Source organism: Pelophylax lessonae (genome assembly GCF_965119305.1).
Source record: "Pelophylax lessonae genome assembly, chromosome: 3".
NCBI classification, from domain to species: Eukaryota; Metazoa; Chordata; class Amphibia; order Anura; family Ranidae; genus Pelophylax; species Pelophylax lessonae.
Window position 1 is genome coordinate 480,797,013 of NC_138770.1, and position 72,089 is coordinate 480,869,101.

Here is a 72,089-nt window from a genome sequence, read left to right on the forward strand (position 1 = left end):
GGGTCCCCCTCTCGGCCGGGCCCTCCTTCCCGGCCGGGCCCTCGGACCACGCCCGAAGTGCCCGACCGCTCAGTCCGCCCCTGGGTACAGGAACTGGGCTTTAAAAGCCCGTGATTGGCCCAGAAACATCAGCAAAAGCCAATGAGGGGGCAGGAGTCTTCTGGGAACGTGATTGGAGTGACTACGGAGACCAGGTTCCAATCAGAAGTGAATACGCCCCACAGTATATAAGATAGCCCCGCCTAACCCCTAGCACAGTGTAGGGTCTTTGGGTATGTGCCACTTCGTCACTTCCCTGATGAAGGTCAGTACCTGGTCCCAGAATGTCGTGATATAGGGAGAGGACCAGAACTTGTGGCAAAGAGAAGGTCTTTCCGCGGAACATAACGGACAATTATGAGCATCCTGAATCATTTTGTTTAGAGGTACATTAGGCATTCACAGGATACAGAAGTAAGTGTCGGCCTGTATAGTTCCCAAATATTAGCCCACATGGGTTTAAATGACAGCTAATAACGTAGTATTCTGTGGCTGAAGGTACATTAGGCATTCACAGGATACAGAAGTAAGTGTCAGCCTGTATAGGCCCCAAAAATTAGCTCACATGGGTTTAACTGACAGCAAAGAACGTACTGTATTTGATGGCTGGAGGTACATTAGGAATTCACAGTATACAGAAGTGTCGGCCTGTATAGGCCCCAAAATTAGCTCACATGGGTTTAACTGACACCAAAGAACGTAGTGTATTTGATGGCTGGAGGTACATTAGGCACTTCCAGTATACAGAAGTAAGTGTCGGCCTTTGTAGACCACAAAAATTAGCTCACATAGGTTTAACTGACAGCAAGGAACGTAGTATTTAAAGGATGGAAGTACATTAGGCATTCACAGGATACAGAAGTAAGTGTCGGCCTGTATAGGCCCCAAAAATTAGCTCACATGGGTTTACCTGACTGCTAAGAACGTAGTATTCTGTGGCTAAAGGTACATTAGGCATTCACAGGATGCAGAAGCAAGTAGAAAATGTTAGGTGCCGACCCTAAATTCCAGTAAGCCAAGAAAGGTCCTGCCACATCCCTAAGGACATATGAGAAAAAAGTGTATCAAGTGGTATTGGTGTTCCAATACACCAGAGCCTAAATGAGCCCCACAGGGAACTGTGTATTCTGAGGAAACACCCAACCTGGGACTTTGTAGGCACTAGGCAGGAGTTACTTGGCATGAATAGATAAATAGAAGACCAATTTAATATATAATGATTTTATTAATACATGTGTACAAAATTGTTAAAAAAGACACAGATGCAAAGGCATCAAAAGACAGTCAATATAGAAAATATGTGATAAATAAAATTATGAACCATATCCTAGAGTAGTGGGGTCACCCAGGTCCAACATGTTTCGCCGACTCTGCAGACTCTGACTTAAAAAGGCTTTTTAGACACTTGGAGACCAAAATAGAGTCATTTTGACCAAAAACTTTTTTCAGGCCATTGGAGTCCAAATGGCCTGTTTTAGACAAATCAAGTCTAAAAACGGCTTTTTAAGGCTCTAAAAGACAAAAATACAGTCATTTTGACAAAAAAAATTTCAGACCTTTGGTGACCAAATGCCGTTATTTTGACTAACAAAAGGTTTTTAGACACTTGGAGACCAAAATAGAGTCATTTTGACCAAAACATTTTTTCAGGCCATTGGAGCCAAATGTCTAAAATCTTGTCTAAAACTGGCTTTTTAAGGCTCTAAAAGACAAATATATAGTCTTTTTGACAAAAATTTTTTCTGACCTTTGGTGACCAAATGCAGTTATTTTGACTAAAAAAGGATTTTAAGACACTTGGAGACAAAAATAGAGTCATTTTGACCAAAACATTTTTTTCAGGCCATTGGTGCCCAAATGGCCGGTTTTAGACAAATCTGGTCTAAAACTGGCCTTTAGAGACACTAAAAGACAAAAATACATTCATTTTGACTAATTTTTTTTCAGACCTTTGGTGACCAAATGCAGTTATTTTGACTAGAAAAAGGCTTTTTAGACACTTGGAGACCAATATAGAGTCATTTTGACCAAAAAACTTTTTTTAGGCCATTGGAGCCAAATGTCTAAAATCTTGTCTAAAACCGGCTTTTAAGGCTCTAAAAGACAAAAATATAGTCATTTAGACTAAAAAACAATTTCAGACCTTTGGTGACCAAATGCAGTTATTTTGACTATAAAAGGCTTTTTAGACACTTGGAGACCAAAATAGAGTCATTTTGACCGAAAATTTATTTTCAGGCCATTGGAGCCCAAATGGCCGGTTTTAGACAAATCTTGTCTTAAACCTGCTTTTTAAAGCTCTAAAAGACAAAAATACATTCATTTTGACTTAATTTTTTTCAGACCTTTGGTGACCAAATGCAGTTATTTTGACTAAAAAAGGCTTTTAAGACACTTGGAGACCAGAATAGAGTCATTTTGACCAAAAAATGTTTTTCAGGCCATTGGAGCCAAATGTCTAAAATCTTGTCTAAAACCAGCTTTTTAATGCTCTAAAAGACAAAAATATAGTCATTTGGACTAAAAAAATTTCAGACCTTTGGTGACCAAATGCAGTTATTTTGACTACAAAAGGAGACCAAAACAGAGTCATTTTGACCAAAAATTTTTTCAGGCCAAAATTTTTTTTCAGGCCATTTTTTTTCAGGCCATTTTTTTTCCAGACCATTTTGACCAAAAAAATTTTTTAGGCGATTGGAGCCCAAATGGCCAGTTTTAGACAAATCTCTAAGGCTCTAAAAGACAAAAATACATTCATTTTGACTAAATCTATTTTTCAGGCCTTTGGTGACCAAATGCAGTTATTTATAATAAAAAAGTCACTTTAGACACTTGGAGACCAAAATAGAGTCATTTTGACCAAAAAAATTTCAGGCCATTGGAGCCAAAATGTCTAAAATCTTGTCTAAAACCGGCTTTTTAAAGCACTAAAAGACAAAAATACAGTCAATTTGAATACATTTTTTTTTCAGACCTTTGGTGACCAAATGCATTTGACTAGAAAAAGGCTTTTTAAACACTTGGAGACCAAAATAGAGTAATTTTGACCAAAAAAACTTTTTTTCATTCTATTGGAGCTCTATTTTGGTCTCCAAGTGTCTAAAAAGCCTTTTTCTAGTCAAAATGCATTTGGTCACCAAAGGTCTGAAAAAAAATGTATTCAAATTGACTGTATTTTTGTCTTTTAGTGCTTTAAAAAGCCGGTTTTAGACAAGATTTTAGACATTTTGGCTCCAATGGCCTGAAATTTTTTTGGTCAAAATGACTCTATTTTGGTCTCCAAGTGTCTAAAGTGACTTTTTTATTATAAATAACTGCATTTGGTCACCAAAGGTCTGAAAAATATTAAGTCAAAATGAATGTATTTTTGTCTTTTAGAGCTTTAAAAAGCCGGTTTAAGACAAGATTTGTCTAAAACCGGCCATTTGGGCTCCAATGGCCTGAAAAGAAATTTTCGGTCAAAATTACTCTATTTTGGTCTCCAAGTGTCTAAAAAGCCTTTTTTAGTCAAAATAACTGCATTTGGTCACCAAAGGTTTGAAAAACTTTTTTAGTCAAAATGACTGTATTTTTATCTTTTAGAGTCTTAAAAAGCCAGTTTTAGACAAGATAACGGCATTTTGCTCTCCAATGGCCTGAAAATTTTTTTGGTCAAAATGACTATTTTGGTCTCCAAGTGTCTAAAAATCCTTTTTTAGTCAAAATAACGGCATTTGGTCACCAAAGGTCTGAACATATTTTTTTTGTCAAAATGACTGTATTTTTGTCTTTTAGAGCCTTAAAAAGCTGGGTTTAGACAAGATTTGTCTAAAACTGGCCATTTGGGCTCCAATGGCCTGAAAAGATATTTTCGGTCAAAATTACTCTATTTTGGTCTCCAAGTGTCTTAAAATCCTTTTTTAGTCAAAATAACTGCATTTAGTCACCAAAGGTCAGAAAAAAAATTTAGTCAAAATGACTATATTTTTGTCTTTTAGAGCCTTAAAAAGCCGGTTTTAGACAAGATTTTAGACATTTGGCTCCAATGGCCTGCAAAAAATGTTTTGGTCAAAATGACTCTATTTTGGTCTCCAAGTGTCTAAAAACCTTTTGTTAGTCAAAATAACGGCATTTGGTCACCAAAGGTCTGAAAATTATTTTTGTCAAAATGACTATATTTTTGTCTTTTAGAGCCTTAAAAAGCTGTTTTTAGACTTGATTTGTCTAAAACAGGCCATTTGGGCTCCAATGGCCTGAAAAAAGTTTTTGGTCAAAATGACTCTATTTTGGTCTCCAAGTGTCTAAAAAGCCTTTTTAAGTCAGAGTCTGCAGAGTCGGCGAAACATGTTGGACCTGGGTGACCCCACTACTCTAGGATATGGCTCATAATTTTATTTATCACATATTTTCTATATTGACTGTCTTTTGATGCCTTTGCATCTGTGTCTTTTTTAACAATTTTGTACACATGTATTAATAAAATCATTATATAGTAAATTGGTCTTCTATTCATCTATTTATTCCAAGTAACTCCTGCCTAGTGCCTACAAAGTCCCAGGTTGGGTGTTTCCTCAGAATACACAGTTCCCTGTGGGGCTCATTTAGGCTCTGGTGTATTGGAACACCAATACCACTTGATACACTTTTTTCTCATATGTCCTTAGGGATGTGGCAGGACCTTTCTTGGCTTACTGGCATTTAGGGTCGGCACCTAACATTTTCTACTTACTTCTGCATCCTGTGAATGCCTAATGTACCTTTAGCCACAGAATACTACGTTCTTAGCAGTCAGGTAAACCCATGTGAGCTAATTTTTGGGGCCTATACAGGCCGACACTTACTTCTGTATCCTGTGAATGCCTAATGTACTTCCATCCTTTAAATACTACGTTCCTTGCTGTCAGTTAAACCTATGTGAGCTAATTTTTGTGGTCTACAAAGGCCGACACTTACTTCTGTATACTGGAAATGCCTAATGTACCTCCAGCCATCAAATACACTACGTTCTTTGCTGTCAGTTAAACCCATGTGAGCTAATTTTGGGGCCTATACAGGCCGACACTTCTGTATACTGTGAATTGCTAATGTACCTCCAGCCATCAAATACAGTACGTTCTTCTGTCAGTTAAACCCATGTGAGCTAATTTTTGGGGCTTATACAGGCTGACACTTACTTCTGTATCCTGTGAATGCCTAATGTACCTTCAGCCACAGAATACTACGTTATTAGCTGTCAGTTAAACCCATGTGGGCTAATATTTGGGGACTATACAGGCCGACACTTACTTCTGTATCCTGTGAATGCCTAATGTACCTCTAAACAAAACGATTCAGGATGCTCATAATTGTCCGTTATGTTCCGCGGAAAGACTTTCTCTTTGCCACAAGTTCTGGTCCTCTCCCTATATCACGACATTCTGGGACCAGGTACTGACCTTCATCGGGGAAGTGACGAAGTGGCACATACCCAAAGACCCTACACTGTGCTAGGGGTTAGGCGGGGCTATCTTATATACTGTGGGGCGTATTCACTTCTGATTGGAACCTGGTCTCCGTAGTCACTCCAATCACGTTCCCAGAAGACTCCTGCCCCCTCATTGGCTTTTGCTGATGTTTCTGGGCCAATCACGGGCTTTTAAAGCCCAGTTCCTGTACCCAGGGGCGGACTGAGCGGTCGGGCACTTCGGGCGTGGTCCGAGGGCCCGGCCGGGAAGGAGGGCCCGGCCGAGAGGGGGACCCGCCGCCCAGGTCAGCATTAATTCACCTGAAGTTTGTCCCAGTAACCGAACAGGAGCAATATATTTGGGTATGTGCCACTTCGTCACTTCCCCGATGAAGGTCAGTACCTGGTCCCAGAATGTCGAGATATAGGGACAGGACCAGAACTTGTGGCAAAGAGAAGGTCTTTCCGCGGAACATAACGGACAATTATGATCATCCTGAATCGTTTTGTTTAGAGGTACATTAGGCATTCACACAGTATACAGAAGTAAGTGTTGGCATGTATAGGCCCCAAAAATTAGCTCACATGGGTTTACCTGACAGCTAAGTATGTAGTATTTGGAGGCTGAAGGTACATTAGGCATTCACAGGATACAGAAGTAAGTGTCAGCCTGTATAGTCCCCAAAAATTAGCCCACATGGGTTTAACTGACAGCTAATAACGTAGTATTCTGTGGCTGAAGGTACATTAGGAATTCACAGGATACAGAAGTAAGTGTCAGCCTGTATAGGCCCCAAAAAATAGCTCACATGGGTTTAACTGACAGCAAAGAACGTACTGTATTTGATGGCTGGATGTACATTAGGCATTCACAGTATACAGAAGTGTCTGCCTGTATAGGCCCCAAAAATTAGCTCACATGTGTTTAACTGACAGCAAAGAACGTGGTGTATTTGATGGCTGGAGGTACATTACGCATTTCCAGTATACAGAAGTAAGTGTCGGCCTTAATAGACCCCAAAAATTAGCTCACATAGGTTTAACTGACAGCAAGGAACGTAGTATTTAAAGGATGGAAGTACATTAGGCATTCACAGGATACAGAAGTAAGTGTCGGCCTGTATAGGCCCAAAAAATTAGCTCACATGGGTTTAACTGACACCAAAGAATGTAGTGTATTTGATGGCTGGAGGTACATCAGGCATTGACAGTATACAGAAGTAAGTGTCGGCCTGTTTAGGCCCCAAAACGTAGCTCACATGGGTTTAACTGACAGCAAAGAACGTATTATTGGATGGCTAGAGGTACATCAGGCATTCACACAGTATACAGAAGTAAGTGTCGGCCTGTATAGGCCCCAAAAATTAGCTCACATGGGTTTACCTGACTGCTAAGAACGTAGTATTCTGTGGCTAAAGGTACATTAGGCATTCACAGGATGCAGAAGCAAGTAGAAAATGATAGGTGCCGACCCTAAATGCCAGTAAGCCAAGAAAGGTCCTGCCACATCCCTAAGGACATATGAGAAAAAAGTGTATCAAGTAGTATTGGTGTTCCAATACACCAGAGCCTAAATGAGCCCCACAGGGAACTGTGTATTCTGAGGAAACACCCAACCTGGGACTTTGTAGGCAGGAGTTACTTGGCATGATAAATAGATAAATAGAAGACCAATTTAATATATAATGATTTTATTAATACATGTGTACAAAATTGTTAAAAAAGACACAGATGCAAAGGCATCAAAAGACAGTCAATATATAAAATATGTGATAAATAAAATAATGAACCATATCCTAGAGTAGTGGGGTCACCCAGGTCCAACATGTTTCGCCAACTCTGCAGACTCTGACTTAAAAAGGCTTTTTAGACACTTGGAGACCAAAATAGAGTCATTTTGACCAAAAACTTTTTTCAGGCCATTGGAGCCCAAATGGCCTGTTTTAGACAAATCAAGTCTAAAAACAGCTTTTTAAGGCTCTAAAAGACAAAAATACAGTCATTTTGACAAAAATAATTTTCAGACCTTTGGTGACCAAATGCCGTTATTTTGACTAACAAAAGGTTTTTAGACACTTGGAGACCAAAATAGAGTCATTTTGACCAAAACATTTTTTGCAGGCCATTGGAGCCAAATGTCTAAAATCTTGTCTAAAACCGGCTTTTTAAGGCTCTAAAAGACAAAAATATAGTCATTTTGACTAAATTTTTTTTCTGACCTTTGGTGACCAAATGCAGTTATTTTGACTAAAAAAGGATTTTAAGACACTTGGAGACCAAAATAGAGTAATTTTGACCGAAAATATCTTTTCAGGCCATTGGAGCCCAAATGGCCAGTTTTAGACAAATCTTGTCTAAACCCAGCTTTTTAAGGCTCTAAAAGACAAAAATACAGTCATTTTGACGAAAAAAATATGTTCAGACCTTTGGTGACCAAATGCCGTTATTTTGACTAAAAAAGGATTTTTAGACACTTGGAGACCAAAATAGTCATTTTGACCAAAAAAAATTTCAGGCCATTGGAGAGCAAAATGCCGTTATCTTGTCTAAAACTGGCTTTTTAAGACTCTAAAAGACAAAAATACAGTCATTTTGACTAAAAAAGTTTTTCAAACCTTTGGTGACCAAATGCAGTTATTTTGACTAAAAAAGGCTTTTTAGACACTTGGAGACCAAAATAGAGTAATTTTGACCGTAAATTTCTTTTCAGGCCATTGGAGCCCAAATGGCCAGTTTTAGACAAATCTTGTCTTAACCCAGCTTTTTAAGGCTCTAAAAGACAAAAATACAGTCATTTTGACAAAAAAAATATGTTCAGACCTTTGGTGACCAAATGCCGTTATTTTGACTAAAAAAGGATTTTTAGACACTTGGAGACCAAAATAGTCATTTTGACCAAAAAAAATTTCAGGCCATTGGAGAGCAAAATGCCGTTATCTTGTCTAAAACTGGCTTTTTAAGACTCTAAAAGACAAAAATACAGTCATTTTGACTAAAAAAGTTTTTCAAACCTTTGGTGACCAAATGCAGTTATTTTGACTAAAAAAGGCTTTTTAGACACTTGGAGACCAAAATAGAGTAATTTTGACCGAAAATTTCTTTTCAGGCCATTGGAGCCCAAATGGCCAGTTTTAGACAAATCTTGTCTTAACCCAGCTTTTTAAGGCTCTAAAAGACAAAAATACAGTCATTTTGACAAAAAAAATATGTTCAGACCTTTGGTGACCAAATGCCGTTATTTTGACTAAAAAAGGATTTTTAGACACTTGGAGACCAAAATAGTCATTTTGACCAAAAAAATTTTCAGGCCATTGGAGAGCAAAATGCCGTTATCTTGTCTAAAACTGGCTTTTTAAGACTCTAAAAGACAAAAATACAGTCATTTTGACTAAAAAAGTTTTTCAAACCTTTGGTGACCAAATGCAGTTATTTTGACTAAAAAAGGCTTTTTAGACACTTGGAGACCAAAATAGAGTAATTTTGACCGAAAATTTATTTTCAGGCCATTGGAGCCCAAATGGCCGGTTTTAGACAAATCTTGTCTTAAACCGGCTTTTTAAAGCTCTAAAAGACAAAAATACATTCATTTTGACTTAATTTTTTTCAGACCTTTGGTGACCAAATGCAGTTATTTTGACTAAAAAAGGCTTTTTAGACACTTGGAGACCAAAATAGAGCTCCAATAGCCTGAAAAAAAGTTTTTTGGGTCAAAATACTCTATTTTGGTCTCCAAGTGTTTAAAAAGCCTTTTTCTAGTCAACATGCATTTGGTCACCAAAGGTCTGAAAAAAAATGTATTCAAATTGACTGTATTTTTGTCTTTTAGTGCTTTAAAAAGCCGGTTTTAGACAAGATTTTAGACATTTTGGCTCCAATGGCCTGAAATTTTTTTTGGTCAAAATGACTCTATTTTGGTCTCCAAGTGTCTAAAGTGCCTTTTTATTATAAATAACTGCATTTGGTCACCAAAGGTCTGAAAAATAGATTTTATATCATGACATTCTGGGACCAGGTACTGACCTTCATCGGGGAAGTGACGAAGTGGCACATACCCAAATATATTGCTCCTGTTCGGTTACTGGGACAAACTTCGGGTGAATTAATGCTGACCTGGGCAGCGGGTCCCCCTCTCGGCCGGGCCCTCCTTCCCGGCTGGGCCCTCGGACCACGCCCGAAGTGCCCGACCGCTCAGTCCGCCCCTGGGTACAGGAACTGGGCTTTAAAAGCCCGTGATTGGCCCAGAAACATCAGCAAAAGCCAATGAGGGGGCAGGAGTCTTCTGGGAACGTGATTGGAGTGACTACGGAGACCAGGTTCCAATCAGAAGTGAATATGCCCCACAGTATATAAGATAGCCCCGCCTAACCCCTAGCACAGTGTAGGGTCTTTGGGTATGTGCCACTTCGTCACTTCCCCGATGAAGGTCAGTACCTGGTCCCAGAATGTCGTGATATAGGGAGAGGACCAGAACTTGTGGCAAAGAGAAGGTCTTTCCGCGGAACATAACGGACAATTATGAGCATCCTGAATCGTTTTGTTTAGAGGTACATTAGGCATTCACAGGATACAGAAGTAAGTGTCGGCCTGTATAGTCCCCAAATATTAGCCCACATGGGTTTAACTGACAGCTAATAACGTAGTATTCTGTGGCTGAAGGTACATTAGGCATTCACAGGATACAGAAGTAAGTGTCAGCCTGTATAAGCCCCAAAAATTAGCTCACATGGGTTTAACTGACAGCAAAGAACGTACTGTATTTGATGGCTGGAGGTACATTAGGAATTCACAGTATACAGAAGTGTCGGCCTGTATAGGCCCCAAAATTAGCTCACATGGGTTTAACTGACAGCAAAGAACGTAGTGTATTTGATGGCTGGAGGTACATTAGGCATTTCCAGTATACAGAAGTAAGTGTCGGCCTTTGTAGACCACAAAAATTAGCTCACATAGGTTTAACTGACAGCAAGGAACGTAGTATTTAAAGGATGGAAGTACATTAGGCATTCACAGGATACAGAAGTGTCGGCCTGTATAGGCCCCAAAAATTAGCTCACATGGGTTTACCTGACTGCTAAGAACGTAGTATTCTGTGGCTAAAGGTACATTAGGCATTCACAGGATGCAGAAGCAAGTAGAAAATGATAGGTGCCGACCCTAAATGCCAGTAAGCCAAGAAAGGTCCTGCCACATCCCTAAGGACATATGAGAAAAAAGTGTATCAAGTAGTATTGGTGTTCCAATACACCAGAGCCTAAATGAGCCCCACAGGGAACTGTGTATTCTGAGGAAACACCCAACCTGGGACTTTGTAGGCAGGAGTTACTTGGCATGATAAATAGATAAATAGAAGACCAATTTAATATATAATGATTTTATTAATACATGTGTACAAAATTGTTAAAAAAGACACAGATGCAAAGGCATCAAAAGACAGTCAATATATAAAATATGTGATAAATAAAATAATGAACCATATCCTAGAGTAGTGGGGTCACCCAGGTCCAACATGTTTCGCCGACTCTGCAGACTCTGACTTAAAAAGGCTTTTTAGACACTTGGAGACCAAAATAGAGTCATTTTGACCAAAAACTTTTTTCAGGCCATTGGAGCCCAAATGGCCTGTTTTAGACAAATCAAGTCTAAAAACAGCTTTTTAAGGCTCTAAAAGACAAAAATACAGTCATTTTGACAAAAATAATTTTCAGACCTTTGGTGACCAAATGCCGTTATTTTGACTAACAAAAGGTTTTTAGACACTTGGAGACCAAAATAGAGTCATTTTGACCAAAACATTTTTTGCAGGCCATTGGAGCCAAATGTCTAAAATCTTGTCTAAAACCGGCTTTTTAAGGCTCTAAAAGACAAAAATATAGTCATTTTGACTAAATTTTTTTTCTGACCTTTGGTGACCAAATGCAGTTATTTTGACTAAAAAAGGATTTTAAGACACTTGGAGACCAAAATAGAGTAATTTTGACCGAAAATATCTTTTCAGGCCATTGGAGCCCAAATGGCCAGTTTTAGACAAATCTTGTCTAAACCCAGCTTTTTAAGGCAAACAAAATTTTGAGGGGTATCGATACTAATAGATAGGAAAACTCCATGGCTGTTGGAGGAGAAGTTAAGAGATGATAATGGCAGATTCTTGTTCTTAAAGGGAAAGATAGGGGAAACCCAGTTAACCTTGGCCACTTTATACGCTCCTAATAAACATCAGGATAGGTTTGTAGCTAAAACCCTAAACACACTTAGAAAATTTACACAAGGGCAATTATTGCTAGGAGGCGATTTTAATATGCCTCTGTCTCCAACGGTCGATACCTCTAGGTCTAAATCGACCATTTCTGCAATGGCTTGCAGATGGATGCTGAGGACTCTATACAAGGAACAAATGATAGATGTCTGGCGTATTCAACACCCGAAGGAAAGGGAATTTACATTTTATTCAAGTCCACATGGGAGTTATTCGAGAATAGATTTCTTTCTGGTCCCCCACACTCATCTCCAAGCGGTTAAATGCACTGATATAGACAACATAACATGGTGAGATCACGCAATGATCTCAATGATTTATAGTGTCACAACAATTAATTCAATAAAACAGAGATCTTGGAAATTAAACGAGAGTCTTTTGCAGATAGAAGAGGTGAGGGTGGAGGTACAGAAGGAGCTTAGGGACTATTTCGATGTTAACGATCAGCCAGGATACTCTATAGGAATATTGTGGGAAGCCCATAAATCAGTGATAAGAGGAGTTCTGGAGGGCGTGGCTAGGTCATGGCGGTGTGAGGACGTTTGACTCTGGTGCTCCCGCTCCCTGGCCCCCCTGATCGGCTAAATTGATCGTTACCTGGCTGTTTTCTAGCTGACATGAGCTCATATAAGCGGCGGAAGAACAAATCCACCTCCAAGGCTACTCCGGCGGCCCCGATCCGTTCATTCTTCCCGGACTCTGCTACCCCGGTGCTGCGGAAGCTGGTGGCGGGCCCACGTGGCAGCATCAATCCGACGGCGGTGTCCCGGACGGCACAGGCGGCATCCCCTCTGGCTCCCCTGCCTGCTATGGCTTCCCTGAGCCCCTTGCAGTTGTCCCAGTCGTCCTCGGCTGGAGACCCCAGTGAAGAAAGGGACATCTGGGCTCTGCTGCGCTCCCTCCCCACTAAGATGGACATGGAGGCTCTGGTAGCGCAAGTCACGGAGCAGCATAAGAGGGACTTCCAAGTGCTGACCGCAGAAGTGTCTCATGTTCGTGAGCGAGTGGCGACCGGGGAATCGGCGATCGGAGACCTCCAGGCTAGGGTAGAGTGTCTGGAACGAACACAAGCTGTCCACGCGGATGTCCTTGCTGAGCACCAGCTCGCCTTGGAGGACGTGGAGAACCGGAGCCGCCGTAACAACTTGCGGCTCCGGGGCCTGCCCGAGGCCACCGGACCGGAAGACTTGATGGAGACGGTTCGGGCCATCCTGGCGCGGATCTTGCCTTCGGACCCCCCTGTCGCAGTGGAGTTCGACCGGATACATAGGGCCTTGGGCCCCAAACCGACGGACACTACAAGACCTCGGGACGTCATCTGCCGCGTGCATCGGTATCCAGTGAAGGAACAGGTGCTGCGGGCTGCGTGGACGAAGGGCCCGATTGACTTTGATGGGGCACAGATCCAGGTTTTCCCCGATGTGTCCAGAGGCACTCTGATCCGCAGAGCGATGCTGAAACCCCTGCTGGAGCATCTCAGGAGACAGGATGCCACTTACAGATGGGGTTTTCCCCTCCAGCTCATCGTCCGCAGGAATGGCGCCACTTTCGTCCTCCGTAGACATGCTGACCTCCCAGCCCTGTTCCGGTTTGCAGCCATCGCTCCTCTGGAGGTCCCGGACTGGTTAGCCAGGCTTCCTGACAGGGACGCTCGCTCTCCCGGAGGAGGGCCATCGAGACCCCGATCCGAGGGACGCCGTCGGCAACGCAGTGCCCCCGTGGCGCGCTCTACTAGCCCCTCGTTGGCTTCCCCGGAATTTTGATTCAGCATTGCCGAGGTCCGTGAGTAATGACTTAGCCCCTTGCCCTGCGCCCCTGCCTGTCCCGGGTCACATCCCTGAGCTTCACCTGCCCTTCCCTGATGGCTGACTGTCCTGCCTTGTGGTGACTGTCCCCCCAGCTAGATTTGAACTGCACTAGTCCCGAGGGCCGTGCCGGGCTTCCAGCTGACCCCGAATGTCCCCAGGTGCCTCTGACTGCTGCCCATGCCGGACTTCCAGGGCTCAGGTCATCTGCCTCCCCCCGTATCCCCCTCTCTTGGATCTTGACTCCCCTAGATCGGCTCCGTGACTCCTGCTCCCCCTAATGCTGACATGCGGGGGCTCTGGAGCGGCTCAAGGCGGTGCGGTGCCTTGCTCCCGCTTCCGGGGCCTGGGTGTCTGGCAGGCCTGCTGACTCTCTGCAAGTTTAGATCTCAGAGTAGTATAATTGAACTGTTGCCTCTCATATTGCTTGCTGACTGTATGCACAATTTAATGCTTTCCAGATATGTGCACGCCTGCTCTTCTGTGGTTACTGGGGGGGCGCCTGGGTCTGGTCGTACTTGCTTGGGTTGCGTGCCGGATCTGGGTGTTACCCCGCGCTGCAGGAGAGGGGATGCAGGGCGCTGCCGGTGGCCCTCGGAATTCACTTTTGCTTCACCCCCCCCCCTCCCTTATCCCCCCTCCCCCCCTCCTTTATCCCCCTCCCCCCCTTATCCTCCCTCCCTTACCCCCCCTCCCCCTCTATCTCCCCCTCCCCTCCCTCCCCCTTCCCCCCCTCCCTACCCCCCCTTCCCCCCTTCCTCCCCCCTCCCTTCCCCCTCCCTTCCCTCTCCCTTCCCCCTCCCTTCCCCCCTCCCGTTCTTCCCTTCCCCCCTCCCCTCCATTCCCCCTTCCCTCCCCTCCCCTCTTCTTCTTCCTCCCCTCCCCTCTTCTTCCTCCCCCCCCCTTTTCTACTAACCCCTCCCTTCCCCTTCCCCCCCCCCTTCTCCCCCCGGGGGTTGGTGTGTTATATGTGTGGGGTGGCGTGGTATGTCCCCCTCTGGTCCGATGCCACTGATCTTGAGGGGGACGTCTGGATGGGGAGCGGGTGCAGTCTCTGGCATCTCTGTCTTGAGTGCCATTGAATTGTTAATTTGGTTCTTCTCGGGCGGGGGGTGGGGGGAGGTTTTCCTCTCCGGTTCAGGGGCTCAAACTGTTGCACTATGTTATTGGTATCTTTATGTTTGAGTTGTTGGTGTTTTTCAGCTGGTTACAATACTGTGTTGCTATGATCTTTATTGGCCGGTTGGGGAGCCGGGGAGCGGTCACCTACCTCTCCCAGTTGGTGGCTCTCCTCGTTCCCCACGTAGGGTGATCCTTTGGTGCCTGTCCATTTTGCCCTGCCTGCGGGGTTGGTGGATCGGGCCCTGGGGTCCTTTGAGATTGAACTCTCTCTGGTGCTTCGGCACCTTAGTACTTTGTAAGTAGGCGCGTACTGTGCGCCTTTTCCTTCTCTCCCTCTTTTTCCCTCCACCTTTTCACTTACCTCTGCATCTCCGCTGTTCCCCTTCCTTTTCTTTCCCCCCTCTCCTTCCCTCTCCCTCCTCCGCTCCTTTTGGTTTTTTGTTTTCACCCGGTGGGCTGGACCCGCCGGTTGGGGGGGTTATGGCCGCCCCTCGTCCGGACCCGGTCCGTTTGGTCTCCTTAAATGTGAAGGGGCTCAATACCCCTGAGAAGCGCTCCATTGTGCTGTCGGAACTCCATCGTCTCCGTGCTCATGTTGGATTTTTGCAAGAAACGCATTTCAAATTGAGCAAGATCCCCAAATTGGGAAACAGGCGTTTTCCAACGGTTTACCATGGCTGTTCCCCTGATTCCAAGACTAAGGGGGTTAGCATCTTGATTCAATGTAATGCTCCGTGGACGCTCTCGGACGTGTGGAGTGACGAATCGGGCAGGGCCCTTTTTGTAAAGGGCCAGTTGGGTTCCACCCCTGTCACTCTGGTGAATCTATACCTGCCCAACACGAACCAAATCTCCTTTATGGACTCAGTGCTTTCTAAGCTGGCAGATTTCGCTGCGGGACAGATCCTTATGGGTGGGGATTTTAATTTGGCTCTTGATCCACTGGTGGACACCTCTAGGGGTTCCTCCCAGCTATCCTATGCTGCTCTACGTCGCTTCAAGCAGTTGATTCATGCCTTTCGCTTGGTTGATCCGTGGCGCGTTCTCCATCCCGGGGATAGGGATTATACTTTCTTTTCCCCCCCACACGACTCATATTCGCGTATCGACTTTTTTTTGGTTCCGCAGTCCTTGCTTCCCAGGGTCTCCGCTGCCTCAATTGGCTCTATTGCTGTTTCGGACCACGCTCCCGTTCTCCTCGACCTAGACCTTCGCTCCCCTGAGTTGCCACAATGGCAGTGGAGGCTTAACGACACCCTTCTCCAGGACCCTGCTATTCTGGGGGAACTTGGTGCTGAATTGAGGAACTTCTTCGCCTCCAATGCCACCACAGACAGTTCGCCCATGATGGTCTGGGAGGCTCACAAGAGTTATATGCGAGGGGTCCTGATTAAGCTCGGGTCGCGGAGGAAGAGGGAGAGGAGTGCCCAAATGTCTGACCTCCTGGCGAAAATTGGCAAATTGGAGATGGCTCACAAGCGGTCTCAGGCCGTTTCTGTTCTTCAGGAGCTCACTGTTCTTCGGGATCAGCTCCGTGATCTGGTCCTCTTCCAGGCCAGGGCCGCCCTGGCTAAATGTCGCCGTGCTTTCTATGAGCACGGGGACAAATGTGGGAAATTGCTGGCAAGGGCATTGCGTCAACAGAGGTCTAGGGCATTTATCCCGGAGGTCTCCGACTCATCGGGCCGGAGGGTTCACTCGACGACGGACATAGCTGAGGCTTTCCGCCTGTACTATTCCTCCCTGTACAATCTGCCTTCTGACCCCTCACCGACATCGCGCGCTGCCAGGATCCAGGAGATTAGGTCGTATCTCTCGGCCTCCGGCCTCCCCACCCTTTCTCCGGAAGATGTGGAGGAGTTGGACGCGCCTCTGCGCCCTGGGGAACTCACTGCAGCCCTGGGGGGAATGCAACCGGGGAAGGCACCTGGTCCGGATGGATACACCCTTGCGTACTACAAGTGCTTTGAGGAGGTCCTTTCGCCTCACTTCCTATCCGCATACAATGCGGCCGGTGAGTCGGCGGCCCTTCCGGTTGACTCATTGCGCGCCCATATAACTGTCCTGGCCAAGGAGGGTAAGGATCCATTGCTGTGTGCGAGCTACAGGCCGATTTCTCTCTTAAATATCGACCTGAAACTCTTCACCAAAATCCTGGCTTCTAGACTGGCTCCCCTGCTCCCAAGTTTGATCCACGATGATCAAGTGGGTTTTGTTACTGCCCGGGAGGCCCGGGACAATACCGCCAAGGCGATTGACCTCATCCATTATGCGAATAGCCGCCAAATCCCAATGCTGGTCCTGTCGACGGATGCCGAAAAGGCGTTCGACCGGGTGAATTGGGACTTTCTCCTGGCTACCATGGAGCATGTGGGCCTGGGGACGCGCCAGTTGTCCTGGATCAGGGCCATCTACTCCAGGCCTTCGGCTAGGGTGAAGGTCAACGGGTCTCTCTCGAACTCCCTCGACATTGCGAATGGCACTCGACAGGGGTGTCCACTCTCCCCGTTGATTTTTGTTCTCGCTCTAGAGCCTTTTTTGAGGACGGTGAGGGTTAACGCGGAAGTGGCCGGATTGTCGTTGAGTGCCAGTGAGTCGCCTAAAGTGGCGGCGTACGCGGACGATCTACTTTTCTTCCTGACACGTCCTCTCACTTCCCTTCCGAACCTCCTGCGGGAATTTCGGGTTTATGAGTCGCTGTCGTTTTATAAAATCAACTACTCTAAGTCTGAGGCGCTAGCGGTGGGTCTGCCGGCTTCTTTGTCGACTCTCCTTAGAGCTGACTTTTCCTTTAAATGGGGCCTGTCTCACATCAAGTACCTGGGGATATCTCTCCCGAGTTGCCCGGAGAGAGTCTTCGACTGTAATTTCCCGCCTCTTCTGACTCGCATCAAGCAGGATCTGGAGGTGTGGAGCCATGGGACTTTTTCCTGGTTTGGGCGCTGCAATATTATAAAGATGAACATCATGCCCCGCCTCTTATATGTGCTTCAGGCGCTGCCCATCAGGATCCCGTCCTCCTTCCTCAAGAGGGTGAATAGGGTGTTTCGGGAGTTCCTGTGGCGTAGGGGTTCCCCCCGCTTGGCGCTGCGGGTGCTCCGGATGCCTAAACTGAGTGGGGGAATGGCGATGCCCGACGCGATCCTCTATTATGAGGCGTGTCATCTCGCTCGCATTGTCGACTGGTACCGCCATGGTCCCTTGAAGCAATGGGTCCGCCTTGAACGTTTGTCCGTCGAGTCTCCCCTGGAGTCCGCCCTTTGGAGCCCTAACCCGGTGCCTAGGGAATTAGATGCCCATCCGACTGTAGGTGCCACGCTGGCGGTGGGAAGGCGTCTTTGCCACGATGGCCAGTTGGCGTCCTTTCCCTCGCCTCTCCTCCCGGTGATTGATAACCCGGACTTCGGGCCTGGGGTGGATCAGCCTGGTTTTAGGACTTTGAAGACCGCTGGGGTCCATCAGGCTCGGCACTTTGTGAGGGCTGGGACTTGGGTTTCACGGTCTTACATGAACTGCACTGCGCCCTTTACCTCCCTGTCTTTTTGGCAACGAGTCCAGCTGGCTCACTTTCTACAAGCTCTTCCTTCAGCGTCCCTGTTTTCAAGACGGCTCACGTACTTTGAGGATTTGTGTTCTGACGCCTCCCCCCTTCGCCACACGGTCTCTCTGGTTTACCGGGCCCTGGCCTCGCCGGACGAAGCTTTTCATCCCCCATTTATTGCCAAATGGGAAAGGGACCTGAATGTATCTTTTACGGACCATCAGGTTGAGAGGATATTATTTTTCACGTACAAAACCTCCCGTTGCTCGCGGTATCAGGAGGTAGGCTATAAGTGTTTAACCCGCTGGCACTATACCCCAGCCAGGCTTCATCGCATGTTTCCGACCTGCCCCGAGGTTTGTTGGCGATGTGGGGAGGAGGTGGGCACTTACCTACACGTTTTCTGGTCGTGCCCGTGTTTACAACCCTTCTGGAAGGAGGTCTTACGCATTGCCCAGAAATTTACGGACCATTCCCTCACCCTGGACCCGGCCCTCTTCCTCCTTCATCATCATGAATATCCGAGAGCGTCCTATCGGAAGTCGATTCTGCCACTTCTGTTCACGGCGGCTAAAAGCTGCATCCCCCCGCTCTGGAAGCAGACGCAGCCTCCTACGGTAGCTATGTGGCTCCGCAAGGTTTCTTGTCTCAACGATATGGAAGATCTAGTAGCCACTGCGCACGGTACACGAGAAAAGTTCCTGAAACGCTGGTTTTACTGGCACGAATTTAAATACACTGCGGAATACACGGAGTTGATTACCCGCTAGTGGTCGCTGGGCGAGGGTAGGCCGGCCTCCCCCCCACCCCCCTCTTTGGCTCTTTCCTGACCCCTTCCTTTCTCGCTCTGGTCTCCTTCCCCCTTCTCTTTTCTCTTTGTTTATTCTCCATAGCTTTTTCTTCTCTTTCTTGGCTCTAGGCATACGTCTATAGGTTTTTCTCCCTCTTTGCCGCTCCTGGGTATTGGCTGATGTATTGTTGACTTTCTGTACGGTGGATCGGTTGGTTTCTGGGAATGGCGCGGTGCGGCACCCCTTTGGGGGAAGTACCACCAGTGAGCCCTCTGGAGCCTGCCGCGATATTCCGGGGCGCCTGGGGGGGGCCTCCCTTCCCCGGTAGCCGGCCATGAGATGGATGCCGGTGGGGCGGGGGGGTCTGCCTGAAGGTGCCCTGCGAATTTATTTGTTCAATATTCAGCTCTAGAGGGCTAAGGCCGTGGGTTTCATGGAGGGTTTACATTTTGTCTCAGATGTGCTCTTTAGACGAACTAGTGCTATGTTGGTACACTTTGAAATGTGCTGTTTGTATTGTTCTTACTTTATTATTTGCTCGCTATACTCGACAGTTGATTGTACTTGCTGTTGATATGTGGTATGCCTGTATGTTTTCTTTCTAATAAAGAATTTTGAGAATTTGAAAAAAAAGAGGAGTTCTGATTAAGCATGGAGCAAGAATAAAGAAAGAAAGAAATAAACAATTAACAACATTATTAGAGAAACTTAAAATATTAGAAATAGAGCATAAACAAAAAAAGGTAAATAAGACACTAGAGGAACTAGTTATCGTAAGAAAACAAATATCAGATCTACTCCAATATAGAGCTAAGGCTGCAATACAAATATCGAGAAAGGTATCCTATGAATCAGGAAACAAATGTGGAAAGACCTTAGCAAGATCTATTCAGAACCAAAAATTAAGATCTTATATCCCACAGATTGTAACATCAGAGGGTAGTAAGAAGGTGATACCGAAACAAATTTCTGATGAGTTTAGGAATTTTTATTCTCTGTTGTATAATTTACCGGAGACAGGGAAAACACAGAAAGAGATGGATGAGTATTTGATACAAACAGGTCTCCCTAAACTATCGGAAGAAGAACGAGAGGATCTGGAAAACAAATCTCTTTAGAGGAAATACAACAGACTATAAAAAACATGAAGATAGGCAAAGCACCAGGACCGGATGGATTAACACCACAGTACTTCCATGTATTGTCCCCAATTTTGGGACCATACATGGAAAGACTATTTAATGAGCGAGGTCCAGAGGGGATGTTTGCCAGAGATACTTTGGCAGCCTACTTGACGCTGATTCTGAAGGAGGGTAAGGACCCAGCAAATTGCGGAAGTTATAGGCCTATCTCCCTGTTAAATACAGATTTAAAAATCTTCACGAAAATATTAGCTACTAGAATGTCGAGGATCCTTTCGAGGGTAGTGCCGGTCTCTGTGGTATGCTGGACTCTGTGGTGCTGGACTCTGTGGTGCTGGGCTCTGTGGTATGCTGGGCTCTGTGGTGCCAGTCTCTGTGGTATGCTGGGCTCTGTGGTATGCTGGGCTCTGTGGTGCCAGTCTCTGTGGTATGCTGGGCTCTGTGGTGCTGGTCTCTGTGGTATGCCGGTCTCTGTGGTATGCCGGTCTCTGTGGTATGCAGGCCACACCCCCTGACGACGTCAGTCTCTGACGAAACGCGTAGGAGGAGCCTGCGGTGCATCACGCTGAGTCCACGGAGGGGACGCGGCGGCCATTTTTTCGGCAAGAATCGAGCCTCGAGGACACCCTGATTTACACACGCCATACAAACTACAGCCAAATGTGAGTTGCCACTTTGAGAATTGCATCCAATAAAGTTGTTTAATGGTACTACACTATGGCAGTTGTTTCCCTCTTTACATGTTATAACTATCTGTGAGGAAGTGGACGTGATCAGAGAGTGAGCCAGTGCAGGATTTGCCAGTGGAGGTTGAAATATGCTGTTTTTGATCTCTGTCATGGGGGTCAAATCATTGTGGTAAGAGGCCAACCTTTACCTTTGGTGGTGGTACTTCCTGTACGGGGATATCGGTGTTTGGAGTGTCCTAAAAGCACCGATCCATTGATCATCTCTGTCAATGGAGGCTGCCAACAGGTGACGAGTGACTATAGCAGGGCCAGTAACAGACTGATGTGCAGGTGGAGCACGAGGAGCAGCGCGAGGAGGACTAGGAGGCCGACTGACCGATCTTTGGCCCTTTTGTGGGTTCTTCAAATGCTCCTGCCAACAGGCCAAGTGGTGGGTTGTCAAATGCCTGTTTAGGCAGCTTGTACCCAGGTGGTTGACATTTTTGCCACGTTTTATACCCTTCTGACAAATCTTGCAGATCGCAACTGTTCGGTCTGCATGGGATGTCTCAGAAAAGGCCCATCAAGAAGAGGTGTGTATAGTGGCCCGGGAGACAACAGGTGCGGCCTTAGATGGAGCGGGCCGTCTGCTCTCCCCTCTTGCTTACTCTGTCTCCTCCTCAACCTCAGACCCAACATCAGACTCTATAAAGGACTGAGCATCAGGCGTGGCCCGGGAGACAACAGGTGCGGCCTTAGATGGAGCGGGCTGTCTGCTCTCCCCTCTTGCTTGCTCTGCCTCCTCCTCAACCTCAGACCCAACATCAGACTCCATAAAGGACTGAGCATCAGGCTGGAGTAGATGGCCGACACTGTGGTCAAACAGCTCAGCTGACTCCTCTGCCATGTCTGAAGTTGGGTCTAAGGGAGGACGTTAGGTGGACATGGACTCATCTCTATTTGTTCTGCCAACTGCAGAAGACTGACCACTTTTCTCTGCCTGGGTCACTGTAATTGAAGATGATGCCGATGATGAGGGTTTGGTAATATAGTGCACCACCTCCTGTACGTACTGTGGACGTATAGCTTGGCCACTGCCGGAGAACAATGCAAATGGTGGCCTGGCTGAGGACTGACCACCACGTCCACCCCTGCCTCTATAGACACCCTAGAAGCTGTGCCCCTTTCCGCAGCAGGGCCATGTATGCCTTTTCTTGGTCTACCTGGCATATTTGTCACTGAGGCGTTGGCAACTCTTTGCAGTGAAAAACGCACACTGCTATGCGACCCACAGTTGTCGCTGAATACAGCACAGCAGATGCGTGTCACGCACAGTTGCAAAGCCTTTTGCACAGTGGACCTAACGCTTTCAAGAACAGGCGTTAAGTTGTCACTGAGGCAATGTATTTTGCTGACTAGCAAGCACGTATACCTGCTGTAGATATATCAGCACTGTGGAACGTGCTCACTACACAGAACCCTCACACTTTCACTTTCACTTTCCCTACAGAAACTAGATTATTACATCTAACTACTGTGGTACAAAGTTCCCTAACTACACTAGATATCCCTTTCCTCACACTAAAAGAACAGCTCCATACAGCAGAAGACTGACACTGTCCCTTTAATTTTTTTTTTCTAACTCAAAAAACCAGCACAATCGCTGTATTTCTAACTACACTGACTGGCTGTAAGCTGAATGCAATTCTGCTATATGGAGCTTTAGAAGCACTCGCCTATGCAGAAAACATAGTGTAGAAAAGCAGGAGTAAGAGAAATGCTTCCACTCTCTTCAACAGACTCTGTATCACTGTGCTAGGGGTTAGGCGGGGCTATCTTATATACTGTGGGGCGTATTCACTTCTGATTGGAACCTGGTCTCCGTAGTCACTCCAATCACGTTCCCAGAAGACTCCTGCCCCCTCATTGGCTTTTGCTGATGTTTCTGGGCCAATCACGGGCTTTTAAAGCCCAGTTCCTGTACCCAGGGGCGGACTGAGCAGTCGGGCACTTCGGACGTGGTCCGAGGGCCCAGCCGGGAAGGAGGGCCCGGCCGAGAGGGGGACCCGCCGCCCAGGTCAGCATTAATTCACCCGAAGTTTGTCCCAGTAACCGAACAGGAGCAATATATTTGGGTATGTGCCACTTCGTCACTTCCCCGATGAAGGTCAGTACCTGGTCCCAGAATGTCGTGATATAGGGACAGGACCAGAACTTGTGGCAAAGAGAAGGTCTTTCCGCAGAACATAACGGACAATTATGATCATCCTGAATCGTTTTGTTTAGAGGTACATTAGGCATTCACACAGTATACAGAAGTAAGTGTCGGCATGTATAGGCCCCAAAAATTAGCTCACATGGGTTTACCTGACAGCTAAGTATGTAGTATTTGGAGGCTGAAGGTACATTAGGCCTTCACAGGATACAGAAGTAAGTGTCGGCCTGTATAGTCCCCAAAAATTAGCCCACATGGGTTTAACTGACAGCTAATAACGTAGTATTCTGTGGCTGAAGGTACATTAGGAATTCACAGGATACAGAAGTAAGTGTCAGCCTGTATAGGCCCCAAAAATTAGCTCACATGGGTTTAACTGACAGCAAAGAACGTACTGTATTTGATGGCTGGATGTACATTAGGCATTCACAGTATACAGAAGTGTCGGCCTGTATAGGCCCCAAAAATTAGCTCACATGGGTTTAACTGACAGCAAAGAACGTGGTGTATTTGATGGCTGGAGGTACATTACGCATTTCCAGTATACAGAAGTAAGTGTTGGCCTTTATAGACAAATGGTAAGAAATATCAGCGCTCAACCCTATCAGATAGCAGCTGGACACTAAAAACAGGCACAGAAACAAAACCTGGGTAGCAAAAGTATAAACAGTAGAACAGTGCAGCGCTCTAAAATAATAAAACACAATGGAATAAAATCGCAGCTAAAATCGCAGATAAAACACAAAAGCAAAGTCCATCTATAAGAGCCAGATCAAAGGTCGGGTAAGAAGAATCAAAAAAGTTAGTGGGTGTAATAGTCCTTATAAGGTGCAAAGATTCCTAATGAATTCCCGAGGAGCCAGGTGCAGATAGCAGAAGACACACACACTCCCTCCACCTTCCAGAGTGGCCTCTCACCTTATTAAGGTATTACACGGGCATTGTAAACATAGACACATCACCAACTCCAACCTCTTGACGATCCTTCCAGTTATCAATGAAGGAAAACAATCTGTAGTAAGCATGAACCTACACAGCTTCGTACTGCACACTCCTGGATGTCTCTCCGATGACAGGGTATTAAAAGGAAAAAAACGCCAGGATAGTGTAATACTGATTTTTAATATGATTAAAATATCACAAAGTGGCCTCTTACTTGTAAAAGATGGACATCAGGCATATAACAATAGAAAGACCGGGACAGCGGGGCTCGCTCGGTGTCACTCGGTCTCCTCCGTGCCAGCGGGTGACGTCAGACGCTCGACTCCTCTTCCCTCCGTCGGAGGGAAGAGGAGTCGAGCGTCTGACGTCACCCGCTGGCACGGAGGAGACCGAGTGACACCGAGCGAGCCCCGCTGTCCCGGTCTTTCTATTGTTATATGCCTGATGTCCATCTTTTACAAGTAAGAGGCCACTTTGTGATATTTTAATCATATTAAAAATCAGTATTACACTATCCTGGCGTTTTTTTCCTTTTAATACCCTGTCATCGGAGAGACATCCAGGAGTGTGCAGTACGAAGCTGTGTAGGTTCATGCTTACTACAGATTGTTTTCCTTCATTGATAACTGGAAGGATCGTCAAGAGGTTGGAGTTGGTGATGTGTCTATGTTTACAATGCCCGTGTAATACCTTAATAAGGTGAGAGGCCACTCTGGAAGGTGGAGGGAGTGTGTGTGTCTTCTGCTATCTGCACCTGGCTCCTCGGGAATTCATTAGGAATCTTTGCACCTTATAAGGACTATTACACCCACTAACTTTTTTGATTCTTCTTACCCGACCTTTGATCTGGCTCTTATAGATGGACTTTGCTTTTGTGTTTTATCTGCGATTTTAGCTGCGATTTTATTCCATTGTGTTTTATTATTTTAGAGCGCTGCACTGTTCTACTGTTTATACTTTGGCCTTTATAGACCCCAAAAATTAGCTCACATAGGTTTAACTGACAGCAAGGAACGTAGTATTTAAAGGATGGAAGTACATTAGGCATTCACAGGATACAGAAGTAAGTGTCGGCCTGTATAGGCCCAAAAAATTAGCTCACATGGGTTTAACTGACACCAAAGAACGTAGTGTATTTGATGGCTGGAGGTACATCAGGCATTGACAGTATACAGAAGTAAGTGTCGGCCTGTTTAGGCCCCAAAACGTAGCTCACATGGGTTTAACTGACAGCAAAGAACGTATTATTGGATGGCTAAAGGTACATCAGGCATTCACACAGTATACAGAAGTAAGTGTCGGCCTGTATAGGCCCCAAAAATTAGCTCACATGGGTTTACCTGACTGCTAAGAACGTAGTATTCTGTGGTTAAAGGTACATTAGGCATTCACAGGATGCAGAAGCAAGTAGAAAATGATAGGTGCCGACCCTAAATGCCAGTAAGCCAAGAAAGGTCCTGCCACATCCCTAAGGACATATGAGAAAAAAGTGTATCAAGTAGTATTGGTGTTCCAATACACCAGAGCCTAAATGAGCCCCACAGGGAACTGTGTATTCTGAGGAAACACCCAACCTGGGACTTTGTAGGCAGGAGTTACTTGGCATGATAAATAGATAAATAGAAGACCAATTTAATATATAATGATTTTATTAATACATGTGTACAAAATTGTTAAAAAAGACACAGATGCAAAGGCATCAAAAGACAGTCAATATATAAAATATGTGATAAATAAAATAATGAACCATATCCTAGAGTAGTGGGGTCACCCAGGTCCAACATGTTTCGCCGACTCTGCAGACTCTGACTTAAAAAGGCTTTTTAGACACTTGGAGACCAAAATAGTCATTTTGACCAAAAACTTTTTTCAGGCCATTGGAGCCCAAATGGCCTGTTTTAGACAAATCAAGTCTAAAAACAGCTTTTTAAGGCTCTAAAAGACAAAAATACAGTCATTTTGACAAAAATAATTTTCAGACCTTTGGTGACCAAATGCCGTTATTTTGACTAACAAAAGGTTTTTAGACACTTGGAGACCAAAATAGAGTCATTTTGACCAAAACATTTTTTGCAGGCCATTGGAGCCAAATGTCTAAAATCTTGTCTAAAACCGGCTTTTTAAGGCTCTAAAAGACAAAAATATAGTCATTTTGACTAAATTTTTTTTCTGACCTTTGGTGACCAAATGCAGTTATTTTGACTAAAAAAGGATTTTAAGACACTTGGAGACCAAAATAGAGTAATTTTGACCGAAAATATCTTTTCAGGCCATTGGAGCCCAAATGGCCAGTTTTAGACAAATCTTGTCTAAACCCAGCTTTTTAAGGCTCTAAAAGACAAAAATACAGTCATTTTGACAAAAAAATATGTTCAGACCTTTGGTGACCAAATGCCGTTATTTTGACTAAAAAAGGATTTTTAGACACTTGGAGATCAAAATAGTCATTTTGACCAAAAAAAATTTCAGGCCATTGGAGAGCAAAATGCCGTTATCTTGTCTAAAACTGGCTTTTTAAGACTCTAAAAGACAAAAATACAGTCATTTTGACTAAAAAAGTTTTTCAAACCTTTGGTGACCAAATGCAGTTATTTTGACTAAAAAAGGCTTTTTAGACACTTGGAGACCAAAATAGTTATTTTAACCAAAAAAAATGTTCAGGCCATTGCAGCCAAATGTCTAAAATCTTGTCTAAAACTGGCTTTTTAAGGCTCTAAAAGACAAAAATTGACAGCTAAGAATGTAGTATTCTGTGGCTGAAGGTACATTAGGCATTTACAGGATAAAGAAGTAAGTGTCGGCCATAAAAGGCCCCAAAAATTAGCCCAAATGGGTTTACCTGACAGCTAAGAACGTAGTATTCTGTGATAAAGAAGTAAGTGTCGGCCATAAAAGGCCCCAAAAATTAGCCCACATCAGTTTACCTGACAACTAAGAACGTAGTATTTGGTGGCTGGAGGTACATTAGGCATTCACACAGTATACAGAAGTAAGTTAAGGTGCTCCTAAGGACACTCCAAACACCAATATCCCCGTGCAGGAAGTACCACCACCAAAGGTAAAGGTTGGCCTCTTACCACAATGATTTGACCCCCATGACAGAGATCAAAAACAGCATATTTCAACCTCCACTGGCAAATCCTGCACCGGCTCACTCTCTGATCACGTCCACTTCCTCACAGATAGTTATAACATGTAAAGAGGGAAACAACTGCCATAGTGTAGTACCATTAAACAACTTTATTGGACGCAATTCTCAAAGTGGCAACTCACATTTGGCTGTAGTTTGTATGGCGTGTGTAAATCAGGGTGTCCTCGAGGCTCGATTCCTGCCGAAAAAATGGCCACCGCGTCCCCTCCGTGGTCTCAGCGTGACGCACCGCAGGCTCCTCCTACGCGTTTCGTCAGAGACTGACGTCGTCAGGGGATGTGGCCTGCGGTGAACGTCCACAATTTATGCGCTGACGGAGACCGATAGGCGGGGCAATAGACAGGTCCCGGATCCCGGAAAAAAGACACTTGTGTGTCAGCAACCGCAACCGGCATTTCACAAGAAGAGACATCCGGACTTAGAATGCGGTTCACGTGCGTACCAACGTTCGGAACCAAACATTAACCAGATGTCACATTAAGAGTCAATCAAGACCAATATTAGCACTCATACAATATTCATTGCAAAATAAATCGTATGCAGATGGATACAGCATATGTAAGCCCAATTGAGCTAAACACACAAGTATCCATTAGCTTTGCATGATTAGATGGTCACAATGGACCACAGTGGAAACCGGCGCCATCTTTCAGCAGAGATAAAAAAAATCGGGAGACTCCGACTACACCGCCAAATACAACACTAATACATAAAAGATATATTAGCAATATTACCAATCATAAATCTAAAATACATGATCTTAAATAAAAACATATTAAAAAGGCCTCTCAAAAAGAAAATACAGATAAAAACACATGAACTCATTTGTTATAGGCTAAATGGTAACTAGAATACAGGCAATCTACCTTCAAACTATGAATTATGAATTATTGATAAAGGAATTGATGTCCCAATCAATATTGAGCCCGTGAGGGGCATAGGATTTGAGCAGCAGAAATAAAAAAAATCGTGAGACTCCGACCACACCGCCAAATACAACACTAATACATAAAAGATATATTAGCAATATTACCAATCATAAATCTAAAATACATGATCTTAAATAAAAACATATTAAAAAGGCCTCTCAAAAAGAAAATACAGATAAAAACACATGAACTCATTTGTTATAGGCTAAATGGTAACTAGTATACAGGCAATCCACCTTCAAACTATGAATTATGAATTATTGATGAAGGAATTGATGTCCCAATCAATATTGAGCCCGTGAGGGGCATAGGATTTGAGGCGGTAAATCCAACTGGTCTCCGACTGGGAGACCCCTCTCGTCAGATTGCTACCCCTCCAATTGCCCAGGAATTTATCAATCCCCATAAAAATAGTGCCACTAGGATCTTTTTTATGGCAGAGAGCATAGTGCCTCGACACGCTATGTTTAGGGAAAGCTTTTATAATATTAGCCACATGCTCGTTTAACCGTACATGCAGCTTGCGCATCGTGCGGCCCACGTATTCCAAACCACATGGGCAACGCAAAAGATACACGACATAGCGTGTAAAGCATGTAATGAATGGGCCAGGAGAAACAAAAAGAAAGCCAACGAATAAAGGAAAAGCCAAAAGCCTACAGCACCTGGTATTCCCAGGCGGTTTCCCATCCAGGTACTAACCAGGCCCGGCCCTGCTTTGCTTCCGAGATCAGGCGCATTCAGGGTGAGACCGAAATACAGTCATTTTGACCCAAAACATTTTTTTCAGACCATTGGAGACAAAATACAGTAATCTTGTCTAAAACCAGCTTTTTAAAACTCTAAAAGACAAAAATAAAGTAATTTTGACTAAAATAATTTTTTCAGACTTTTGGTGACCAAATGCAGGTATTTTGACTAAAAAAGGCTTTTAAGACACTTGGAGACCAAAATAGAGTCATTTTGACCAATAACATTTTCAGGGCATTGGAGAGCAAAATGCAGCGATCTTGACTAAAACCGGCTTTTTAAGACTCTAAAATACAAAAATTCAGTTATTTTGAATAAAAAAATGTTTCATTCACAGGATACAGAAGTAAGTGTCGGCCGTAAAAGGCCCCAAAAATTAGCCCACATGGGTTTACCTGACAGCTAAGAACGTAGTATTTGGTGGCTGAAGGTATATTAGGCATTCACAGGGTACAGAAGTAAGTGTCGGCCTGTATAACCTCAAAAATTAGCCCACGTGGGTTTAATTGACAGCTAAGAACGTATTATTCTTTGGCTGAATGTACATTAGGCATTCACTGGATACAGAAGTAAGTGTCGGCCATAAAAGGCCCCAAAAAATAGCCCACATGGGTTTACCTGACAGCTAAGAATGTAGTATTCTGTGGCTGAAGGTACATTAGGCATTTACAGGATAAAGAAGTAAGTGTCGGCCATAAAAGGCCCCACAAAATTAGCCCAAATGGGTTTACCTAAAAGCTAAGAACGTAGTATTCTGTGGCTGAAGGTATATTAGGCATTCACAGGGTACAGAAGTAAGTGTCGGCCTGTATAGGCCCCAAAAATTAGCCCAAATGGGTTTACCTGACAGCTAAGAATGTAGTATTCTGTGGCTGAAGGTACCTTAGGCATTCACAGGATAAAGAAGTAAGTGTCGGCCATAAAAGGCCCCAAAAATTAGCCCACATCAGTTTAACTGACAACTAAGAACGTAGTATTTGGTGGCTTGAGATACATTAGGCATTCACACAGTATACAGAAGTAAGTGTCGGACTGTATAGGCCCCAAAAATTAGCTCACATGGGTTTAACTGACAGCAAAGAACGTAGTGTATTTGATGGCTGGTGGTACATTAGGCATTCACAGTAGACAGAAGTAAGTGTCGGCCTGTATAGGCCCCAAACATTAGCTCACATGGGTTTAACTGACAGCACAGAACGTAGTATTTGATGGCTGGAGGTACATTAGGCTTTCACAGGATACAGAAGTAAGTTTCAGCCTGTATAGGCCCCAAAACCTAGCTCACATGGGTTTAACTGACAGCAAATAACATAGTGTATTTGATGGCTGAAGGTACATTAGGCATTCACAGTATACAGAAGTAAGTGTCGGACTGTATAGGCCCCAAAAATTAGCTCACATGGGTTTAACTGACAGCAAAGAACGTAGTGTATTTGATGGCTGGAGGTACATTAGGCATTCACAGTAGACTGAAGTAAGCGTCGGCCTGTATAGGCCCCAAACATTAGCTCACATGGGTTTAACTGACAGCGCAGAATGTAGTATTTGATGACTGGAGGTACAGTAGGCTTTCACAGGATACAGAAGTAGGTGTCAGCCTGTATAGGCCCCAAAACCTAGCTCACATGGGTTTAACTGACAGCAAATAACATAGTGTATTTGATGGCTGAAGGTACATTAGGCATTCACAGTATACAGAAGTAAGTGTCAGACTGTATAGGCCCCAAAAATTAGCTCACATGGGTTTAACTGACAGCAAAGAACGTAGTGTATTTGATGGCTGGAGGTACATTAGGCATTCACAGTAGACTGAAGTAAGTGTCGGCCTGTATAGGCCCCAAACATTAGCTCACATGGGTTTAACTGACAGCACAGAACGTAGTATTTGATGGCTGGAGGTACATTAGGCTTTCACAGGATACAGAAGTAAGTGTCAGCCTGTATAGGCCCCAAAACTTAGCTCGCATGGGTTTAATTGACAGCAAAGAACATAGTGTATTTGGTGGCTGAAGGTACATTAGGCATTCACAGTATACAGAAGTAAGTGTCGGCCTGTATAGTCCCCAAAAAATAGCTCACATGGGTTTAACTGACAGCAAAGAACGTAGTATTTGATGGCTAGAGGTAAATTAGGCATTCACACAGGAGAAACAAAAAGAAAGCCAACGAATAACCTGAGGTGCCATCTTGCCATGGCCACGTTCAAAAGGGTCGAGGGCGGCAGTGGTGATCGCCTGTGGCCACATCACCCTGAACGTGCCCTAGCTTGTCTGATCTCGGAAGCTAAGCAGGGTCGGGCCTGGTTAGTACCTGGATGGTAGACCGCTTGGGAATACCAGGTGCTGTAGGCTTTTGCCTTTTCCTTTATTTGTTGGCTTTCTTTTTGCTTCTCCTGAGGTGCCATCTAGCCATGGCCTGGTTTAATGGGGTCGAGGGTGAAAGCAACCGATCTCGACTGATCTCGGAAGCTAAGCAGGGTTGGGCCTGGTTAGTACCTGGATGGGAGACCGCCTGTGTAGCGGAGGAGTAGTTAAATCTACATGGGCTCTGCTGGTAGATAGGAAAACAGGTAATAATCCAACTAGGCAGGTACAGCATGCAACAATCCAGGTAGCGTTATGCAATCCTTCCCTCCCAAGAGCTAGATGACACATAGGCTGGGAGTCAACTCAGAATGCCTTGTTTATTGAAAACATGAGAGATCTACACTTCTCCAAAACCCTTTCCCTCTTCGAGTGATTCCACACAAATACACAGCCCATAATATGCTTACAAGGCAGACAGGAACAATAGGACAATGGAATGCAGTTATTCACAAAAACAAACCCCACCCCACTAGCAGGGGTCCATGAAACACTGCTGCCATATTCTAGCAATCTGCAATATATCTTTATATATTTCCTCAGGGACACTGTTCAGTAATATTATGGCCATTCTTTCAACACAAGCCACACTCTCAGTGTTCATTCCGCTACAGCCTGGGAATACCAGGTGCTGTAGGCTTTAGGCTTTTCCTTTATTCATTGGCTTTCTCTTTGTTTCTCCAGAGGTGCCATCTTGGCATGGCCAAATTCAAAAGGGTCGAGGGTGGCAGTGGTGATCGCCTAAGGCCACATCACCTTTATTGCGCTCAATCTGGTCCTGGAGGGGGGAACTGCCTGGGAATACCAGGTGCTGTAGGCTTTTGGCTTTTCCTTTATTCGTTGTCTTTCATTTTGTTTCTCCTGAGGTGCCATCTTGCCATGGCCAAGTTCAAAGGGGTCGAGAGTGGCAGGGTTGATGGCCTACGGCCACATCACCCTGAACGTGCCCTATCTCGTCTGACCTTGGAAGCTAAGCTGGGTCGGGCCTGGTTAGTACCTGGATGGGGGACTTCCTGGGAATACCAGGTTCTGTAGGTTTTTGGCTTTTCCTTTATTCGTTGTCTTTCATTTTGTTTCTCCTGAGGTGCCATCTTGCCATGGCCAAGTTCAAAGGGGTCGAGGGTGGCATTGGTGGTCGCCTACGGCCACATCACCTTGAACGCCCCCAATCTCGTCTGATCTTGGAAGCTAAGCAGCATCAGGCCTGGTTAGTACCTGGATGGGAGACCACCTGTGTAGCGGAGGTGTAGTTTAATCTACATTGACTCCGCTGGTAGACAGGAAAACAGGTAATAATCCAACTAAGCAGGTACAGCATTCAACAATCCAGGTAGTGTTATACAATACTTCCCTCCCAAGAACTAGACGACACATAAGCTGGGAGTCAACTCAGAATGCCTTGTTTATTGAAAACACAAGAGATCTACACTCTGCCATAACCCTCTCCCTCTTTGAGTCATTCCACACAAACGCACATCCCATAATATGCTTACAAGGCAGACAGGAACAATAGGACAGTGGAATGCCGGTATTCACAATAACAAACCCCACCCCACTAGCAGGGGTCTATAAAACACTGCTGCCATATTCTAGAAATCTGCAATATATCTTTATATATTTCCTCAGGGACACTGTTCAGTAATATTATGGTCATTCTTTCAACACAAGCCACACTCTCAGCGTCCCTTCCGCTACAGCCTGTGAATTCCAGGTGCTGTAGGCTTTTGGCCTTTCCTTTATTCATTGGCTTTCTTTTTTTTCCTTTTGAGGTGCCATCTTGGCATGGCCAAGTTCAAAGGGGTCGAGGGTGGCAGTGGTGATAGCCTACGGCCACATCACCTTGAATGCGCTCAATCTCGTCTGATCTTGGAAGCTAAGCAGGGTCGGGCCTGGTTAGTACCTGGATGGGAGACCACCTGGGGAATACCAGGTGCTGTAAGTTTTTGGCTTTTCCTTTATTCGCTGGCTTTCTTTTTGTTTCTCCTGAGGAGCCATCTTGCCATGGCCAAGTTCAATGGGGCCGAGGGTGGCAGTGTTGCAGTGTTGCAGTGTTGCAGTGTTGATCGCCTATGGCCACATCACCCTGAACGAGCCCAATCTCCTCTGATCTCGGAAGCTAAGCAGGGTTGGGCCTGGTTAGTACATGGATGGGAGACCACCTGGGAATACCAGGTGCTGTAGGCTTTTGGCTTTTCCTTTATTGGTTGGCTTTCTTTTTGTTTCTCCTGAGGTGCCATCTTGCCATGGCCAAGTTCAAAGGGGTCGAGGGTGGAAGTAGCGATCGCCTACGGGCACATCACCCTGAACACGCCCAATCTGGTCTGATCTCGGAAGCTAAGCAGGGTTGGGCCTGGTTAGTACCTGGATGGGAGACCGCCTGTGTAGCGGAGGAGTAGTTAAATCTACATGGGCTCTGCTGGTAGATAGGAAAACAGGTAATAATCTAACTAGGCAGGTACAGCATGCAACAATCCAGGTAGCGTTATACAATCCTTCCCTCCCAAGAGCTAGATGACACATAGGCTGGGAGTCAACTCAGAATGCATTGTTTATTGAAAACACAAGAGATCTACACTTCTCCAAAACCCTCTCCCTCTTCGAGTGATTCCACACAAATACACAGCCCATAATATGCTTACAAGGCAGACAGGAACAATAGGACAATGGAATGCAGTTATTCACAAAAACAAACCCCACCCCACTAGCAGGGGTCCATGAAACACTGCTGCCATATTCTAGCAATCTGCAATATATCTTTATATATTTCCTTAGGGACACTGTTCAGTAATATTATGGCCATTCTTTCAACACAAGCCACACTCTCAGTGTTCATTCCGCTACAGCCTGGGAATACCAGGTGCTGTAGGCTTTAGGCTTTTCCTTTATTCATTGGCTTTCTCTTTGTTTCTCCAGAGGTGCCATCTTGGCATGGCCAAATTCAAAAGGGTCGAGGGTGGCAGTGGTGATCGCCTAAGGCCACATCACCTTTATTGCGCTCAATCTGGTCCTGGAGGGGGGACTGCCTGGGAATACCAGGTGCTGTAGGCTTTTGGCTTTTCCTTTATTCGTTGTCTTTCATTTTGTTTCTCCTGAGGTGCCATCTTGCCATGGCCAAGTTCAAAGGGGTCGAGAGTGGCAGGGTTGATTGCCTACGGCCACATCACCCTGAACGTGCCCTATCTCGTCTGACCTTGGAAGCTAAGCAGGGTCTTGCCTGGTTAGTACCTGGATGGGGGACTTCCTGGGAATACCAGGTTCTGTAGGCTTTTGGCTTTTCCTTTATTCGTTGTCTTTCATTTTGTTTCTCCTGAGGTGCCATCTTGCCATGGCCAAGTTCAAAGGGGTCGAGGGTGGCATTGGTGGTCGCCTACGGCCACATCACCTTGAACGCGCCCAATCTCGTCTGATCTTGGAAGCTAAGCAGCATCAGGCCTGGTTAGTACCTGGATGGGAGACCACCTGTGTAGCGGAGGTGTAGATTAATCTACATTGACTCCGCTGGTAGACAGGAAAACAGGTAATAATCCAACTAAGCAGGTACAGCATTCAACAATCCAGGTAGTGTTATACAATACTTCCCTCCCAAGAACTAGACGACACATAAGCTGGGAGTCAACTCAGAATGCCTTGTTTATTGAAAACACAAGAGATCTACACTCTGCCATAACCCTCTCCCTCTTTGAGTCATTCCACACAAACGCACATCCCATAATATGCTTACAAGGCAGACAGGAACAATAGGAGAGTGGAATGCCGGTATTCACAATAACAAACCCCACCCCACTAGCAGGGGTCTATAAAACACTGCTGCCATATTCTAGAAATCTGCAATATATCTTTATATATTTCCTCAGGGACACTGTTCAGTAATATTATGGTCATTCTTTCAACACAAGCCACACTCTCAGCGTCCATTCCGCTACAGCCTGTGAATTCCAGGTGCTGTAGGCTTTTGGCCTTTCCTTTATTCGTTGGCTTTCTTTTTTTTTCCTTTTGAGGTGCCATCTTGGCATGGCCAAGTTCAAAGGGGTCGAGGGTGGCAGTGGTGATAGCCTACGGCCACATCACCTTGAATGCGCTCAATCTCGTCTGATCTTGGAAGCTAAGCAGGGTCGGGCCTGGTTAGTACCTGGATGGGAGACCACCTGGGGAATACTAGGTGCTGTAAGTTTTTGGCTTTTCCTTTATTCGCTGGCTTTCTTTTTGTTTCTCCTGAGGAGCCATCTTGCCATGGCCAAGTTCAATGGGGCCGAGGGTGGCAGTGTTGCAGTGTTGCAGTGTTGCAGTGTTGCAGTGTTGATCGCCTATGGCCACATCACCCTGAACGAGCCCAATCTCCTCTGATCTCGGAAGCTAAGCTGGGTCGGACCTGGTTAGTACCTGGATGTGAGACCGACTGGGAATACCAGGTTCTGTAGGCTTTTGGCTTTTCTTTTATTCGTTGTCTTTCATTTTGTTTCTCCTGAGGTGCCATCTTGCCATGGCCAAGTTCAAAGGGGTCGAGGGTGGCAGCGGTGGTCATCTACGGCCACATCACCTTGAACGCGCCCAATCTTGTCTGATCTTGGAAGCTAAGCAGGGTCAGGCCTGGTTAGTACCTGGATGGGAGACCGCCTGGGAATACCAGGTGCTGAAGGCTTTTGGCTTTTTCTTTATTCCTTGGCTTTCTTTTCGTTTCTCCTGAGGTGCCATCTTGCAATGGCCAAGTTCAAAGGGGTCGAGGGTGGCAGTGGTGATTGCCTATGGCCACATCACCCTGAACCCGCCCGATCTCATTTGATTTTGGAAGCTAAGCAGCATCAGGCCTGGTTAGTACCTGGATGGGAGACCACCTGTGTAGCGGAGGAGTAGTTTAATCTACATTGGCTCCGCTGGTAGACAGGAAAACAGGTAATAATCCAACTAAGCAGGTACAGCATTCAACAATCCAGGTAGTGTTATACAAACCTTCCCTTCCCAAGAACTAGACGTCACATAAGCTGGGAGTCAACTCAGAATGCCTTGTTTATTGAAAACACAAGAGATCTACACTCTGCCAAAACCCTCTCCCTCTTTGAGTCATTCCACACAAACGCACATCCCATAATATGCTTACAAGGCAGACAGGAACAATAGGACAATGGAATGCCGGTATTCACAATAACAAACCCCACCCCACTAGCAGGGGTCTATAAAACACTGCTGCCATATTCTAGAAATCTGCAATATATCTTTATATATTTCCTCAGGGACACTGTTCAGTAATATTATGGTCATTCTTTCAACACAAGCCACACTCTCAGCGTCCATTCCGCTACAGCCTGGGGATACCAGGTGCTGTAGGCTTTTGGCTTTTCCTTAATTCGTTGGCTTTCTTTTTGAGAAGTTTGTGTCAGCCTGTATAGGCCCCAAAAAATAGCTCACATGGGTTTAACTGACAGCAAAGAACGTAGTATTTGATGGCTAGAGGTACAGTAGGCATTCACACAGTATACAGAAGTAATTGTCGGCATGTATAGGCCCCAAAAATTAGCTCACATGGGTTTACCTGACAGTTAATAATGTAGTATTTGGTGGCTGAAGGTACATTAGGCATTCACAGGATACAGAAGTAAGTGTTGGCCTGTATAGTCCCCAAAAATTAGCCCACATGGGTTTTACTGACAGCTAAGAACGTAGAATTCTGTGGCTGAAGGTACATTAGGCATTCACACAGTATACAGAAGTAAGTGTCGGACTGTTTAGGCCCCAAAAATTAGCTCACATGGGTTTAACTGACAGCAAAGAATGTAGTATTGGATGGCTAGAGGTACAGCAGGCATTCACACAGTATACAGAAGTAAGTGTCGGGCTCTATAGCCCCCAAAAATTAGCTCACATGGGTTTACCTGACTGCTAAGAACGTAGTATTCTGTGGCTAAAGGTACATTAGGCATTCACAGGATACAGAAGTAAGTGTCGGCCATAAAAGGCCCCAGAAATTAGCCCACATGGGTTTACCTGACACTTACCTTCAGTCACAGAATACTACGTTCTTAGTAAAACCCATGTGGGCTAATTTTTGGGGCCTATACAGGCCGACACTTACTTCTGTACCCTGCGAATGCCTAATGTACCTTAAGCCACAAAATACTACGTTCTTAGCTGTCAGGCTAATTTTTGGGGACTTGTATGGCCGACACTTACTTCTGTATCCTGTGAATGCCTAATGTACCTTCAGCCACAGAATGCTAAATACATTCATTTTGACAAAAAAAATTTCAGACCATTGGAGACCAAGTGCAGTGTCTAAAACCGGCTTTTTGAGACTCTAAAAGACAAAAATACAGTTATTTTTGACTAAAAAAGTTTGACAGACCTTTGGTGACCAAATGCAGTTATTTTGGCTGAAAAAAGCTTTTTAGACACCTGGAGACCAAAAAAGAGTCATTTTGACCAAAGAAATTTTTTCAGGCCATTGGAGCCCAAATGTCTAAAATCTTGTCTAAAACCTGCTTTTTAGGGCTCTAAAAGACAAAAATATAGTCATTTTGACTAAATTTTTTTCAGACCTTTGGTTACCAAATGCAGTTATTTTGACTAAAAAGGCTTTTTCGACACTTGGAGACCAAAATAGAGTCATTTTGACCAAAAACATTTTTTCAGGCCATTGGAGACCAAATGGCCGGTTTTAGACAAATCTGGTCTAAAACCGGCTTTTTAAGACACTAAAAGACAAAAATACATTCATTTTGACTAATTTTTTTCAGACCTTTGGTGACCAAATGCAGTTATTTATACTAAAAAAAGATTTTTAGACACTTGGAGACCAAAATAGAGTCATTTTAACCAAAAAAAATGTTCATGCCATTGGAGCCCAAATGTCTAAAATCTTGTCTAAAACCGGCTTTTTAAGGCTCTAAAAGACAAAAATAGAGTCAATTTTACTAAATTGTTTTTCAGATCTTTGATGACCAAATGCAGTTATTTTTACTAAAAAAGGCTTTTTAGACACTTGGAGACCAAAATAGAGTCATTTTGACCGAAAAAAAATTTCAGGCCATTGGAGCCAAATGTCTAAAATCTTGTCTAAAACCGATTTTTTAAGGCACTAAAAGAGAAAAATACCGTCAATTTGAATACATTTTTTTTCCAGACCTTTGGTGACCAAATGCAGTTATTTTGACTAGAAAAAGCTTTTTAGACACTTGGAGACCAAAATAGAGTCATTTTGACCAAAAAAACTTTTTTCAGGCCATTGGAGCCAAATGTCTAAAATCTTGTCTAAAACCGGCTTTTTAAGGCTCTAAAAGACAAAAATATAGTCATTTAGACTATAAAAACAATTTCAGACCTTTGGTGACCAAATGCAGTTATTTTGACTATAAAAGGCTTTTTAGACACTTGGAGACCCAAATAGAGTAATTTTGACCGAAAATTTCTTTTCAGGCCATTGGAGCCTAAATGGCCGGTTTTAGATAAAGCTTGTCTTAAACCGGCTTTTTAAAGCTCTAAAAGACAAAAATACATTCCTTTTGACTTAATTTTTTTTCAGACCTTTGGTGACCAAATGCTTTTATTTTGACTAAAAAAAGGCTTCTTAGACACTTGGAGACCAAAATATAGTAATTTTGACCAAAACATTTTTTCAGGCCAGTGGAGCCAAATGTCTAAAATCTTTTCTAAAACCGGCTTTTTAACGCTCTAAAAGACAAAAATACATTCATTTTGACTTAAGTTTTTTTTCAGACCTTTGGTGACCAAATGCAGTTATTTTTACTAAAAAAAGGCTTTTTAGACACTTGGAGACCAAAATAAAGTCATTTTGACCAAAAACATTTTTTCAGGCCATTGGAGCCCAAAAATATAGTCATTTAGACTAAAAAAATAAATTTCAGACCTTTGGTGACCAAATGCAGTTATTTTGACTATTAAAGGCTTTTTAGACACTTGGAGACCAAAATAGAGTCATTTTGACCGAAAATTTCTTTTCAGGCCATTGGAGCCCAAATGGCCGGTTTTAAACAAATCTTGTCTTAAACCGGCTTTTTAAAGCTCTAAAAGACAAAAATACATTCATTTTGACTTAATTTTTTTCAGACCTTTGGTGACCAAATGCAGTTATTTTGACTAAAAAAGGCATTTTAGACACTTGGAGACCAAAATAGAGCTCCAATAGCCTGAAAAAAAAGTTTTTTTTGGTCAAAATTACTCTATTTTGGTCTCCAAGTGTTTAAAAAGCCTTTTTCTAGTCAGAATGCATTTGGTCACCAAAGGTCTGAAAAAAAATGTATTCAAATTGACTGTATTTTTGTCTTTTAGTGCTTTAAAAAGCCGGTTTTAGACAAGATTTTAGACATTTTGGCTCCAATGGCCTGAAATTTTTTTTGGTCAAAATGACTCTATTTTGGTCTCCAAGTGTCTAAAGAGCCTTTTTTATTATAAATAACTGCATTTGGTCACCAAAAGTCTGAAAAATAGATTTAGTCAAAATGAATGTATTTTTGTATTTTAGAGCCTTAGAGATTTGTCTAAAACTGGCCATTTGGGCTCCAATCGCCTGAAAAATTTTTTGGTCAAAATGGTCTGGAAAAAAAATGGCCTGAAAAAAAATGGCCTGAAAAAAAATTTTGGCCTGAAAAATTTTTTGGTGAAAATGACTCTGTTTTGGTCTCCTTTTGTAGTCAAAATAACTGCATTTGGTCACCAAAGGTCTGAAATTTTTTTTAGTCCAAATGACTATATTTTTGTCTTTTAGAGCATTAAAAAGCTGGTTTTAGACAAGATTTTAGACATTTGGCTCCAATGGCCTGAAAAACATTTTTTGGTCAAAATGACTCTATTCTGGTCTCCAAGTGTCTTAAAAGCCTTTTTTAGTCAAAATAACTGCATTTGGTCACCAAAGGTCTGAAAAAAAATTAAGTCAAAATGAATGTATTTTTGTCTTTTAGAGCTTTAAAAAGCCGGTTTAAGACAAGATTTGTCTAAAACCGGCCATTTGGGCTCCAATGGCCTGAAAATAAATTTTCGGTCAAAATGACTCTATTTTGGTCTCCAAGTGTCTAAAAAGCCTTTTATAGTCAAAATAACTGCATTTGGTCACCAAAGGTCTGAAATTGTTTTTTTAGTCTAAATGACTATATTTTTGTCTTTTAGAGCCTTAAAAAGCCGGTTTTAGACAAGATTTTAGACATTTGGCTCCAATGGCCTAAAAAAAGTTTTTTGGTCAAAATGACTCTATATTGGTCTCCAAGTGTCTAAAAAGCCTTTTTCTAGTCAAAATAACTGCATTTGGTCACCAAAGGTCTGAAAAAAAACTTAGTCAAAATGAATGTATTTTTGTCTTTTAGTGTCTTAAAAAGCCAGTTTTAGACCAGATTTGTCTAAAACCGGTCATTTGGGCACCAATGGCCTGAAAAAAGATGTTTTGGTCAAAATTACTCTATTTTGGTCTCCAAGTGTCTTAAAATCCTTTTTTAGTCAAAATAACTGCATTTGGTCACCAAAGGTCAGAAAACAAAATTTAGTCAAAAAGACTATATTTTTGTCTTTTAGAGCCTTAAAAAGCCGGTTTTAGACAAGATTTTAGAGGTAGATTAAAGGGGGCAGCAGTGATGTTTGGAGAGGAAGGGAGAGGGAAGAGTGAAAAGGAAGATTGGGTAATTTGGCTCCAATGGCCTGAAAAAAATGTTTTGATCAAAATGACTCTATTTTGGTCTCCAAGTGTCTAAAAACCTTTTGTTAGTCAAAATAACGGCATTTGGTCACCAAAGGTCTGAAATTTTTTTTGTCAAAATGACTGTATTTTTGTCTTTTAGAGCCTTAAAAAGCCGTTTTTAGACTTGATTTGTCTAAAACAGACCATTTGGACTCCAATGGCCTGAAAAAAGTTTTTGGTCAAAATGACTCTATTTTGGTCTCCAAGTGTCTAAAAAGCCTTTTTAAGTCAGAGTCTGCAGAGTCGGCGAAACATGTTGGACCTGGGTGACCCCACTACTCTAGGATATGGTTCATAATTTTATTTATCACATATTTTCTATATTGACTGTCTTTTGATGCCTTTGCATCTGTGTCTTTTTTAACAATTTTGTACACATGTATTAATAAAATCATTATATATTAAATTGGTCTTCTATTTATTTATTCATGCCAAGTAACTCCTGCCTAGTGCCTACAAAGTCCCAGGTTGGGTGTTTCCTCAGAATACACAGTTCCCTGTGGGGCTCATTTAGGCTCTGGTGTATTGGAACACCAATACCATTTGATACACTTTTTTCTCACATGTCCTTAGGGATGTGGCAGGACCTTTCTTGGCTTACTGGCATTTAGGGTCGGCACCTAACATTTTCTACTTGCTTCTGCATCCTGTGAATGCCTAATGTACCTTTAGCCACAGAATACTACGTTCTTAGCAGTCAGGTAAACCCATGTGAGCTAATTTTTGGGGCCTATACAGGCCGACACTTACTTCTGTATCCTGTGAATGCCTAATGTACTTCCATCCTTTAAATACTACGTTCCTTGCTGTCAGTTAAACCTATGTGAGCTAATTTTTGTGGTCTACAAAGGCCGACACTTACTTCTGTATACTGTGAATTCCTAATGTACCTCCAGCCATCAAAAACAGTACGTTCTTTGCTGTCAGTTAAACCCATGTGAGCTAATTTTTGGGGCCTATACAGGCTGACACTTACTTCTGTATCCTGTGAATGCCTAATGTACCTTCAGCCACAGAATACTACGTTATTAGCTGTCAGTTAAACCCATGTGGGCTAATTTTTGGGGACAATACAGGCCGACACTTACTTCTGTATCCTGTGAATGCCTAATGTACCTCTAAACAAAACGATTCAGGATGCTCATAATTGTCCGTTATGTTCCGCGGAAAGACCTTCTCTTTGCCACAAGTTCTGGTCCTGTCCCTATATCACGACATTCTGGGACCAGGTACTGACCTTCATCGGGGAAGTGACGAAGTGGCACATACCAAAAGACCCTATATTGCTCCTGTTCGGTTAATGGGACAAACGCCTCCAAAAGTGGTCTAGCACCCCTGCCTCGCCACATCATCTGTGGATCCTGACCTGTTTACTGGTGTTCAGAAGGACAATCCTAACTAATTGGATCTCCACGACTCCCCCCCTTAGTTTCCCGGGTCAGATCAGAGCTTTCCACACTTCTTTATATTGACCACCTCAACACGTTTTTTTCAGCCCCATCCTCACAGAAATCATTTCTACAGAAATGGGAGAATTACATCAAGTACTCCTTCCCCCAAATCCGACCCCTCTATGGATCAATATACATTTACGTTCCAGGACTCGCCCAAGAAATCTTCCCCACTCTCACATTCTACATCAGTTTCCATGCTCTTTTTACCCTGGACCCCCCGCCCTGCCCTTCCCCAGTTCAGGTTACCCATACTATGAGTGACCTAATTTGCATAATGTCTGTATTTAATTGTACCTTTTCTGTTGTTGATACTCACGTGTTATATTACAAAATTTTAAATAAAAAAAAAAAAGGAAAAGCCAAAAGCCTTACAGCACCTGGTATTCCCAGGCGGTCTCCCATCCAGGTACTAACCAGGCCTGACCCTGCTTTGCTTCCGAGATCAGACGAGATAGGGCACGTTCAGGGTGATGTGGCCATAGGCGATCACCCCTGCCACCCTCGACCCCTTTGAACTTGGCCATGGCAAGATGGCACCTCAGGAGAAACAAAAAGAAAGCCAACGAATAAAGGAAAAACCAAAAGCCTACAGCACCTGGTATTCCCAGGCAGTCTCCCATGCAGGTACTAACCAGGCCTGACCCTGCTTATCTTCCGAGATTAGACAAGATCGGGTGTGTTCAGGGTGATGTGGCCGTAGGCGATCGCCCCTGCCACCCTCGACCCCTTTGAACTTGGCCATGGCAAGATGGCACCTCAAGTTATTTGTTGGCTTTCTTTTTGTTTCTCCTGTGTGAATGCCTAATTTACCTCTAGCCATCAAATACACTATGTTCTTTGCTGTCAGTTAAACCCATGTGAGCTAAGTTTTGGGGCCTATACAGGCTGACACTTACTTCTGTATCCTGTGAAAGCCTAATGTACCTCCAGCCATCAAATACTACGTTCTGTGCTGTCAGTTAAACCCATGTGAGCTAATGTTTGGGGCCTACAAAGGCCGACACTTACTTCTGTCTACTGTGAATGCCTAATGTACCACCAGAATACTACATTCTTAGCTGTCAGGTAAACCCATTTGGGCTAATTTTTGGGGCCTATACAGGCCGAAACTTACCCTGTACCCTGTGAATGCCTAATGTACCTCCAGCCACCAAATACTATGTTCTTAGTTGTCAGGTAAACTGATGTGGGCTAATTTTTGGGGCCTTTTATGGCCGACACTTACTTCTTTATCCTGTGAATGCCTAATGTACCTTCAGCCACAGAATACTACGTTCTTAGCTGTCAGGTAAACCAATTTGGGCTACTTTTTTGGGGCCTTTTATGGCCGAAACGTACTTCTTTATCCTGTAAATGCCTAATGTACCTTCAGCAACAGAATACTATATTCTTAGCTGTCAGGTAAACCCATGTGGGCTATTTTTTGGGGCCTTTTATGGCCGACACTTACTTCTGTATCCAGTGAATGCCTAATGTACCTTCAGCCAAAGAATACTATGTTCTTAGCTGTCAATTAAACCCATGTGGGTTAATTTTTTGGGGTTATACAGGCCGACACTTACTTCTGTACCCTGTGAATGCCTATTTTGTCTCCAATGGTCTGAAACAATTTTTTGGGTCAAAATGACTGTATTTTGGTCTCCAAGTGTCTAAAAAGCCTATTTTAGTCAAAATAACTGCATTTGGTCACCAAAGGTCTGAAAAACAATTTTAGTCAAAATGACTGTATTTTTGTCTTTTAGAGCCTTAAAAAGCTAGGTTTAGACAAGATTTGTCTAAAATCGGCCATTTGGGCTCCAATGGCCTGAAAAAAATGTTTTGGTCAAAATGACTCTATTTTGGTCTCCAAGTGTCTAAAAAAACTTTTTTTAGTCAAAATAACTGCATTTGGTCACCAAACGTCTGAAAACAAATGTAGTCAAAATGACTACATCTATGTCTTGTAGAGCCTTAAAAAGCCGGTTTTAGGCAATATTTTAGACATTTGGCTCCAATGGCCTGAAAAAATGTTTTTGGTCAAAATGACTCTATTTTGGTCTCCAAGTGTCTAAAAAGCCTTTTTTAGTCAGAATAACTGCATTTGGTCATAAAAGGTCTGAATTTTTTTTTCTCAAAATTACTGTATTTTTGTCTTTTAGAGCCTTAAAAAGCCGGTTTTAGACAAGATTTTAGACATTTGGGCTCCTATGGCCTGAAAACATTTTTTTGGTCAAAATGACTCTATTTTGGTCTCCAAGTGTCTAAAAAGCCTGTTTGTTAGTCAGAATAACTGCATTTGGTCACCAAAGGTCTGAAAAAAATATTTAGTCAAAATTACTGTATTTTTGTCTTTTAGAGCCTTAAAAAGCCTGTTTTTAGACAAGATAACTTTATTTGGGCTTCAATGGCCTAAAAAATAGTTTTTGGTCAAAATGACTCTATTTTGGTCTCCAAGTGTCTAAAAAGCCTTCTTTAGTCAAAATAACTGCATTTATTCACCAAAGGTCTGACAACATTTTTTAGTCAAAATGACTGTATTTTTTGTCTTTTAGAGTCTTTAAAAGCCGGTTTTAGACAAGATAACTGCATTTGGTCTCCAATGGTCTGAAATTTTTTTTGTCAAAATGAATTTATTTAGTATTCTGTGGCTGAAGGTACATTAGGCATTCACAGGATACAGAAGTAAGTGTCGACCATAAAAGTCCCCAAAAATTAGCCTGACAGCTAAGAACGTAGTATTTGGTGGCTGAAGGTACATTAGGCATTCACAGGGTACGTGTCGGCCTGTATCGGCCCCAAAAATTAGCCATGGGTTGAACTGACAGCTAAGAACGTAGTATTCTGTGCCTGAAGGTGAGTGTCAGGTAAACCCATGTGGGCTAATTTCTGGGGCCTTTTATGGCCGACACTTACTTCTGTATCCTGTGAATGCCTAATGTACCTTCAGCCACAGAATACTACGTTCTTTGCTGTCAGTTAAACACATGTGAGCTAGTTTTTGGGGCCTATACAGGCCGACACTTACTTCTGTATCATGTGAATGCCTAATGTACCTCCAGCCATTAAATACTACGTTCTTTGCTGTCAGTTAAACCCATGTGAGCTAATTTTTGGGGCCTATACAGGCCGACACTTACTTCTGTATACTGTGTGAATGCCTAATGTACCTCCAGCCATTAAATACTACGTTCTTAGTTGTCAGGTAAACTGATGTGGGCTATTTTTTGGGGCCTTTTATGGCCGACACTTACTTCTTTATCCAGTGAATGCCTAATGTACCTTCAGCCACAGAATACTACATTCTTAGCTGTCAGGTAAACCCATGTGGGCTAATTTCTGGGGCCTTTTACGGCCGACACTTACTTCTGTATCCCGTGAATGCCTAATGTACCTTCAGCCACAGAATACTACGTTCTTAGCTTTCTTTTTTTTTTGTATTTATTGTTCTTTATTTCAATTTCAATTAGAATTACAACACAAAGTATAATATATACCTCCAAGGCATAAACAAAAAGAGAACGAGAACCACAATACAAGCCCCCATCCTCTTCCCAGTACACAATGTGTTCACATTCAAAGAAATATTCATCATTTTCCAGGGTACCAATAGTGCCCGCAATAAGAAAGAGAAAAAAATTCCTTGACGAGGAAACAGTTTGTCCAGATCGCAAGGCTCTTACACTTGCCGACACTTACTTCTGTATACTGTGTGAATGCCTACTGTACCTCTAGCCATCAAATACTACGTTCTTTGCTGTCAGTTAAACCCATGTGAGCTATTTTTTGGGGCCTATACAGGCCGACACAAACTTCTCAAAAAGAAAGCCAACGAATTAAGGAAAAGCCAAAAGCCTACAGCACCTGGTATCCCCAGGCTGCAGCGGAATGGACGCTGAGAGTGTGGCTTGTGTTGAAAGAATGACCATAATATTACTGAACAGTGTCCCTGAGGAAATATATAAAGATATATTGCAGATTTCTAGAATATGGCAGCAGTGTTTTATAGACCCCTGCTAGTGGGGTGGGGTTTGTTATTGTGAATACCGGCATTCCATTGTTCCTGTCTGCCTTGTAAGCATATTATGGGATGTGCGTTTGTGTGGAATGACTCAAAGAGGGAGAGGGTTTTGGCAGAGTGTAGATCTCTTGTGTTTTCAATAAACAAGGCATTCTGAGTTGACTCCCAGCCTATGTGTCATCTTGTTCTTGGGAGGGAAGGATTGAATAACGCTACCTGGATTGTTGAATGCTGTACCTGCTTAGTTGGATTATTACTTGTTTTCCTGTCTACCAGCGGAGCCAATGTAGATTAAACTACTCCTCCGCTACACAGGTGGTCTCCCATCCAGGTACTAACCAGGCCTGATGCTGCTTAGCTTCCAAGATCAAATGAGATCGGGCGGGTTCAGGGTGATGTGGCCATAGGCAATCACCACTGCCACCCTCGACCCCTTTGAACTTGGCCATTGCAAGATGGCACCTCAGGAGAAATGAAAAGAAAGCCAAGGAATAAAGAAAAAGCCAAAAGCCTTCAGCACCTGGTATTCCCAGGCGGTCTCCCATCCAGGTACTAACCAGGCCCGACCCTGCTTAGCTTCCAAGATCAGACAAGATTGGGCGCGTTCAAGGTGATGTGGCCGTAGGCGACCACCACTGCCACCCTCGACCCCTTTGAACTTGGCCATGGCAAGATGGCACCTCAGGAGAAACAAATTGAAAGACAACGAATAAAGGAAAAGCCAAAAGCCTACAGAACCTGGTATTCCCAGGAAGTCCCCCATCCAGGTACTAACCAGGCCTGACCCTGCTTAGCTTCCAAGGTCAGACGAGATAAGGCAAGTTCAGGGGGATGTGGCCCTAGGCAATCAATCCTGCCACTCTCGACCCCTTTGAACTTGGCCATGGCAAGATGGCACCTCAGGAGAAACAAAATGAAAGACAATGAATAAAAGAAAAGCCAAAAGCCTACAGAACCTGGTATTCCCAGTCGGTCTCACATCCAGGTACTAACCAGGCCCAACCCTGCTTAGCTTCCGAGATCAGACGAGATCGGGCTCGTTCAGGGTGATGTGGCCGTAGGCGATCACCACTGCCACCCTCTGCCCCTTTGAACGTGGCCATGGCAAAATGGCACCTCAGGAGAAACAAAATGAAAGACATCGAATAAAGGAAAAGCCAAAAGCCTACAGCACCTGGCATTACCAGTCGGTCTCACATCCAGGTACTAACCAGGCCCGACCCAGCTTAGCTTCCGAGATCAGAGGAGATTGGGCTCGTTCAGGGTGATGTGGCCATAGGCGATCAACACTGCAACACTGCAACACTGCAACACTGCCACCCTCGGCCCCATTAAACTTGGCCATGGCAAGATGGCTCCTCAGGATAAACAAAAAGAAAGCCAACGAATAAAGGAAAAGCCAAAAACTTACAGCACCTGGTATTCCCCAGGTGGTCTCCCATCCAGGTACTAACCAGGCCCGACCCTGCTTAGCTTCCAAGATCAGACGAGATTGAGCGCATTCAAGGTGATGTGGCCGTAGGCTATCACCACTGCCACCCTCGACCCCTTTGAACTTGGCCATGCCAAGATGGCACCTCAAAAGGAAAAAAAAGAAAGCCAACGAATAAAGGAAAAGCCAAAAGCCTACAGCACCTGGAATTCCCAGGCTGTAGCGGAATGGACGCTGAGAGTGTGGCTTGTGTTGAAAGAATGACCATAATATTACTGAACAGTGTCCCTGAGGAAATATATAAAGATATATTGCAGATTTCTAGAATATGGCAGCAGTGTTTTATAGACCCCTGCTAGTGGGGTGGGGTTTGTTATTGTGAATACCGGCATTCCACTGTCCTATTGTTCCTGTCTGCCTTGTAAGCATATTATGGGATGTGCGTTTGTGTGGAATGACTCAAAGAGGGAGAGGGTTATGGCAGAGTGTAGATCTCTTGTGTTTTCAATAAACAAGGCATTCTGAGTTGACTCCCAGCTTATGTGTCGTCTAGTTCTTGGGAGGGAAGGATTGTATAACACTACCTGGTTTGTTGAATGCTGTACCTGCTTAGTTGGATTATTACCTGTTTTCCTGTCTACCAGCGGAGTCAATGTAGATTAAACTACACCTCCGCTACACAGGTGGTCTCCCATCCAGGTACTAACCAGGCCTGATGCTGCTTAGCTTCCAAGATCAGACGAGATTGGGCGCGTTCAAGGTGATGTGGCCGTAGGCGACCACCAATGCCACCCTCGACCCCTTTGAACTTGGCCATGGCAAGATGGCACCTCAGGGGAAACAAAATGAAAGACAACGAATAAAGGAAAAGCCAAAAGCCTACAGAACCTGGTATTCCCAGGAAGTCCCCCATCCAGGTACTAACCAGGCCCGACCCTGCTTAGCTTCCAAGGTCAGACGAGATAGAGCACGTTCAGGGTGATGTGGCCGTAGGCAATCAACCCTGCCACTCTCGACCCCTTTGAACTTGGCCATGGCAAGATGGCACCTCAGGAGAAACAAAATGAAAGACAACGAATAAAGGAAAAGCCAAAAGCCTACAGCACCTGGTATTCCCAGGCAGTCCCCCCTCCAGGACCAGATTGAGCGCAATAAAGGTGATGTGGCCTTAGGCGATCACCACTGCCACCCTCAACCCTTTTGAATTTGGCCATGCCAAGATGGCACGTCTGGAGACACAAAGAGAAAGCCAATGAATAAAGGAAAAGCCTAAAGCCTACAGCACCTGGTATTCCCAGGCTGTAGCGGAATGAACACTGAGAGTGTGGCTTGTGTTGAAAGAATGGCCATAATATTACTGAACAGTGTCCCTGAGGAAATATATAAAGATATATTGCAGATTGCTAGAATATGGCAGCAGTGTTTCATGGACCCCTGCTAGTGGGGTGGGGTTTGTTTTTGTGAATAACTGCATTCCATTGTCCTATTGTTCCTGTCTGCCTTGTAAGCATATTATGGGCTGTGTATTTGTGTGGAATCACTCGAAGAGGGAGGGGGTTTTGGAGAAGTGTAGATCTCTTGTGTTTTCAATAAACAATGCATTTTGAGTTGACTCCCAGCCTATGTGTCATCTAGCTCTTGGGAGGGAAGGATTGTATAATGCTACCTGGATTGTTGCATGCTGTACCTGCTTAGTTGGATTATTACCTGTTTTCCTATCTACCAGCAGAGCCCATGTAGATTTAACTACTCCTCCGCTACACAGGCGGTCTCCCATCCAGGTACTAACCAGGCCCAACCCTGCTTAGCTTCCGAGATCAGACCAGATTGGGCGTGTTCAGGGTGATGTGCCCGTAGGCGATCGCTACTTCCACCCTCGACCCCTTTGAACTTGGCCATGGCAAGATGGCACCTCAGGAGAAACAAAAAGAAAGCCAACCAATAAAGAAAAAGCCAAAAGCCTACAGCACCTGGTATTCCCAGGTGGTCTCCCATCCCAAGTACTAACCATGCCCAACCCTGCTTAGCTTCCGAGATCAGACGAGATTGAGCGCAATCAAGGTGATGTGGCCATAGGCTATCACCGCTATCACCACTGCCACCCTCGACCCCTTTGAACTTGGCCATGCCAAGATGGCACCTCAAAAGGAAAAAAAAGAAAGCTAACGAATAAAGGAAAAGCCAAAAGCCTACAGCACCTGGTATTCCCAGGCTGTAGCGGAATGGACACTGAGAGTGTGGCTTGTGTTGAAAGAATGACCATAATATTACTGAACAGTGTCCCTGAGGAAATATATAAAGATATATTGCAGATTGCTAGAATATGGCAGCAGTGTTTCATAGACCCCTGCTAGTGGGGTGGGGTTTGTTATTGTGAATACCTGCATTCCATTGTCCTATTGTTCCTGTCTGCCCAGTAAGCATATTATGGGATGTGTGTTTGTGTGGAATGACTCGAAGAGGGAGGGGGGGGGGTTTTGGCAGAGTGTAGATCTCTTATGTTTTCAATAAACAAGGCATTCTGAGTTGACTCCCAGCTTATGTGTCGTCTAGTTCTTGGGAGGGAAGGATTGCATAACGCTACCTGGATTTTTGCATGCTGTACCTGCCTAGTTGGATTAGTACCTGTTTTCCTATCTACCAGCGGAGTCAATGTAGATTAAACTACACCTCCGCTACACAGGTGGTCTCCCATCCAGGTACTAACCAGGCCTGATGCTGCTTAGCTTCCAAGATCAGACGAGATTGGGCGCGTTCAAGGTGATGTGGCCGTAGGCGACCACCAATGCCACCCTCGACCCCTTTGAACTTGGCCATGGCAAGATGGCACCTCAGGGGAAACAAAATGAAAGACAACGAATAAAGGAAAAGCCAAAAGCCTACAGAACCTGGTATTCCCAGGAAGTCCCCCATCCAGGTACTAACCAGGCCCGACCCTGCTTAGCTTCCAAGGTCAGACGAGATAGAGCACGTTCAGGGTGATGTGGCCGTAGGCAATCAACCCTGCCACTCTCGACCCCTTTGAACTTGGCCATGGCAAGATGGCACCTCAGGAGAAACAAAATGAAAGACAACGAATAAAGGAAAAGCCAAAAGCCTACAGCACCTGGTATTCCCAGGCAGTCCCCCCTCCAGGACCAGATTGAGCGCAATAAAGGTGATGTGGCCTTAGGCGATCACCACTGCCACCCTCAACCCTTTTGAATTTGGCCATGCCAAGATGGCACGTCTGGAGACACAAAGAGAAAGCCAATGAATAAAGGAAAAGCCTAAAGCCTACAGCACCTGGTATTCCCAGGCTGTAGCGGAATGAACACTGAAAGTGTGGCTTGTGTTGAAAGAATGGCCATAATATTACTGAACAGTGTCCCTGAGGAAATATATAAAGATATATTGCAGATTGCTAGAATATGGCAGCAGTGTTTCATGGACCCCTGCTAGTGGGGTGGGGTTTGTTTTTGTGAATAACTGCATTCCATTGTCCTATTGTTCCTGTCTGCCTTGTAAGCATATTATGGGCTGTGTATTTGTGTGGAATCACTCGAAGAGGGAGGGGGTTTTGGAGAAGTGTAGATCTCTTGTGTTTTCAATAAACAATGCATTTTGAGTTGACTCCCAGCCTATGTGTCATCTAGCTCTTGGGAGGGAAGGATTGTATAATGCTACCTGGATTGTTGCATGCTGTACCTGCCTAGTTGGATTATTACCTGTTTTCCTATCTACCAGCAGAGCCCATGTAGATTTAACTACTCCTCCGCTACACAGGCGGTCTCCCATCCAGGTACTAACCAGGCCCAACCCTGCTTAGCTTCCGAGATCAGACCAGATTGGGCGTGTTCAGGGTGATGTGCCCGTAGGCGATCGCTACTTCCACCCTCGACCCCTTTGAACTTGGCCATGGCAAGATGGCACCTCAGGAGAAACAAAAAGAAAGCCAACCAATAAAGAAAAAGCCAAAAGCCTACAGCACCTGGTATTCCCAGGTGGTCTCCCATCCCAAGTACTAACCATGCCCAACCCTGCTTAGCTTCCGAGATCAGACGAGATTGAGCGCAATCAAGGTGATGTGGCCATAGGCTATCACCGCTATCACCACTGCCACCCTCGACCCCTTTGAACTTGGCCATGCCAAGATGGCACCTCAAAAGGAAAAAAAAGAAAGCTAACGAATAAAGGAAAAGCCAAAAGCCTACAGCACCTGGTATTCCCAGGCTGTAGCGGAATGGACACTGAGAGTGTGGCTTGTGTTGAAAGAATGACCATAATATTACTGAACAGTGTCCCTGAGGAAATATATAAAGATATATTGCAGATTGCTAGAATATGGCAGCAGTGTTTCATAGACCCCTGCTAGTGGGGTGGGGTTTGTTATTGTGAATACCTGCATTCCATTGTCCTATTGTTCCTGTCTGCCCAGTAAGCATATTATGGGATGTGTGTTTGTGTGGAATGACTCGAAGAGGGAGGGGGGGGGGGGTTTTGGCAGAGTGTAGATCTCTTATGTTTTCAATAAACAAGGCATTCTGAGTTGACTCTGAGCCTATGTGTCGTCTAGTTCTTGGGAGGGAAGGATTGCATAACGCTACCTGGATTTTTGCATGCTGTACCTGCCTAGTTGGATTAGTACCTGTTTTCCTGTCTACCAGCAGAGCCAATGTATATTAAACTACTCCTCTGCTACACAGGAGGTCTCCCATCCAGGTACTAACCAGGCCCGACCCTGCTTGGCTTTCAAGATCAGTCGAGATCGGTTGCTTTCACCCTCGACCCCATTAAACCAGGCCATGGCTAGATGGCACCTCAGGAGAAGCAAAAAGAAAGCCAACAAATAAAGGAAAAGGCAAAAGCCTACAGCACCTGGTATTCCCAAGCGGTCTACCATCCAGGTACTAAGCAGGCCCGACCCTGCTTAGCTTCCGAGATCAGACAAGATAGGGCACGTTCAGGGTGATGTGGCCATAGGCGATCACCACTGCCACCCTCGACCCTTTTGAACGTGGCCATGGCAAGCTGGCACCTCAGGTTATTCGTTGGCTTTCTTTTTGTTTCTCCTGTGTGAATGCCTAATTTACCTCTAGCCATCAAATACTACGTTCTTTGCTGTCAGTTAAACCCATGTGAGCTAATTTTTGGGGCCTATACAGTCTGACACTTACTTCTGTATACTGTGAATGCCTAATGTACCTTCAGCCATCAAATACACTATGTTCTTTGCTGTCAATTAAACCCATGCGAGCTAAGTTTTGGGGCCTATACAGGCTGACACTTACTTCTGTATCCTGTGAAAGCCTAATGTACCTCCAGTCATCAAATACTACGTTCTGCGCTGTCAGTTAAACCCATGTGAGCTAATGTTTGGGGCCTATACAGGCCGACGCTTACTTCAGTCTACTGTGAATGCCTAATGTACCTCCAGCCATCAAATACACTACGTTCTTTACTGTCAGTTAAACCCATGTGAGCTAATTTTTGGGGCCTATACAGTCCGACACTTACTTCTGTATACTGTGAATGCCTAATGTACCTTCAGCCATCAAATACACTATGTTATTTGCTGTCAGTTAAACCCATGTGAGCTAGGTTTTGGGGCCTATACAGGCTAACACTTACTTCTGTATCCTGTGAAAGCCTAATGTACCTCCAGCCATCAAATACTACGTTCTGTGCTGTCAGTTAAACCCATGTGAGCTAATGTTTGGGGCCTATACAGGCCGACACTTACTTCTGTCTACTGTGAATGCCTAATGTACCACCAGCCATCAAACACACTACGTTCTTTGCTGTCAGTTAAACCCATGTGAGCTAATTTTTGGGGCCTATACAGTCCGACACTTACTTCTGTATACTGTGTGAATGCCTAATGTACCTCAAGCCACCAAATACTACGTTCTTAGTTGTCAGGTAAACTGATGTGGGCTAATTTTTGGGGCCTTTTATGGCCGACACTTACTTCTTTATCCTGTGAATGCCTAAGGTACCTTCAGCCACAGAATACTACATTCTTAGCTGTCAGGTAAACCCATTTGGGCTAATTTTTGGGGCCTATACAGGCCGACACTTACTTCTGTACCCTGTGAATGCCTAATATACCTTCAGCCACAGAATACTACGTTCTTAGCTTTCAGGTAAACCCATTTGGGCTAATTTTGTGGGGCCTTTTATGGCCGACACTTACTTCTTTATCCTGTAAATGCCTAATGTACCTTCAGCCACAGAATACTACATTCTTAGCTGTCAGGTAAACCCATATGGGCTATTTTTTGGGACCTTTTATGGCCGACACTTACTTCTGTATCCAGTGAATGCCTAATGTACATTCAGCCAAAGAATACTACGTTCTTAGCTGTCAAATTAAACCCATGTGGGCTAATTTTTGAGGTTATACAGGCCGACACTTCTGTACCCTGTGAATGCCTAATATACCTTCAGCCACCAAATACTACGTTCTTAGCTGTCAGGTAAACCCATGTGGGCTAATTTTTGGGGCCTTTTACGGCCGACACTTACTTCTGTATCCTGTGAATGAAACATTTTTTTATTCAAAATTACTGAATTTTTGTATTTTAGAGTCTTAAAAAGCCGGTTTTAGTCAAGATCGCTGCATTTTGCTCTCCAATGCCCTGAAAATGTTATTGGTCAAAATGACTCTATTTTGGTCTCCAAGTGTCTTAAAAGCCTTTTTTAGTCAAAATAACTGCATTTGGTCACCAAAAGTCTGAAAAAATTATTTTAGTCAAAATTACTTTATTTTTGTCTTTTAGAGTTTTAAAAAGCCGGTTTTAGACAAGATTACTGTATTTTGTCTCCAATGGTCTGAAAAAAATGTTTTGGGTCAAAAAGACTGTATTTCGGTCTCACCCTGAATGCGCCTGATCTCGGAACCAAAGCAGGGCCGGGCCTGGTTAGTACCTGGATGGGTAACCGCCTGGGAATACCAGGTGCTGTAGGCTTTTGGCTTTTCCTTTATTCGTTGGCTTTCTTTTTGTTTCTCCTGGCCCATTCATTACATGCTTTACACGCTATGTCGTGTATCTTTTGCGTTGCCCATGTGGTTTGGAATACGTGGGCCGCACGATACGCAAGCTGCATGTACGGTTAAACGAGCATGTGGCTAATATTATAAAAGCTTTCCCTAAACATAGCGTGTCGAGGCACTATGCTCTCTGCCATAAAAAAGATCCTAGTGGCACTATTTTTATGGGGATTGATAAATTCCTGGGTAATTGGAGGGGTAGCAATCTGGTGAGAGGGGTCTCCCAGTCGGAGACCAGCCTCAAATCCTATGCCCCTCACGGGCTCAATATTGATTGGGACATCAATTCCTTCATCAGTAATTCATAATTCATAGTTTGAAGGTGGATTGCCTGTATACTAGTTACCATTTAGCCTATAACAAATGAGTTCATGTGTTTTTATCTGTATTTTCTTTTTGAGAGGCCTTTTTAATATGTTTTTATTTAAGATCATGTATTTTAGATTTATGATTGGTAATATTGCTAATATATCTTTTATGTATTAGTGTTGTATTTGGCGGTGTGGTCGGAGTCTCCCGATTTTTTTTATTTCTGCTGCTCAAATCCTATGCCCCTCACGGGCTCAATATTGATTGGGACATGAATTCCTTCATCAATAATTCATAATTCATAGTTTGAAGGTAGATTGCCTGTATACTAGTTACCATTTAGCCTATAACAAATGAGTTCATGTGTTTTTATCTGTATTTTCTTTTTGAGAGGCCTTTTTAATATGTTTTTATTTAAGATCATGTATTTTAGATTTATGATTGGTAATATTGCTAATATATCTTTTATGTATTAGTTTTGTATTTGGCGGTGTAGTCGGAGTCTCCCGATTTTTTTATTTCTGCTGAGAGATGGCGCCGGTTTCCACTGTGGTCCATTGTGACCATCTAATCATGCAAAGCTAATGGATACTTGTGTGTTTAGCTCAATTGGGCTTACATATGCTGTATCCATCTGCATACGATTTATTTTGCAATGAATATTGTATGAGTGCTAATATTGGTCTTGATTGACTCTTAATGTGACATCCGGTTAATGTTTGGTTCCGAACGTTGGTACGCACGTGAACCGCATTCTAAGTCCGGATGTCTCTTCTTGTGAAATGCCGGTTGCGGTTGCTGACACACAAGTGTCTTTCTTCTGAGATCCGGGACCTGTCTATTGCCCCGCCTATCGGTCTCCGTCAGCGCATAAATTGTGGACGTTCACCGCAGGCCACATCCCCTGACGACGTCAGTCTCTGATGAAACGCGTAGGAGGAGCCTGCGGTGCGTCACGCTGAGACCACGGAGGGGACGCGGTGGCCATTTTTTCGGCAGGAATCAAGCCTCGAGGACACCCTGATTTACACACGCCATACAAACTACAGCCAAATGTGAGTTGCCACTTTGAGAATTGCGTCCAATAAAGTTGTTTAATGGTACTACACTATGGCAGTTGTTTCCCTCTTTACATGTTATAACTATCTGTGAGGAAGTGGACGTGATCAGAGAGTGAGCCGGTGCAGGATTTGCCAGTGGAGGTTGAAATATGCTGTTTTTGATCTCTGTCATGGGGGTCAAATCATTGTGGTAAGAGGCCAACCTTTACCTTTGGTGGTGGTACTTCCTGCATGGGGATATTGGTGTTTGGAGTGTCCTTAGGAGCACCTTAACTTACTTCTGTATACTGTGTGAATGCCTAATGTACCTCCAGCCACCAAATACTACGTTCTTAGTTGTCAGGTAAACTGATGTGGGCTAATATTTGGGGCCTTTTATGGCCGACACTTACTTCTTTATCCTGTTAATGCCTAATGTACCTTCAGCCACAGAATACTACGTTCTTAGCTGTCAGGTAAACCCATTTGGGCTAATTTTTGGGGCCTTTTATGGCTGACACTTACTTCTTTATCCTGTAAATGCCTAATGTACCTTCAGCCACAGAATACTACGTTCTTAGCTGTCAATTTTTGTCTTTTAGAGCCTTAAAAAGCCAGTTTTAGACAAGATTTTAGACATTTGGCTCCAATGGCCTGAAATTTTTTTTGGTTAAAATAACTATTTTGTCTCCAAGTGTCTAAAAAGCCCTTTTTAGTCAAAATAACTGCATTTGGTCACCAAAGGTTTGAAAAACTTTTTTAGTCAAAATGACTGTATTTTTGTCTTTTAGAGTCTTAAAAAGCCAGTTTTAGACAAGATAACTGCATTTTGCTCTCCAATGGCCTGAAAATTTTTTTGGTCAAAATGACTATTTTGGTCTCCAAGTGTCTAAAAATCCTTTTTTAGTCAAAATAACGGCATTTGGTCACCAAAGGTCTGAACATATTTTTTTGTCAAAATGACTGTATTTTTGTCTTTTAGAGCCTTAAAAAGCTGGGTTTAGACAAGATTTGTCTAAAACTGGCCATTTGGGCTCCAATGGCCTGAAAAGATATTTTCGGTCAAAATTACTCTATTTTGGTCTCCAAGTGTCTTAAAATCCTTTTTTAGTCAAAATAACTGCATTTGGTCACCAAAGGTCAGAAAAAAATTTAGTCAAAATGACTATATTTTTGTCTTTTAGAGCCTTAAAAAGCCGGTTTTAGACAAGATTTTAGACATTTGGCTCCAATGGCCTGCAAAAAATGTTTTGGTCAAAATGACTCTATTTTGGTCTCCAAGTGTCTAAAAACCTTTTGTTAGTCAAAATAACGGCATTTGGTCACCAAAGGTCTGAAAATTATTTTTGTCAAAATGACTGTATTTTTGTCTTTTAGAGCCTTAAAAAGCCGTTTTTAGACTTGATTTGTCTAAAACAGGCCATTTGGGCTCCAATGGCCTGAAAAAAGTTTTTGGTCAAAATGACTATTTTGGTCTCCAAGTGTCTAAAAAGCCTTTTTAAGTCAGAGTCTGCAGAGTCGGCGAAACATGTTGGACCTGGGTGACCCCACTACTCTAGGATATGGTTCATTATTTTATTTATCACATATTTTATATATTGACTGTCTTTTGATGCCTTTGCATCTAAGTCTTTTTTAACAATTTTGTACACATGTATTAATAAAATCATTATATATTAAATTGGTCTTCTATTTATCTATTTATCATGCCAAGTAACTCCTGCCTACAAAGTCCCAGGTTGGGTGTTTCCTCAGAATACACAGTTCCCTTTGGGGCTCATTTAGGCTCTGGTGTATTGGAACACCAATACTACTTGATACACTTTTTTCTCATATGTCCTTAGGGATGTGGCAGGACCTTTCTTGGCTTACTGGCATTTAGGGTCGGCACCTATCATTTTCTACTTGCTTCTGCATCCTGTGAATGCCTAATGTACCTTTAGCCACAGAATACTACGTTCTTAGCAGTCAGTTTTGGGGCCTATACAGGCCGACACTTACTTCTGTATACTGTGTGAATGCCTGATGTACCTTTAGCCATCCAATAAAACGTTCTTTGCTGTCAGTTAAACCCATGTGAGCTACGTTTTGGGGCCTAAACAGGCCGACACTTACTTCTGTATACTGTCAATGCCTGATGTACCTCCAGCCATCAAATACACTACGTTCTTTGGTGTCAGTTAAACCCATGTGAGCTAATTTTTTGGGCCTATACAGGCCGACACTTACTTCTGTATCCTGTGAATGCCTAATGTACTTCCATCCTTTAAATACTACGTTCCTTGCTGTCAGTTAAACCTATGTGAGCTAATTTTTGGGGTCTATAAAGGCCAACACTTACTTCTGTATACTGGAAATGCGTAATGTACCTCCAGCCATCAAATACACCACGTTCTTTGCTGTCAGTTAAACCCATGTGAGCTAATTTTTGGGGCCTATACAGGCCGACACTTCTGTATACTGTGAATGCCTAATGTACATCCAGCCATCAAATACAGTACGTTCTTTGCTGTCAGTTAAACCCATGTGAGCTAATTTTTGGGGCCTATACAGGCTGACACTTACTTCTGTATCCTGTGAATTCCTAATGTACCTTCAGCCACAGAATACTACGTTATTAGCTGTCAGTTAAACCCATGTGGGCTAATTTTTGGGGACAATACAGGCCGACACTTACTTCTGTATCCTGTGAAGGCCTAATGTACCTTCAGCCTCCAAATACTACATACTTAGCTGTCAGGTAAACCCATGTGAGCTAATTTTTGGGGCCTATACATGCCGACACTTACTTCTGTATACTGTGTGAATGCCTAATGTACCTCTAAACAAAACAATTCAGGATGATCATAATTGTCCGTTATGTTCCGCGGAAAGACCTTCTCTTTGCCACAAGTTCTGGTCCTGTCCCTATATCACGACATTCTGGGACCAGGTACTGACCTTCATCGGGGAAGTGACGAAGTGGCACATACCCAAATATATTGCTCCTGTTCGGTTACTGGGACAAACTTCGGGTGAATTAATGCTGACCTGGGCGGCGGGTCCCCCTCTCGGCCGGGCCCTCCTTCCCGGCTGGGCCCTCGGACCACGTCCGAAGTGCCCGACTGCTCAGTCCGCCCCTGGGTACAGGAACTGGCCTTTAAAAGCCCGTGATTGGCCCAGAAACATCAGCAAAAGCCAATGAGGGGGCAGGAGTCTTCTGGGAACGTGATTGGAGTGACTACGGAGACCAGGTTCCAATCAGAAGTGAATACGCCCCACAGTATATAAGATAGCCCCGCCTAACCCCTAGCACAGTGATACAGAGTCTGTTGAAGATAGTGGAAGCATTTCTCTTACTCCTGCTTTTCTACACTATGTTTTCTGCATAGGCGAGTGCTTCTAAAGCTCCATATAGCAGAATTGCATTCAGCTTACAGCCAGTCAGTGTAGTTAGAAATACAGCGATTGTGCTGGTTTTTTGAGTTAGAAAAAAAAAAATTAAAGGGACAGTGTCAGTCTTCTGCTGTATGGAGCTGTTCTTTTAGTGTGAGGAAAGGGATATCTAGTGTAGTTAGGGAACTTTGTACCACAGTAGTTAGATGTAATAATCTAGTTTCTGTAGGGAAAGTGAAAGTGAAAGTGTGAGGGTTCTGTGTAGTGAGCACGTTCCACAGTGCTGATATATCTACAGCAGGTATACGTGCTTGCTAGTCAGCAAAATACATTGCCTCAGTGACAACTTAACGCCTGTTCTTGAAAGAGTTAGGTCCACTGTGCAAAAGGCTTTGCAACTGTGCGTGACACGCATCTGCTGTGCTGTATTCAGCGACAACTGTGGGTCGCATAGCAGTGTGCGTTTTTCACTGCAAAGAGTTGCCAACGCCTCAGTGACAAATATGCCAGGTAGACCAAGAAAAGGCATACATGGCCCTGCTGCGGAAAGGGGCACAGCTTCTAGGGTGTCTATAGAGGCAGGGGTGGACGTGGTGGTCAGTCCTCAGCCAGGCCACCATTTGCATTGTTCTCCGGCAGTGGCCAAGCTATGCGTCCACAGTACGTACAGGAGGTGGTGGACTATATTACCAAACCCTCATCATCGGCATCATCTTCAATTACAGTGACCCAGGCAGAGAAAAGTGGTCAGTCTTCTGCAGTTGGCAGAACAAATAGAGATGAGTCCATGTCCACCTAACGTCCTCCCTTAGACCCAACTTCAGACATGGCAGAGGAGTCAGCTGAGCTGTTTGAACACAGTGTCGGCCATCTACTCCAGCCTGATGCTCAGTCCTTTATGGAGTCTGATGTTGGGTCTGAGGTTGAGGAGGAGGCAGAGCAAGCAAGAGGGGAGAGCAGACAGCCCGCTCCATCTAAGGCCGCACCTGTTGTCTCCCGGGCCACGCCTGATGCTCAGTCCTTTATAGAGTCTGATGTTGGGTCTGAGGTTGAGGAGGAGGCAGAGTAAGCAAGAGGGGAGAGCAGACGGCCCGCTCCATCTAAGGCCGCACCTGTTGTCTCCCGGGCCACTATACACACCTCTTCTTGATGGGCCTTTTCTGAGACATCCCATGCAGACCGAACAGTTGCGATCTGCAAGATTTGTCAGAAGGGTATAAAACGTGGCAAAATGTCAACCACCTGGGTACAAGCTGGCTAAACAGGCATTTGACAACCCACCACTTGGCCTGTTGGCAGGAGCATTTGAAGAACCCACAAAAGGGCCAAAGATCGGTCAGTCGGCCTCCTAGTCCTCCTCGCGCTGCTCCTCGTGCTCCACCTGCACATCAGTCTGTTCCTGGCCCTGCTATAGTCACTCGTCACCTGTTGGCAGCCTCCATTGACAAGGATGATCAATGGATCAGTGTTTTTAGGACACTCCAAACACCGATATCCCCGTACAGGAAGTACCACCACCAAAGGTAAAGGTTGGCCTCTTACCACAATGATTTGACCCCCATGACAGAGAACAAAAACAGCATATTTCAACCTCCACTGGCAAATCCTGCACTGGCTCACTCTCTGATCACGTCCACTTCCTCACAGATAGTTATAACATGTAAAGAGGGAAACAACTGCCATAGTGTAGTACCATTAAACAACTTTATTGGATGCAATTCTCAAAGTGGCAACTCACATTTGGCTGTAGTTTGTATGGCGTGTGTAAATCAGGGTATCCTCGAGGCTCGATTCCTGCCGAAAAAATGGCCGCCGCGTCCCCTCCGTGGTCTCGGCGTGATGCACCGCAGGCTCCTCCTACGAGTTTCGTCAGAGACTGACGTCGTCAGGGGGTGTGGCCTGCATACCACAGAGACCGGCATACCACAGAGACCGGCATACCACAGAGACCAGCACCACAGAGCCCAGCATACCACAGAGACTGGCACCACAGAGCCCAGCATACCACAGAGCCCAGCATACCACAGAGACTGGCACCACAGAGCCCAGCATACCACAGAGCCCAGCACCACAGAGTCCAGCACCACAGAGTCCAGCATACCACAGAGACTGGCACTACCCTCGAAAGGATCCTCGACATTCTAGTAGCTAATATTTTCGTGAAGATTTTTAAATCTGTATTTAACAGGGAGATAGGCCTATAACTTCTGCAATTTGCTGGGTCCTTACCCTCCTTCAGAATCAGCGTCAAGTAGGCTGCCAAAGTATCTCTGGCAAACATCCCCTCTGGACCTCGCTCATTAAATAGTCTTTCCATGTATGGTCCCAAAATTGGGGACAATACATGGAAGTACTGTGGTGTTAATCCATCCGGTCCTGGTGCTTTGCCTATCTTCATGTTTTTTATAGTCTGTTGTATTTCCTCTAAAGAGATTTGTTTTTCCAGATCCTCTCGTTCTTCTTCCGATAGTTTAGGGAGACCTGTTTGTATCAAATACTCATCCATCTCTTTCTGTGTTTTCCCTGTCTCCGGTAAATTATGCAACAGAGAATAAAAATTCCTAAACTCATCAGAAATTTGTTTCGGTATCACCTTCTTACTACCCTCTGATGTTACAATCTGTGGGATATAAGATCTTAATTTTTGGTTCTGAATAGATCTTGCTAAGGTCTTTCCACATTTGTTTCCTGATTCATAGGATACCTTTCTCGATATTTGTATTGCAGCCTTAGCTCTATATTGGAGTAGATCTGATATTTGTTTTCTTACGATAACTAGTTCCTCTAGTGTCTTATTTACCTTTTTTTGTTTATGCTCTATTTCTAATATTTTAAGTTTCTCTAATAATGTTGTTAATTGTTTATTTCTTTCTTTCTTTATTCTTGCTCCATGCTTAATCAGAACTCCTCTTATCACTGATTTATGGGCTTCCCACAATATTCCTATAGAGTATCCTGGCTGATCGTTAACATCGAAATAGTCCCTAAGCTCCTTCTGTACCTCCACCCTCACCTCTTCTATCTGCAAAAGACTCTCGTTTAATTTCCAAGATCTCTGTTTTATTGAATTAATTGTTGTGACACTATAAATCATTGAGATCATTGCGTGATCTGACCATGTTATGTTGTCTATATCAGTGCATTTAACCGCTTGGAGATGAGTGTGGGGGACCAGAAAGAAATCTATTCTCGAATAACTCCCATGTGGACTTGAATAAAATGTAAATTCCCTTTCCTTCGGGTGTTGAATACGCCAGACATCTATCATTTGTTCCTTGTATAGAGTCCTCAGCATCCATCTGCAAGCCATTGCAGAAATGGTCGATTTAGACCTAGAGGTATCGACCGTTGGAGACAGAGGCATATTAAAATCGCCTCCTAGCAATAATTGCCCTTGTGTAAATTTTCTAAGTGTGTTTAGTGTTTTAGCTACAAACCTATCCTGATGTTTATTAGGAGCGTATAAAGTGGCCAAGGTTAACTGGGTTTCCCCTATCTTTCCCTTTAAGAACAAGAATCTGCCATTATCATCTCTTAACTTCTCCTCCAACAGCCATGGAGTTTTCCTATCTATTAGTATCGATACCCCTCAAGATTTTGTTTGCATATTAGTCGCATAGTGTGTATATATGGAAATGCATTATTTTTCAAGTATGGGAGTTTATCTGACTTAAAATGAGTCTCATGGATAAATGCTATATTTGCCTTTACCCGTTTGAGCTCTGACAGAAGTATCCGCCTTTTTTCCGGTACATTCAAGCCCTTCACATAAAGGGAGACAATTTTGATATCCTCCATTAACTACTCTCAGGGACCTAAGAGGCAGGGGGGAAGCGAACAGAGGAGGAAAAGGATGAGAGGGAGAAAAAAAAACACACACACACAAAAAACCCAAAAGAAAACAAACAAGAGCAAACTCACTCTTTATTACACACTCACACTTACCAAACCCCTCTTTCACTCGCCTGTGTCCCAATCCCAGTTGGGACGAGTAAAACTCTGTCCCAATAGGGTTCACAGGTCGGATTTAAATCCTTCCAACACACGGCATCTTACTGCCACTAGTGTGTTCTTAATTTTTTGGGGGTAAAATACCCAAAGCGGTCTCCCAAGCTCCTGCTCCTCCCTCCCCTCTCATTTTCCACCTACATCCATCTTGCCATTATTTCTCCCCTCTCCCCCCTCCCCTCTCCCCCCTCAATGCCCCATACCCTCCTCCCCCTCCCCCCTCACTGGGGGCCCCTCCTTACATTCTCCTATTCCAAAACCTCCCCTCTCTCTCCCTTCCAGACATCTAATTTCAATAGAGTTTTAAACCCCCAGTATGCCAGAGCCTTGCTTTCTTAGCTTAATCTCTAATTATAAGTTAACCGCTCATCTTAAGTCTCTTATTTTAATCCCAACATGAGGGTTTACACAACTTTGACATAAGTCCGGGGAGAAACGAAGAAAGAGGGGGAAAAGAGAGAAAAAAAGAGAAAGAAAAAAAAAATTTCTATATCAACCCCCCCCCTCTTATTTGTGCTGTGAGTAAAATATCACCCAGTTTTCTAAAAAAAAAAAAAAAAAGGAAAGAAAAAAAAAATTATTTTCCCAGGATCAACCCCCCCCCCCCCCATGTTTGTGCTGTGAGTAAAATATCACCCAGTTTTCTAAAAAAAAAAAAATCCAATTAATTCTAAGTCAACCATCGACCCCCTGTCACGGAACCATGAACCAGACGTACAACAACAGATAAGTGAAAATAAGAAGGCTTTATTGAAAATCAAGCTGTAAAGCAAAAGTCCAAACGGATGGCAAAACGGAAGCAGAGTCTTTGCGAAGCCATAGGTCAGGAGCCAGGAGGGTAGTCAGACGAAGCCGGGATCAGGAACCAGCAGGGTGGTCAGACGAAGCCAGGATCAGGAACCAGCAGGGTAGTCAGACGAAGCCAGGATCAGGAACCAGCAGGGTAATCAGACGAAGCCAGGATCAGGAACCAGAAGCAGCAGCAGTCTTAGAAGCATGTGAACACAGGAGGACCAAGCAAGGAACTGAAGCCACAGACCTCCTAAATATATGAGCTAGGCATCCAGCTCCTCCCAGTGGGAAGGAGGAGCCGCAGAGTGGGAGGCTACAAGAAACCCAGAAACCAAGATGGCCGCCAGCACATGTCAAGCGAAGGAGAACAGCAAGAAGGTAAGACCATGACAGTACCTCCCCCTCAAGGGCCCCTCCTCCGCGGAGTAAAGAACGGTTTCTGAGGGAAGCGTGCGTGGAAGGCACAGAGCAAGGCAGGAGCATGGACATCTGCGGAGGGAACCCAGGAATGCTCCTCTGTTAAACCCATGTGAGCTAATTTTGGGGCCTATACAGGCCGACACTTCTGTATACTGTGAATTCCTAATGTACCTCCAGCCATCAAATACAGTACGTTCTTTGCTGTCAGTTAAACCAATGTGAGCTAATTTTTGGGGCTTATACAGGCTGACACTTACTTCTGTATCCTGTGAATGCCTAATGTACCTTCAGCCACAGAATACTATGTTATTAGATGTCAGTTAAACCCATGTGGGCTAATATTTGGGGACTATACAGGCCGACACTTACTTCTGTATCCTGTGAATGCCTAATGTACCTCTAAACAAAACGATTCAGGATGCTCATAATTGTCCGTTATGTTCCACGGAAAGACCTTCTCTTTGCCACAAGTTCTGGTCCTCTCCCTATATCACGACATTCTGGGACCAGGTACTGACCTTCATCGGGGAAGTGACGAAGTGGCACATACCCAAAGACCCTACACTGTGCTAGGGGTTAGGCGGGGCTATCTTATATACTGTGGGGCGTATTCACTTCTGATTGGAACCTGGTCTCCGTAGTCACTCCAATCACGTTCCCAGAAGACTCCTGCCCCCTCATTGGCTTTTGCTGATGTTTCTGGGCCAATCACGGGCTTTTAAAGCCCAGTTCCTGTACCCAGGGGCGGACTGAGCGGTCGGGCACTTCGGGCGTGGTCCGAGGGCCCGGCCGGGAAGGAGGGCCCAGCCGAGAGGGGGACCCGCCGCCCAGGTCAGCATTAATTCACCCGAAGTTTGTCCCAGTAACCGAACAGGAGCAATATATTTGGGTATGTGCCACTTCGTCACTTCCCCGATGAAGGTCAGTACCTGGTCCCAGAATGTCGTGATATAGGGACAGGACCAGAACTTGTGGCAAAGAGAAGGTCTTTCCGCGGAACATAACGGACAATTATGATCATCCTGAATCGTTTTGTTTAGAGGTACATTAGGCATTCACACAGTATACAGAAGTAAGTGTCGGCATGTATAGGCCCCAAAAATTAGCTCACATGGGTTTACCTGACAGCTAAGTATGTAGTATTTGGAGGCTGAAGGTACATTAGGCATTCACAGGATACAGAAGTAAGTGTCAGCCTGTATAGTCCCCAAAAATTAGCCCACATGGGTTTAACTGACAGCTAATAACGTAGTATTCTGTGGCTGAAGGTACATTAGGAATTCACAGGATACAGAAGTAAGTGTCAGCCTGTATAGGCCCCAAAAATTAGCTCACATGGGTTTAACTGACAGCAAAGAACGTACTGTATTTGATGGCTGGATGTACATTAGGCATTCACAGTATACAGAAGTGTCGGCCTGTATAGGCCCAAAAAATTAGCTCACATGGGTTTAACTGACACCAAAGAACGTAGTGTATTTGATGGCTGGAGGTACATCAGGCATTGACAGTATACAGAAGTAAGTGTCGGCCTGTTTAGGCCCCAAAACGTAGCTCACATGGGTTTAACTGACAGCAAAGAACGTATTATTGGATGGCTAGAGGTACATCAGGCATTCACACAGTATACAGAAGTAAGTGTCGGCCTGTATAGGCCCCAAAAATTAGCTCACATGGGTTTACCTGACTGCTAAGAACGTAGTATTCTGTGGCTAAAGGTACATTAGGCATTCACAGGATGCAGAAGCAAGTAGAAAATGATAGGTGCCGACCCTAAATGCCAGTAAGCCAAGAAAGGTCCTGCCACATCCCTAAGGACATATGAGAAAAAAGTGTATCAAGTAGTATTGGTGTTCCAATACACCAGAGCCTAAATGAGCCCCACAGGGAACTGTGTATTCTGAGGAAACACCCAACCTGGGACTTTGTAGGCAGGAGTTACTTGGCATGATAAATAGATAAATAGAAGACCAATTTAATATATAATGATTTTATTAATACATGTGTACAAAATTGTTAAAAAAGACACAGGTGCAAAGGCATCAAAAGACAGTCAATAAATAAAATATGTGATAAATAAAATAATGAACCATATCCTAGAGTAGTGGGGTCACCCAGGTCCAACATGTTTCGCCGACTCTGCAGACTCTGACTTAAAAAGGCTTTTTAGACACTTGGAGACCAAAATAGAGTCATTTTGACCAAAAACTTTTTTCAGGCCATTGGAGCCCAAATGGCCTGTTTTAGACAAATCAAGTCTAAAAACAGCTTTTTAAGGCTCTAAAAGACAAAAATACAGTCATTTTGACAAAAATAATTTTCAGACCTTTGGTGACCAAATGCCGTTATTTTGACTAACAAAAGGTTTTTAGACACTTGGAGACCAAAATAGAGTCATTTTGACCAAAACATTTTTTGCAAGCCATTGGAGCCAAATGTCTAAAATCTTGTCTAAAACCGGCTTTTTAAGGCTCTAAAAGACAAAAATATAGTCATTTTGACTAAATTTTTTTTCTGACCTTTGGTGACCAAATGCAGTTATTTTGACTAAAAAAGGATTTTAAGACACTTGGAGACCAAAATAGAGTAATTTTGACCGAAAATATCTTTTCAGGCCATTGGAGCCCAAATGGCCAGTTTTAGACAAATCTTGTCTAAACCCAGCTTTTTAAGGCTCTAAAAGACAAAAATACAGTCATTTTGACAAAAAAAATATGTTCAGACCTTTGGTGACCAAATGCCGTTATTTTGACTAAAAAAGGATTTTTAGACACTTGGAGACCAAAATAGTCATTTTGACCAAAAAAATTTTAAGGCCATTGGAGAGCAAAATGCCGTTATCTTGTCTAAAACTGGCTTTTTAAGACTCTAAAAGACAAAAATACAGTCATTTTGACTAAAAAAGTTTTTCAAACCTTTGGTGACCAAATGCAGTTATTTTGACTAAAAAAGGCTTTTTAGACACTTGGAGACCAAAATAGAGTCATTTTGACCGAAAATTTCTTTTCAGGTCATTGGAGCCCAAATGGCCGGTTTTAGACAAATCTTGTCTTAAACCGGCTTTTTAAAGCTCTAAAAGACAAAAATACATTCATTTTGACTTAATTTTTTTCAGACCTTTGGTGACCAAATGCAGTTATGTTGACTAAAAAAGGCTTTTTAGACACTTGGAGACCAAAATAGAGCTCCAATAGCCTGAAAAAAAGTTTTTTGGTCAAAATACTCTATTTTGGTCTCCAAGTGTTTAAAAAGCCTTTTTCTAGTCAAAATGCATTTGGTCACCAAAGGTCTGAAAAAAAATGTATTCAAATTGACTGTATTTTTGTCTTTTAGTGCTTTAAAAAGCCGGTTTTAGACAAGATTTTAGACATTTTGGCTCCAATGGCCTGAAATTTTTTTTGGTCAAAATGACTCTATTTTGGTCTCCAAGTGTCTAAAGTGCCTTTTTTATCATAAATAACTGCATTTGGTCACCAAAGGTCTGAAAAATAGATTTAGTCAAAATGAATGTATTTTTGTCTTTTAGAGCCTTAGAGATTTGTCTAAAACTGGCCATTTGGGCTCCAATCGCCTGAAAATTTTTTTTGGTCAAAATGGTCTGGAAAAAAAATGGCCTGAAAAAAATGGCCTGAAAAAAAATTTTGGCCTAAAAATTTTTTTGGTCAAAATGACTTTGTTTTGGTCTCCTTTTGTAGTCAAAATAACTGCATTTGGTCATCAAAAGTCTGAAATTTTTTTTAGTCCAAATGACTATATTTTTGTCTTTTAGAGCATTAAAAAGCTGGTTTTAGACAAGATTTTAGACATTTGGCTCCAATGGCCTGAAAAACATTTTTTGGTCAAAATGACTCTATTCTGGTCTCCAAGTGTCTTAAAAGCCTTTTTTAGTCAAAATAACTGCATTTGGTCACCAAAGGTCTGAAAAAAATTAAGTCAAAATGAATGTATTTTTGTCTTTTAGAGCTTTAAAAAGCCTGTTTAAGACAAGATTTGTCTAAAACCGGCCATTTGGGCTCCAATGGCCTGAAAATAAGTTTTCGGTCAAAATGACTCTATTTTGGTCTCCAAGTGTCCAAAAAGCCTTTTATAGTCAAAATAACTACATTTGGTCACCAAAGGTCTGAAATTGTTTTTTTAGTCTAAATGACTATATTTTTTGTCTTTTAGAGCCTTAAAAGCCGGTTTTAGACAAGATTTTAGACATTTGGCTCCAATGGCCTAAAAAAAGTTTTTTGGTCAAAATGACTCTATATTGGTCCCCAAGTGTCTAAAAAGCCTTTTTCTAGTCAAAATAACTGCATTTGGTCACCAAAGGTCTGAAAAAAAATTAGTCAAAATGAATGTATTTTTGTCTTTTAGTGTCTTAAAAAGCCAGTTTTAGACCAGATTTGTCTAAAACCGGCCATTTGGGCACCAATGGCCTGAAAAAAATGTTTTGGTCAAAATGACTCTATTTTTGTCTCCAAGTGTCTAAAATCCTTTTTTAGTCAAAATAACTGCATTTGGTCACCAAAGGTCAGAAAAAAAATTTAGTCAAAAAGACTATATATTTGTCTTTTAGAGCCTTAAAAAGCCGGTTTTAGACAAGATTTTAGACATTTGGCTCCAATGGCCTGAAAAAATGTTTTGGTCAAAATGACTCTATTTTGGTCTCCAAGTGTCTAAAAACCTTTTGTTAGTCAAAATAACGGCATTTGGTCACCAAAGGTCTGAATTTTTTTTGTCAAAATGACTGTATTTTTGTCTTTTAGAGCCTTAAAAAGCCGTTTTTAGACTTGATTTGTCTAAAACAGGCCATTTGGACTCCAATGGCCTGAAAAAAGTTTTTGGTCAAAATGACTCTATTTTGGTCTCCAAGTGTCTAAAAAGCCTTTTTAAGTCAGAGTCTGCAGAGTCGGCGAAACATGTTGGACCTGGGTGACCCCACTACTCTAGGATATGGTTCATAATTTTATGTATCACATATTTTCTATATTGACTGTCTTTTGATGCCTTTGCATCTGTGTCTTTTTTAACAATTTTGTACACATGTATTAATAAAATCATTATATATTAAATTGGTCTTCTATTTATCTATTCATGCCAAGTAACTCCTGCCTAGTGCCTACAAAGTCCCAGGTTGGGTGTTTCCTCAGAATACACAGTTCCCTGTGGGGCTCATTTAGGCTCTGGTGTATTGGAACACCAATACCACTTGATACACTTTTTTCTCATATGTCCTTAGGGATGTGGCAGGACCTTTCTTGGCTTACTGGCATTTAGGGTCGGCACCTAACATTTTCTACTTGCTTCTGCATCCTGTGAATGCCTAATGTACCTTTAGCCACAGAATACTACGTTCTTAGCAGTCAGGTAAACCCATGTGAGCTAATTTTTGGGGCCTATACAGGCCGACACTTACTTCTGTATCCTGTGAATGCCTAATGTACTTCCATCCTTTAAATTCTACGTTCCTTGCTGTCAGTTAAACCTATGTGAGCTAATTTTTGTGGTCTACAAAGGCCGACACTTACTTCTGTATACTGGAAATGCCTAATGTACCTCCAGCCATCAAATACACTACGTTCTTTGGTGTCAGTTAAACCCATGTGAGCTAATTTTGGGGCCTATACAGGCCGACACTTCTGTATACTGTGAATTCCTAATGTACCTCCAGCCATCAAATACAGTACGTTCTTTGCTGTCAGTTAAACCCATGTGAGCTAATTTTTGGGGCCTATACAGGCTGAAACTTACTTCTGTATCCTGTGAATGCCTAATGTACCTTCAGCCACAGAATACTACGTTATTAGCTGTCAGTTAAACCCATGTGGGCTAATATTTGGGGACTATACAGGCCGACACTTACTTCTGTATCCTGTGAATGCCTAATGTACCTCTAAACAAAATGATTCAGGATGCTCATAATTGTCCGTTATGTTCCGCGGAAAGACCTTCTCTTTGCCACAAGTTCTGGTCCTCTCCCTATATCACGACATTCTGGGACCAGGTACTGACCTTCATCGGGGAAGTGACGAAGTGGCACATACCCAAAGACCCTACACTGTTAGGCGGGGCTATCTTATATACTGTGGGGCGTATTCACTTCTGATTGGAACCTGGTCTCCGTAGTCACTCCAATCACGTTCCCAGAAGACTCCTGCCCCCTCATTGGCTTTTGCTGATGTTTCTGGGCCAATCACGGGCTTTTAAAGCCCAGTTCCTGTACCCAGGGGCGGACTGAGCGGTCGGGCACTTCGGGCGTGGTCCGAGGGCCCGGCCGGGAAGGAGGGCCCAGCCGAGAGGGGGACCCGCCGCCCAGGTCAGCATTAATTCACCCGAAGTTTGTCCCAGTAACCAAACAGGAGCAATATATTTGGGTATGTGCCACTTCGTCACTTCCCCGATGAAGGTCAGTACCTGGTCCCAGAATGTCATGATATAGGGACAGGACCAGAACTTGTGGCAAAGAGAAGGTCTTTCCGCGGAACATAACGGACAATTATTATCATCCTGAATCGTTTTGTTTAGAGGTACATTAGGCATTCACACAGTATACAGAAGTAAGTGTCGGCATGTATAGGCCCCAAAAATTAGCTCACATGGGTTTACCTGACAGCTAAGTATGTAGTATTTGGAGGCTGAAGGTACATTAGGCATTCACAGGATACAGAAGTAAGTGTCAGCCTGTATAGTCCCCAAAAATTAGCCCACATGGGTTTAACTGACAGCAAAGAACGTACTGTATTTGATGGCTGGATGTACATTAGGCATTCACAGTATACAGAAGTGTCGGCCTGTATAGGCCCCAAAAATTAGCTCACATGGGTTTAACTGACAGCAAAGAACGTGGTGTATTTGATGGCTGGAGGTACATTACGCATTTCCAGTATACAGAAGTAAGTGTCGGCCTTTATAGACCCCAAAAATTAGCTCACATAGGTTTAACTGACAGCAAGGAACGTAGTATTTAAAGGATGGAAGTACATTAGGCATTCACAGGATACAGAAGTAAGTGTCGGCCTGTATAGGCCCAAAAAATTAGCTCACATGGGTTTAACTGACACCAAAGAATGTAGTGTATTTGATGGCTGGAGGTACATCAGGCATTGACAGTATACAGAAGTAAGTGTCGGCCTGTTTAGGCCCCAAAACGTAGCTCACATGGGTTTAACTGACAGCAAAGAACATATTATTGGATGGCTAGAGGTACATCAGGCATTCACACAGTATACAGAAGTAAGTGTCGGCCTGTATAGGCCCCAAAAATTAGCTCACATGGGTTTACCTGACTGCTAAGAACGTAGTATTCTGTGGCTAAAGGTACATTAGGCATTCACAGGATGCAGAAGCAAGTAGAAAATGATAGGTGCCGACCCTAAATGCCAGTAAGCCAAGAAAGGTCCTGCCACATCCCTAAGGACATATGAGAAAAAAGTGT